The sequence below is a fragment of the Castor canadensis genome, chromosome 4, assembly GCF_047511655.1.
Source record: "Castor canadensis chromosome 4, mCasCan1.hap1v2, whole genome shotgun sequence".
NCBI lineage: Eukaryota > Metazoa > Chordata > Mammalia > Rodentia > Castoridae > Castor > Castor canadensis.
In genome coordinates this window covers 102641033-102713121 of record NC_133389.1, presented here as the reverse complement: position 1 = coordinate 102713121, position 72089 = coordinate 102641033, and positions in this window count along the sequence as shown.

Sequence of the window (72089 nt, the reverse complement as noted above, 5' to 3'; positions counted from 1 at the left end):
TGGATATTGATGTGGGCCTGGAATACACTTGAATTACAGCAGCTCTGCTGTTATTACCACCAAATTATTTTTCCAATGGGCCAGTGCTACAGACTGTCTGGCTTTCTTCTTTCCCTCTATTTTTTATAGAGGGAAATCTAAAATTCACTCACTGCTGGAAAGGTGATAGAGGTGAAATAAATAGGCTGTCATGAGGAATTTTCATAATTTATAAACTGATTGTATTCTTACTTGTGTCAACTTAAGCATGTTACATTTCTTGGTCCTACTATGCCCTTTCTCTTACTTTCCGTTTGCTATTTTGCTTCTCAAAGAGTTGCTGACTTCACCTGTGGCCACTCTACTTTCCTTCATGTAATGAGCTCAGCAAAACTATATTGAAGGCCTCCTCAGTTTCACTAGCCTCACCATGTGTTCCCTTGTGTCCCACAGAGGCTAAGAGATCAGTACCTTAAAACTGTGGTATGGGCATTGTAGTTCAATACATTTTGTTGTTTGTTTTGGTCTTTTAGCTGTAAAGACAGTAGTTTTTTTTTTTTTGGGAAAACAAAGAAATGCTAAGTACCTGGATACTTAGGTTGGTATTGTTTATCTAATTATAAAATTGATATTTCTCCAAAGGCAATGGCCTTCAATCTTCTACTATTCTTTTCTTTGAAGCTTTCAAAGTTTGGACTCTATTACTCTAAAACATTTTCCTTAATCATTTGAGACACTGCTGTTACATTTTCTTAATTTTCTAGTTCTTTTCCTGAGAGTTTTCCCTATAAATGTTTGTGACTGATTTTTTCCTCGAGATTTTTCTTTGGGTTTTGTCTCTTGTGATTTGGTTCTATAAATGTGATTTTACGTTTAAATCATGAGAAATTGGATTCATGAATGCACTACTTTTTGGTCTCTATAACCCAAATGATGTATCTTGCATTTCAATATATGTTTATTACATTTTAGCCAAAGATATGAAATATTTTGTCTATATGACTTGGAATTTCCATTTGTTGGGTGGGAAGTCATCCCATTGTACATACAGTAAGTGCTGTTATCTTTGGTTCCCCTCTGTAGATACATCTTTCCTTCCTTCATCTTTTTCTGCACAGTCCTTGCCCAAGCAGGCTGATCTGAAAAGAGCTTTCTTGTCTATTCGTTTCTACTTGGTTTTGCCTAATAGACAGCCCAAGGAGAATGGAGAGAAGGAGGAATGTGGGGTTGGTGTATTTATTTTCCACTGTCCTTCTTGCCAGGGTGCTAGCTGTTTGTTCATATCCTCCTATTGAAGGCATCAGAAGGCTGATCATACCATGAAATTATCTCTTCAGGTTCTGGTGAGTGATTCTTACCCTTCTGGCAGGCAGAGAAAGAGAGAATCCAATATTGATTTGCCTTTTAATTCTATTCAAGACATTATTGCATTGGATGATACCCCCCTACATTGGAGAGGGCCATCTGTTTTACTATGGCCCAACCAAATTAACCATCATAATATCACTAAAATATCTTCTGGCAAAAGCAACTCAAGATGTAACTGTTTATCCACCTTTCATTCAGGACAGAGCCAGCTAAAATAGCATCTGGATGAGGGAATTCAACTATGGCACTGGATATCTGCTCCCTGTTTACTTACTGTAGGGAAAGCAATTTTTTTCATCACTTCATCCTGTCTCTTCCCATTTAAGAGGAAAAATATGTCACATTTAGATCTGTTAGTTATAACAGCAGGGACAACTTTACACATTAAAGTTTTCTAGCCAAAATGCTTGAATTTGTATATTAAATGCTTTTTCTGACATGCCCCATGATTTTTAAATTCCTTTTAGTGTCTGCATTTTAATAAGATTAGATTGTGAAAATATCAGAATATCTTTCTTTTCCATGAATATTAGAAACTTTTTTAAATTCCCTGTTTGTGGAGAAGTTTGAAATTGATTTTATTTGTGTAGTTATACTGTATGTATTTATTTTATATATTATAGATTTATGTAAAATATATTCTGTGTATTCTCTTTAAGTTTAGTCTTAGTTATTAATCTGAGACTTTTTATAAAGTATATTAATAAAATGATCTATAATTAGAATTCTAGGTGGAGGGTTTATGGAAGGGAACTTCTACATGTTTCTGCATCCCAAAATTGTCTTCATGCATAAATGTGATAACCTTTAGTTGATTAGAATATTTCATTAGTATGAAAGTATCTATCTTTGACCTTGTCAAGTAATTGAGGTCTTAATTTCCTTCCTTAGTTCCTTCAGTTACAGGGAGACAAACAGTGAAGGAAATTTCTATTACTTCCAGGTAAACAAAACAGTGAGTTTTGTTGTAACCGCCATTGCCCGCCTTTTAGCTCCATGAAATTTACCATAGAGCTTTAGATAACCTGGGTACTGATATATACAAACCAGTGTTACACTTCCTTAGATCTGGGATTGGTCAACTATTGTCCATAAGTCAGATACAATCTTTTTTAAATCAAAAGAAAAATTATATTTCATGAAATGCGAAAATGATGTGAAATTAAAATTTTAGTGTCAATTCATAAAACTTTTTTGGAATACAACCATAGTCATACATTGCATGTTAACAGGTACTTTTACAATAGAATGATGAATTAAGTGGTTTTAACAGAGACTGTACAGTGTAAAAATCTCTGGCCCCTACAGATAATCTTTCGATATCTGTTTTAGATAACCAAATGTAGCTTTTCTTTACTTAAGATAATAACCTAATTCAAAAACTTAACTCTTGGTAGCTATTGAATTAATGATCCTTTGTATAGTAACATCCTTAATCCAAAAGTACAAAATCTGAGATGTTTCAAAACCCCAAATTACCCAAAACTTTTTGAGCTGACCTGATGCCACAGTGAAAAATTCCATACCTATGAGGAGTACTTAAGAATATTAAAAATATTATATAAAATTACCTTCAGGGAACATGTATAAGGTATACTTGGAACATAGGTGAGTTTTGTGTTTAGATGTGGGTCCCATCCCCAACAAATCTCATATATGTATATGTAAATATCTCAAAGCTTGAAAAAAAAATCCAAAATCCAAAACACTTTTGGTCCCTAGCACTTCAGGAAGTGATTACTCAACCAATGTTAATTTCATATAAGGACAAAAGGAATGTAAGTATTATTTCCATAGCCAAGGGCACATCTGGAAAGATAATGACATCATACAATATTGTTTAAAGGACATTCTCTTGTTTGGTAATCAAATGTGGCATGTGTACATAACCTTGCATTTGATAGTATACCTGGATATCTTCAAAACTTTATGTACTACCTTTTCCTCATGTCCAAGTAGAGCAATAGCAAGAAAGGAAGCCTAAACACTTTGTTGACTTCAAATTAAACCAGTCTTACCACGTACCTCATAAAGTAATGACTATTATGATATAAATATATTACCACCCAAGCCTACTTTCTGTGGAAGAGAAAGAAATATGGATATACTAGGAAAAAACAGAGAACCCTTTTCTATATCTGCAAAATATCTGGCACCAAATATGTGGAGCTCTCCCCTCCACCACTAATCAATTCTCTAACTCTTTAGACACCATTCTACATTCTTGAGTTCAATTCTGATACTTGTACTTCTGACCAACCGGCTATATATTAGAGCTTCCAATAACCTTCTCTCTGGTTTGATAATTTTCTCTAATGGCTCATAAAAGTCAGGGAAACATTTACTTCCTTCTGTGGTTTATTAAAGAGGATATTGCAAAGGATATAGGTGAATATTCAGATGAGGAGGTACATTGGGTAAGGTCTGGAAGGTTGTAGGCAGCTGTAGAGCTTCTATCTTTATGGAATTAAGGTATGCTACTCTCTTGACAAATGTGTGTTTTCACTGAACTGAAAGGTCACTAATCCCCATTAATTAGAGGTCTCATGGAGGTTTCATGATGCACACATGAATTAATTAAATTATGGGCCATTTGCTTTAGGTCAGTCTCCAGCCCTTCCCTCTTCCTTTCTCAAGGTGAAGTGGAGCTTAAAGTTCCAGCCCTCTATGCCTTGGTCTTTAGGTGACCAGTCATCAGTCATCTCATTAGCATACAAAAAATTAATTCAACACTGCAGAGATTCCAAGGGTCTTAGAAGCTATTGGTCAATAATTTGGGACTGAGATCATATATTATAACAGAAGGCGCTTCCTAAGAGTGGTAACTCTTATCACTCGGGAAATCAGAAGGATTTTAGGAACTCTGTGTCAGAAATGGGGGCAGATAACAATGATATATTTCTTGTTATGTCACATATATAATATGAAAATATTTTCCTCATCTTTATACTCAAAATGGGGCCCAGTAAGTATGAAAACAGGTGTTTCAATTATGGTTGCATCCAGAACTCTTGATTCTTGATGGACAATTGCACATAATATCTGTATTTTTTTTTTTTTTGTCTTTTGCAATCTAGTTCCCAGCAGGAAATTTACTGAGCTGCCAAGTTGTGATCATCTAATTGACTTAGAAAGAATCTGAATAAGTGTCTAAATATCCAATTGAAATCTATTGTGACTCTCTTTATTTTAGGCCCCAGGCAGATTGAAATTGAGACAATAAATGAAAGCACCTCATTCCGAAAGAATGAGAGTTGGCAGTTTTGTAACAAGTATCACATGCACACAATCATGTTACACCCATGCCTCCCCCGCACACCCATACATACCAGAAACACTCACATGCACTTTTGCAAAGTTTTATTCACAATGAATACACGATTCAATATGTGTTTGGCATCTTGAAAACTAAGTTTGACATCTTAAAAGCTCTAGCTTTTCAAGATCAATGATTTCAGCAATCTAGAAGTATTTCATTTAGTAAAAGTAAATATTGAGGACTGTTGGGTGGTAATGAGGAGCTATGACTAATACATAGTTTAATTCTGCAAAGGCTATTGTTTTCTTAATTTCTACCAGAGATCTTTAGTCTCTAATCTTTTTATGTTATTTTCCATTTCAGTCATAGAAAAGTTTTTCCCAAGTTTCATCTACTTGCTCACTTTTATGTTTAAATGCTTTCATTAAATTCCAATTTGTGTGAAATAGAAACAACCAGAATTTCAAACAGCATTGTTATGGGTTTATTATCCCATCTGCTATTTTATTGTATTCTCCTAAATAGTTAGAGAAGGAATGACTTTGACAATAAAGTATTTAACACCACACCTCAATGTTAAAATTCTCAGTAGCTGAACTCTTAAAAAAGGAGGTACTGAATGTTCAGTTTTCCTTGTGGTGTGAAGGGTGCTGTCAGAAACTGGAACTAGAAGCTGACACCAGAGATTTTGTAGCTGTGTGTTATGATACTAAGCTAAATGTATTCAAAATTCAATTCTTTTAGGAATATAGGTAGATTATTAAATAGCAATAATAATAATGAATAATAAATAGCAAGTAGTAAGAACATTCAGTTTCATATGAAGAAACACGAATATTCTTTTCCATTGTTGTTTTTCTTTATTCATTTATTCATATGTGCATACATTGTTTGGGTCATTTCTCCCTCCTGACCCCACCCCCCCAACTCCCCTCACAATACTGTACCAAGGGATCGTGTGCAGTCCAATACCAGGTATAGGTGGTAAACAAACCCAAACCTTAAGATTTTTAGAGGAACTGCTAACCTTACGTAAGCAGCACCCCATGAGAAGGCAAAAGTAGAGGTGGAATGGGGATAGGTGGGAGATAGCTGGGTCTCAGACTCAGGCAGAAGTGGGTTCTGGCCCTTTCATTATTTGTTACTATAAGCAAGGTACCTGGCTTTCCTTATTTGTTAAAGGGGAGGCACTGGTTCCCTAGGGATTCTATAATAAAGTACCATTAACTGGGTGGCTTAAAACAACAGAAATCTGTTGTTTCACAGTTCTGAAGGCTACAAGTCCAAATTCAATGTGTCATCAGGGTTGGTTCCTTCTGAGACTCCAAGAGAGAATCTGTTCCATGCAATTCTCCTAGCTTCTGATGGCAGCTGCCAATCCTTGGCACTCCTTGGCTTGTAGCTGTATCACTCCTATGTCTGTCTCTGTCTTTTTATCACATTATCCCTATGGGGGTCCAAATTCCTGTCTTTTTATGACCACACTAGTCATATTAGATTAATGTCCACCTAAAAACCTCCTCTTAACTTGATATCATTTACAAAGACTGATTTCCAAATAAGGTCACATTCACAGGTAGCAAGGATTAAGACTCCAACAGATACTTTGGGGAACAAAATTCAACTCCATACAAGTGATTAATAATCAAACACCTTCTTTAATCCTGTGTGAGGAACTAAGTAGGTTAATAATGTGAAGACCACTAAGTGGATTTGTGCCATTTTTTGGTCCCTCTAAGATCTAGCATATATGACTTTCTAAAATAATAATCAATCTCCGGGTCCTTCCTTACCATTGACCTCACCACCATCAACTCCATTTGTTACCTTGGCAAATTATTATCACTATCACAAATATTACTATTATGTTACCCTAACACTGCTTCACCCGTGTGTGTGTGTGCTAAACTCTTTGCAAAGCTCAGTGCTATCCATGAACTTTCTCTCTGCTCTTACTGTTCCAAGTTCTGCTTGGAAGAGGCATCGAGCTGGTATGAACTGGAAATCTGAATGACTGTATGAACACAAAGACAGATGGCAGGATCCCCATTGGAATGTGTGGCCAGCACATGGCTGCTATTTGTTTTCACTCTTGAGTAGTCAGCAGACACACTGCGACTGTACTGCAGCTGCGGAGAGAATTTACTTCCAGAACTTTCTGGGACTCAGGGGCAGTGCATGGCATGGGGCACCTGGTCAGGTTAAGTCTTAATAAGGAGACAAAGAATCTGCTCATTTCTTGGGAACAAGATATGGGAGACAATATTGCTACTAAATGAGAAACATACTCTAATTTTCAAGAGCGACTTGGAAGAGAAATTTGTTTGCTTGTATTTCTGACTTGGTTTACTTCTTTCTTTCTTTATGTCATTTTCAGGTTAATAATGTTCAAGTTTCTTTGCAACTCTTGCAATGTAGCTCACAGTTGGACCCCAACACTGTTTCAGATATATCATACTACATCTTATCTCTCACATTCCCAGATTCCTCATTCTGGAGAAATTTGTCTGGAGTGAAATTTCCATTTACTTCACCTGGAGAGGTTCCACTTTCTTAAACCTCAGGTCAACCTCTGTTTTTCCCATGGAGGCTTTTTATATCCTGGCTTTTCTTCTTCCAAGGTCCCTGGACATTTATCATTTACAAGGTTATATTAAACTTTTCCACTTTTAGTCTGTAAAATACTTTTTTCATTTTGAGAATTTAGGGTTCAGGAAGCAAGTAGTGTTAAATAACTGCTAGTTGAATTAAATTTTACTGAATTTCTTAAGAAAGAATTTTTAATACCTATGGCCTCAACTGTGAATGAATTTAGGCAGAAGATGAGAATGAGACTAGAAGTAAGACCAGATTATCTTTCTATTGTTTCATTGCAAAACAAAACTATTACGAGTCCAGCAAGGTATTTCATGCCTGTAATACCAGCACTGGAGGTGGAGGCAGGAGGATTTTGAATTCAAGGCCAGGCTTGGGCTACATCATGAGACCCTGTCTCAAGGATTAAAAGCAAACAAAATGATACCACAAAACCTTTATCATAGAGAAGACAATTTGATTAAGCAGCTAAAAAAATAGGGGAAAAGTATTTAAGAATAGATCATGAATTTAACTCTTCTAAAATTCAGTTTACTTGGATTTGTAATGTAGGGCTTATAATTTTTATATCTGTAATTTATTGTAACTTATTTTTCCTTCTACTGTATCAAATTTTCTATTCATACATTTTTATTATTTTCCTTGGAAGAGGCGCTCTAGTTCACAATTGAGTTGCCCAGATCCAACCCACTCATTCTTACTTTCTTATTGTCCATTTCCCTGGCTTTAAAAGTCATTTGTATGCATAATTGCTGATTGATTTGGATCCAATTTTGATCATACACAGACACCAGAATGTAGAATTTTTTAACTACCTGCTTTATTTCTATTATATATATTTTAAATGAAAATATTTCCATTATTTTCTAAAATACAAATGTGCACAAAATATACTTTTTTTAACCACCCATCAATCTCTTTCCCCAGAGGAAACAGGAAACCAATATTTAAGGTCGCTTAAATATTTACTGACATTTTCCATTCATGTTCAAATGAATGGTGATGTACATACAAACACACACAATGTAGACATAAATACGTGCATGTTATAGTTACATGTATGTATGCATATATAGATGCATAATATTTGTGTATATTAATGCAAATGCTTAATATAAAAACATATAAAACATATATAAGCTGTTTATAGTATTAAAATTCTTTCTTAGAAATAGATGGGGGTGAATATAGTTAAGGTACATTATATGTGTGTATGGAAATATCACAGTGAAACCTATTTGTACAATTAACACATGCTAATAAAAATATATTAAAAAAAGAAAACATAGAGGGACATATATTCACAATATATAATTCTGCCATGGATTTCTTTCCATGTCCAAACATATATGTCTAATTCTTTTTTTTTTTGTAGTAATGTGGTTTGATCTTTGGGCCTTGAAGTTGGTAGGCAGATACTCTACCATTTGAACCATTTGCCAGGGTTGGTTAAGGAACTCCAAGTGTAACTGGAATCACAGGTATGCACCAGCATGCAGGGCTTATTTGTTGAGATGGTGTCTCACTAACCTTTCATCTGGGCTGGCTTGAAACTGTGATCCTCCTGATCTCTGCCTCCCAAGTACCTGGGATTACAGATGTGATCTACCATGCCTGGCTTCTTTCACTCTCTTAAATGACTGCATAATAGTTTCCCCATTTTTTAAATTGTAGCTATGCTTTACATGATCAAAAAGGACAATGGAGCATCTCCATTTCAGAGTTCTAGCAGGGCAGCTGATTACCAGTGGCTTCTTCCATTTGCTAATGCAGGTGGGCATCTTAATGTGTGATTTCGTGTGTAGCAAGGGAGCAAAAGCAGGAATCGGAGGGTTAATCTATTAATTAAATGTTCTTAAAAACATACGAATAATGAAGTTGATAAGTTTTCCTTTCTGATCTCTAATTCATTTATTACTCAGTGTTCATTAAGTACCAACACTGGAGGTAGCCCTCAGGACAATATTTGTCTGTCTTTAAGGCTAAAAGAATAAATAGGCAATGAACTATTTCCAACTCAAAGTATGACCTTTGGAGAATGATCCAACCTCTGACTCCCTCTCATGTCCTCTCCTGAAAAGTTTTAAATTACACAGGCAGTTAGACCCTAAAGAACATAATTAAATACTTTATTTCACAGATTATGATTTCATAAATAAACAGTCCTTTTGTTTTTGTATGTTTAACTAAATTAGATGAGTACAACCTGCCAACCCCTTTAGTATTTGAATTTCAAGATAAGGAAGTGATTCTTGGGGAAAGGAAGTTTTCAGAAGCAGCTATAAGAGAAACAGAAGTGGGCTGGGATTGACTGAATGAAGACAGATTTATTGGCAGGTTTGTGAGAGTCTGGAAACACTTGGAAGAGGATATGATATTCTTGAGATAGAAGAAGCAGTCTAATTAGTAACATGGGCAGACTTTGAATTCATTCCAGTGGGTTGCTGTGCTGATTCTGAATCACAAAGGGCTTCAGTATGCACGCATATATTATTTATTATAGCTAACTATGGCATCAGTCCCTTTAGTTTGGTCCTTGTAAAGAATTCTACCTTTGTAGCATTTTCTTTCTTAACTATTATACCCTAGAGAAGAACAATGAGTTTAGGTCACTGCACAGACTTTCCTGCCCATTCTGTCCAGCATTGAATTGGGACCCCCATAGGTACTGGACTTGCTTGGGCTTGAGGCACACGTGCACATAGATGGGAATGACATAAGAATGGGAGGTTTAGGAGAGGCCATATATTCTACATTGGAATATGATTGGATTCACATGAAGATAAAATTGCCCTAATAAATAAGAAGTAAAAGTGAAAGGAAATCAGAGTATGAGACCAGATGATGACTGATCCTTTGCAGGATAAAAGGAGGGTTGTTGCAGAAGCGTGTGTTATGACATGTCTGTATGCATTCTATGTTCTATGTGCTTGCGTTAGTCTTCCTGACTGTGTTTCATTATGTATCTCTGGCATTTTTACATTATCTATGTGAAGAATGAGGGAGTTGAACCAAGTGAGTTCTGAGGCTTCTTCCGGTTTGGAATTCCACAACTGTTACTCTGGTTTTTTGTTTTTTCATTTTTTTTTTTAGCAGTCTTTGGGTATATATCATATATATGTTGGAATAAATGTGTTTTGGATAATTATTGCTTTGTACATGCACAGTTATACTGACAGTGAGAGAAAGTTTTTCACTTAACCTTACAGTTTAATTAGTTAGATGGGTAAATGGAAAAACTCTTCCTTGCTTTCCTGCTTCATGGCCAGCATCGGAACTGTCAAGAGTGAATCAAAGTTGATGATACTTGTGATGTTTTATTTTATATATCAATTTGACTCAGCTACAAGGTTTTCAGATATTTAGTGAGACATTATTCTGGGTATGTATATCTGAATCAATAGCCTCTGAGTTAAAACAGTATGCCTTTCCCTAATGTAGGTAGGCCTCATCCAATCAGTTGAAACCTGAATAGAACAAAAAACCTGACCTTTGTGAGTGAAAGAGGACTCCTTTAGCTTGACTGCCTTGATCTGGGACATCACATTCAAATTTAAATGATGACTTTCTAAGGTCTCAAGCTTGCCAATGTTCAGACTGGAACTATACCCTTAACTGTCCTTCAAGCTTAATGCTTGAAGATCTTGGGACTTCTTAGCCTTTATAATCCCATGAGCCACTTCCTTATAATAAATCTCTGCATACATAGTTACACATCTTGTTGGCTCTGTTTGTCTGGAGAACACTGGCTAAAACGGTACCTAAGGAATCTGTTAGAATGGATGGGCTGCTGGGGGGTGGGGCTTTCAGGGTGACAATGGGGAAGCCTATACAGAGGAAGGGAGACCCTCAGGTGAATCACAATCCTCTACCACCTAGTATTGCTTCAAGGAAGGCTTGCCTGAAATATGTGCATAAGAACCTGTGTGAGGAGGCTGCCTTGAAACTTCTCACACCCACAAATGGCTCCAAACCCCTAAATTTAACTTCAGGTTTGTCTTCTCCTCTCCCCTCCCCTTCCCCCTCTTCAGATAGATACTATAACATATACTACAAATGCTAATGACATATGTATAAAACTAAGAGCAAAAATTACATACTGTTTTCCTACATCACTTAAATGAATGTGTTATCATGGTGTGATTCCAACAATCCCACTTGTGGCTTGATTTTATGTTATTTTTAAAAATAAGAGAATAGATTATAGTAAAAAAGCCTCTTGATTGGGTTTATGCATTTATTCCTCCTATTTTCTTTCCATATCTTCTAAATCAATACTTTTTCAACTTCCATTCACAAGAATGGAAGTCTGGAAGGCTGATTAAAGCACATTATCTTAGCCCAAACCACAATATTGATTCCTTAAGTCTGGGTGGGGTCTGAGAATTTTCATTTTTAGGAAAATCCCAGGTGACAAGGGTACTGATAGTCTAAAGACGCCACTGTGAAGTCTATCCTAAAGCACTTGGAAAGTTCTTTTCTTACTTCATTCAACTAACACTTACTAAGCACCTATAATTAGCTTGGTTCTGTGCTAGATTCTGGGAATTCAAAGTTGAAAATAACATCTCTATCCCAAAGGAGCACACAGTTTGAGGACTGGGGAGGTTAAAAAAAAGTAAGAAATTTACATTCTAGTGTAAGTATGCTGTGTTAAATATGAGATGAGATTTCAGAACTTTCTAGAAGGGACTCTTTATAAGAGGTAGAAGATGGGGTAGGAAGGGGAGTTGATGCTGTGGTTTTATACCTGAAGAACACCTGATAACGGTGTCCTCTAGGCAGTTGGCTACACACTTGGCTAACATGAGATAACATCAAGAAATGAACATAGTATTGCCTTTAATTGACTTAGTTTGTGTGTGTGTTGTTGGGGTTCAAACCCAATGCTTTGTTTTTGCATGTTAGTCAAGGGCTCTATCACTGACTACATCTCCAGCCCAGAAGCAACACTTTTAAAATTTCTGGATGCTTATCTTTTTACCTGTGAGATAAATGGGCAGGTAACTCCTCTTGTGATAACATTCTACATTGCTGTGATTTCTTTTCTTTTCTTTTTCCACCAACAAACCCCCGCTTCCAGATCTGTAGCCGCCTAGGGGGCATTGCTCCCATGTAGGCAAGGCAAGGCCATTTTGCATCATGTGATGCCTCACCCGGTGCCTAACCAGTTGGCCATTCCCACTGGGGACCAGGTTCTGACCATTGCTTTCTCCCGTGCTTGTCACCTCTCTATATTCCTCCAGCCAGCTCAATGCTCCAGTTGTACTGAAAAATTTAGAGTTCCTAGAATGGTCATATTCTCTATGTAGGATTTGTAAATTTCACTTGTCTTGCCTGGAAGCATCCTATCATCTCCCCTGGCTGACTCCTAACAATCCTTGATGACTCTGGTATTCGCTTATCCTAGGCATATTCCTCTGAGACAATTTCTTCCCATGGGCTAGGAGGAACATCTTCCCAGAGCTCCTACTAGGCTATGCTTACATGACTGTCTCCCACAGAGGCAATAATTACCTTGAACACTGTAGACTAAATTTAAATCATCTTTTTACCTGGATTTGAATAGGTGCTTAATTAATGTACATTCAATGAATGAGGTCCTGAGTCTTCTTAATGCTTGCCTGTTACTCAAAAACTGCATTTTTCCTGTATTTCATTTCTCTAAAGGTCTTGCCCTCCTCTAAAAATTTGCTAACTGATAATTTAGCAAGGTATTAATATCCACCAATACATTGCTTCCTCCAGAAAAGATATATAGATAAGATATATATATAATTTTAGAGTTCTAAGTATCTACATGAGTCACCTCATTTAATCTCACTTAAGAATGAGAAATATAGACCTAGAGAATTATATGATACATCCAATGTCACACAGTTAGTTTGAGACAAAATTAAAATTTGCACTCACCTGTTAAGTTCATGTTACATTTTAAAAATTTTCTTTTGATAGCAGTCTTCATTCCAATTACTTTAACCACTAAGTGTGACTGTATTAATGGCACTTTTTAATCATTACAGTCTTCAGCAAAGTTAATTGGTGTTTTGGAACTTTTCTATGCCTTCCAAAATATTCCATGCAGTTGAATTCTTATTGTAGTTATGTTGGGCTAAGTTACTGGTACATGATTTCCTGTTGAATGAATCCTTTTATAGCATTTCCACACAATTTATTGTTTTCCTTCAATTCTGTCTTATCCTTATTCAAGAACTATCTCTTTGACCTTCCATATCAACATTTGCTTGAGGTAGAAAATTATTTCCTTTGCACATTCTCTTCTCTATTTACCTCTTCATTCACCTTGGAGTATAACTATGTGTTTAAGCCTGTTGAAGCCTTGACATTTCTAAATAATTTAAGTGTAAAATAATTGGAAATGGGAATAATGGTATTTTTAAAAGCTCTTATAGCAGATATTTCCTTGTCAATTTCTAATATACCCTTGACTTGAAAAACATATTCCAATGTAAAGTTTTCAGTCTCATGAAGCAGAGTTGGAAAAAAATGAACTGAAATGTTCCCTTCCTTCTTTCTTTCCTTCCTTCCTTCTTTCCTTCCTTCCTTCCTTCCTCCCTTCCTTCTTTTCTTCTTTTTCTTTCTTTTTTTTTTTGGAGGTACTGGGGCTTAAATCAGGACCTATGCCTTCAGCCACTCTACCAGACCCCCTTTTTTTTGTGATGGGTTTTTTCGAAATAGGGTCTCCTGAACTATTTGCTGGGGCTGTCTTTGAACTGTGATCCTCCTGATCTCTGTTTCCTGAGAAGCTAGGATTACAGAGGCGAGCCATCTGTGTCCGTCTCCACATACTTTCTTGATGTTCCAACTGTACAGAAAAATTTCAGACTAAAAAAGTATGACTCCTTCTTCAAGGAATCTTGATTTCCTTCCAGGACTCAGAGATCCATTTCTAGACTATTCTCTAGGCAGTGATTCTTTGAGATTGTGAAGAAACCACACAGTACATGAAGAAAAGAACCTAGAATCTAATTGGAGAAGGTACTTAAGTTGAATTCAACTCCCAGCTCCTCTAAGCTTGAGGCAGAATTCCCAGGAAGCCCCTGACTACATGACCTTGAGCTAGACCAGCATTGATTATTTCAATGATTTCTCACTTAAAAGTGATCTCTTGCCCTTAAGATGGGAGACAGCATCTTCTAGTCCCCTGAATATTTTATGTTTATATTTGTTGCTTTTAATTTTTTATGTGCTATTTTAAAACAGCAGAGGCAAGTCTTCCTCCTCTTCCAGCCTCTCAGGTCCTTGGAGACCCAGCGCCAATCTTGTAGGCTTCTCCATCTCTGCATTATTCTTTGGACTTCATCCACTAGGTTGTGTCCTTAAAAACTGATAGATCCCTGCATATTACACTGGATGTAATTAGAGCCTGTGAGCTCAAATGCCTAAGGGGACCAGGGAGATAATGTAAATGTATGTGGCAGTTCTGATGGTGACTGAGGTGAACTGTGGAGCACATATTCTCTCAGAAGAGAGCAAGGAAAATTGAAAAGTTGATGTGAAAAGTCCTAATTTAAAGACAGGCTTTCCTAAAATGAAACTTCTTTTAAAGAAAACATGAGCCGAATCTTGTAAATTAGATTTGGCTCATGGTCCTCCAGCACATGACCTATGTTTATGGATTATCATTCTTTTTCACAGTTTTCCTTTTAGAAAATTTACATCTATATAGTGATGACCTGTGATAACAAGCATGCGAAATGTCCCCATGCCTCTCAAAACACCTTTTCCTTGATCACCTTTGCCTCCTTTTCTGCTAGTTCATTTTATTCTTGCTTACTTAAAATAATAACACAAAAGGCCATCTTTAGTTCCAATTATGTAATAGTTCCAATTATAGACATATATATGGTTACATATTATTATATTACATGTCACATGAATATTAAGTACGTACATGTATGTCTAGTCATATATTTGCATATTCATTCATATAAACTATTATGTATAATTGCTAATGATATATTTACTAATGACTTGAAATGCACTGCTGTTTGTACACATATCCTCATCCTTTATTTAGAAATTAGATATTTGGGAGTAAAACACAGTTATGAACTTGAAAATAAGTGTTAAAAAGCTTTCATAATACCCTGCAATTTCTTTTTTACTGATGCATATTAATTATACATTTTAATAAGGTATACTGTGGTATTTCCGTACACACATAGAGCATGCACTGATCAAATCCAACTGCCTGTTTTCAACCTCTGTATTGTCTTTGTGGAGGAACATACATAAGGCCACATACTGGAGGCAGCACAGTGGGAAGGGGTCACAGTGAGAATGACTCCTCAGCAGACTGCACAATGCACATTCCAAAAGGAGGTGGGCTTGCATTCCAGCTGAGGTCTTCAACTGTCAGTTTGCAGGCCCAGTTACAGTGCTGTGAAACAATTTGAATTTAAATGCCTTTCCAGTTTCATCATCCTCTCTGCTCTAATGCCAAGCCTTGCTTTTCTTATTTAAATTACATTCCAGGTCCTTAAAGGCATTTGAATTTGCAACCCTTGTGTTAAAGAGCAATATCGGAGAGAGAACAAAGGTCAGGTACCATCAGAAAAGTGTCATGTCCAAGAAGTACAGATGCTCCTTAACTTCTTATGGAGTTATGTCCCAATAAACCCATAGTAAGTTGAAAATATCCCACGTGGAAAATGCATTTAATGCACTTAATCTGTCATACATCAAAGTTCAGCAGCACATTTTGCTGTATAGTATAGGTTGGCTCCATTTGTGATTGTGTGGAGACTGAGCTGAGGATGGTAGATGCTGACTAGCATCAAGAGAAAGTATTCTACTACTTATCATTAGCCCCAGAAAAGGTCAAAATTCAAAATTTTAAGTATGGTTTCTACTGAATATGTATGTTTTTCACACTTCCATAAAGTCAAAAAATCTAAGTCAAACTATTGTAAGCTGGGGATCATCTGCATTTTACTGAAGAAATATCAACTTGATAGAGATCTTTAGAACCTGTTGTGGACTCACATTTCAGGATTGAACACAATCATATCCCATCATACTTTACTTTATAATTGTTTCTTGAGGTTACTTTCGGTCACTCCAAGCCTAGGTAAGGATCAAAAGTGTTCGAATTGGCTTTGTCTGCCATCCTTCAGTATGCAGACATTCTCATTATAAGGTGTGGAGAGTGTGTGTGCAAATTTTAATCCCTAAGTGAAATCATATAGAGGATAATGACAAACATAGCCAAAACAGAAGTTACAACACTTGAATAAATTAAAATTTTATTTTAATTCTAGCCAAACTTTTTAGAATCCTCTTCCTACACAGTACTGAAAACTTTTAATAATGTTGCTAGAATTTTATTTTAGACATCATTAGTCTGAGTACATAGACATCAGCTCAAAGTAGAATCAGGTTAGAATTGCTGCTAGGCCCAGTGCAATATTCTTTGTCCCTGGTAAAACCTATCTACTAATTGTGCTCCTTGAGCCTTGTCATGGACCCTTCAGGGTTCCTGAAGTGAAGAAATTACTTTTCCATCTGTGTGCTGAAGGCAATCCTGTCTATGCTCCAAGACATTGCATCATCACTTTGTAGACATCTCCTCAAATCTCTGCGAACCCTCACAGTGGGAAAGGCACTCTTTCTGATCTAAAGGTTCCTCTTTTAAGACTTCAACTGTCCTATGGCCACTTTTGTGGAAACTCACAATTCTCCAGTAGCCCCAGTCTTTTTTACCAGCAGTGACTTAACTAATAGGCTTTTGAAGCAGATTTTGTTTATCAGTATTGCTTAGCTTCTTTCACTTATTTAAAATCGATGTCTACTCTCAGTTTCTTTAGAAGTCATGGATTGTTCAGGCCATGGTGTGTCTCACAGTGACTACATCATCTGCATCAGTAACTACTTTTGTAGCCTTGTTCTCTGATTAATCATGTTTGATGCTTTTAGTTCTATTCCCGAGACACAGGAGCCTACATTATCAGGCCATAATGGCAAACAGCTGGGCATTAATGAATGACTTACCCCAGCATTTTCTAAGGCATCTTTTGTAAAACTCTACCAAGGTTCCACAATAATAACTTTAGAAATCATTGCATACGATATCTTTTTTGAGGAAAGTTGCTATTTGCATGACATATTAAAGACTGAGAAGACTTTCAGTAATATATCTGATTAGTTTTTTATGCTAAGTATATCCCAACTTGTTTGAACATTGAATCATTTCCCCCCATGCTCATTGAATTATTTTCTAACATCTTTTAATATCCTGCTGTCCAGTGGCACAGAAACATGAAGTTAATCCTGTCTGGTGTTATTTTGTAATGGTGCTAGTTTTCCCAGTCAAAATTCTCTTCTACTTTTTTTGGGTAATTATTTTACTCCATCATCTGTTTCCTCAAACTTTCAATAGCCCCCTATGTTCCTCATTCTATACAGATGAATTGATTCTTACTTTACTCATTGAGATATTAGAAGCAATCAGCAGAATACCTCTTCATCCTCTCATCACCAAATTTAGTAAGTCATTTTATACCTATGTACTACACACTGCCTTCTTTCCTGTTAACACTGAGCCAATTTTCCACCCTTTGATAAGAGGCCAACACTGCAATGGGTATGGTGCAGCCTATCCCTGGATGGTGACTAACACCTTTCCTTCTGTAAAGATACTATTTCTCTCCTGCTTCATTAATTTTTCACTCTTTACTGGGTTATTTCCCAACCTGAAACATTTTACCATCTCAGATTACAAACAAAACAAAACACAAAAAACAAACAAACAAAAACCTTTCTTGATTCCTGTATTCCCTCTTAGTTAGAACCCATTGTCTCTGCTCTGGCAGAGAAAGAAGGAGTCTAAGTGAAGGAATTTCTATACTCAGTGTCTCTACTTTATCTCTTTCCATTCTCCCTGTAATCTACTCCAATTGGGTTCTGCTTCAGAAACTGATCTTACTTGGCAATATAACCCCCCCCCCCCACATACACATTGATAAATCATATGGTCAATTGATAAATCAAATGGCCAATATTCAGTTTTCATATACTATTGCTTATGACTTATTTAATCATTTCCTACTTTTTTTTTTTTTTTTAAATACTGGAGTTTGAAACCAGGGCCTCATGTTTGCTAGGCAGGCACTCTTACCACTTGAGCCACTCTGCTAGCCCCATTTCCTTTTTCTTAAAATACTTTTACTCCCATGAACACAGTAGATGTTGATGACATATTATTACCAGCATAGCAAGTAGCATGAGCTCAATTGGATTGGTTCCTCTTTCCTATAGGTCCTATGAACTATCGCAAAGGTGGGCCCACAACTCAGGCTTTGAGTTTTGGAGCTTTGAGTTTAGAAAACCACAATCTCTTAAAGTGGATAAGAGCAAACCTGCCCAATCCCTGCCCCTTGGGAAGAGAGGATCATCATCCCGGTCAGGAAATAAATTTGCCCTTTGCCCAAAAACAGATGTTACCTCTAGCTTTTAAGGCTATTTGTTATACAAACATTCTGGCAAAAGTAGATTCAACTTTCTCACACACAGAAATGTCATGGAGAATTGCGTCACAGTCAACATTCCTGACTGGATTTCTCTCCAGATACTTGCTTGGCTTGCTCCCTCATTTCATTTAAATCAAATGTAACCCTTGACTAGAGAGGACATCTTTAACCACCCTCTCTCCCTCCTTCTTTATTTTTCTTTTTACTGCCTAGCACTATTTGACATTATATTCAATAGTGAGTGAATGAATGAATGAATTTAATGTTGTACTGACCCTACAAAAATGCAATCTTCAGGATGTCCAGAACTAATATTGTTCACAGTTGAATCCCTAGCTCTTGGGATAGTTTCTGACATAGATGGCAGCAAAAGAGTTGTTCAGTAAGTGTGTAAATAATGCTGTCCAATGTTCTACCTCCTTAGTTTTTAGAATGAATCCTACCCATACACAAGGAAGTAAGATTTTAAAAAATACATTGAAAAGTAGCTTAACCACATGGGAAACATTAGTACATACAATTTGCCCAAGGGGAAGAAGAGAATAACTTGCTAATCTATCCCTTTGTGAACCTCAGTGTTTTCTGGACCTCGGGTAACAATAAAGAGACTTGTAAAATACATTTTAGAATGTTTTCCAACAGAAGAAGTTAAATGTTTCAGAAAACTTTACATCTTAAGAAAATGTCTTCAGTTACTAGGAAAATTTACTAACAAAAGAAAAATTTCTGTGATTATCTCAGTTAATTAAAGGCTGGGCACTATTGAATTATCTGATTTGGTCATTGACAGAATGTACCAAAAATAAACAGAACACCTTTGCTGCAATCTAGCCTTGCAGTTAGATGGAAAAAAATGATAACATGTACATATGCAATTGATTCAACTAATTTATTCCTAACGTTATCATACATAGCAGCCAGGTATCTTACCCACAGAATCCTTAGCAAGTATCTTTTTTATTTTTAAAGTCTTTGTCCTTTTGCTTGGTTTATCTTAAGATTCAGGCACTAACCCTGTTCAGATGCTTGCCCAGTTGGCGTCTATTGGTTTCTCTGAATTCTTACCTGCCATTCAGTAGTCATTTTAGTACTAAGTACAGACTTAGGAGCCTTGTTTTAGTTCTTATGTCTCTGATGAAATTCTTTTCCATTTTTCCCCAGTGGCATTAACTGGCTATGAAGCTGATGAGCTTCCGCCCACCGTACACTAGTTCCTCATTGGATGAGAAGCTTGGGAGCAGGAGTGAGTCCAGGAAACACAGCATCATGGCCTGAGCCTGAATCACTGATTAAATCATCTTTGTGGGACAGTAGGCAGGTCGATTTCAGGCCACCATATGTGTCTGAGGCCTAGCTGTGTCTTTCTCCTGGACTTTCCTCTGGGTGCTAATTGCTTTAGTGAGAGAAACTGTGCAAAGCAATTAAGTCTTCTCTCCCTTCTCTCACAGTTCTAGCTCTCAGAAGTGAGGGGTTGGGAGAGGGCTCCTGCTTTCCCAGTAGGTTGCAAATTGCTCAGAATGAATAAATACATTTGTTCACTTTTCAAACTGTGACCAGCCACCTGGTTCTCTTGTGTTGCTCTCAGAGCAGAGAAGGCAGATGACGGGCTCCTCGTTGCTGAACTCCAGCCCATAAAAATGCTTCACCGCACTCTGAGCTATTTTTGCAAGGACATCTGTTGCCAAAAAAGAATTTTAATTAAGCAAAAACACATCTCTGTTTTGTCCATGGCAAGGAGGCTTGTGAAAGCTTTCTTGTCTCAAATGCATGCTAAATCTGGAGAAATGGAAGCCTTAAGGTATTTTGTAAGGGACATTTTGCTGCTCAATTTGAGGGACACAACAGATTTTCCCTGGGAAGAAAATTATGGGAAGTGCATGTTTGAGCTTTTCAAAATAAGGCCCAGACTGCATTAATAATTAATTGTATGTAATATAAGCTGACATGTTGCCCCATGGTTTGATAAAGTTGAAAGCTATTTCCACAAGGCAACCTGCCAGTTCTTTTGCTCTCGTCCAATCTTCTTCCCAGGTGATATTCATCATTTTAACATCAAGCTTCCAGAACACCACAGTCACACATAAATTAGAGGACCTGGCATTGTACTGGCTGTTATAGTATAGATAAAATTGTCTAATCAGAAAGAAAAAAAGTAAAGTGATCAACAAAATCAGAAAGCAGTTGTGAACATTATTACTGTATAAGTCGCTGAAGATCGGGTAGGAAAAGGGCCTTTCTCTAGTATTCAAAAATGCAAGTATATTGAGTGCTTTTTCCACTTTTTAAATACTGCCAGACATGGCTTATTCAAATATGAAACTGATTCTGTAACCATATACCTTTCAAGTCCTTAAAGTGCCTTTAGGGGCACCCTGTTTGGCAGCACAAACATATCAGACGAGCTGATTACAAGAGGGCACTTTAAGTAGCAGGCCTCAAGGGGCATGGCTGGCAACTTAGGAGGATGAATTACCTGATAATATTAATATTGTTTCTGGCTGCTTCTGTTATTGGTTGGGGGTCACTCATTTGCCTTCCTGGTTGGTAGACAGAAAAGTTCATCTAGCTTGAGGCAGCAAGGAGTTCATATTTCTACATGACAGGATCTTTGTAGATAGGAATGTAGCCTGAACCATACAGTCTCATATTGTACATCAAAGTTGGAATGTTTCTCTCTACTCCGGAACCTTTCTAACAATTCAGTACTCACTCTTGAGTAAGTATCATGGTGGGAGAACAGTGAGAAGATTTTTTTCCCCTTTTAAGGAATGGTGATGGCCAATCTGTTTATGACTGCAAGGACAACCCAACCCTGCTCCTAACTCTTAACAAGATTAAATTTGTTCTGCCTAATCCACAGTATAAATAAAGCACAGACTCTTTGACCTGATGGTGTTGAGCAGCTTCTGACTCAATTCATATTTTCAGCTCTTCCTTTCCAATGATCATAGCAAAGGTCTAGACTCTCAGTACCATGGTCAGAGCACACGCTAATGTGGACCACCTCTGTTTGTACCCTGACTCTACCACCTAGCTGATCAGTTCTAAGAAACTTATCTCTGGGCCACAATTTCCTCACCTACAAATGAAAGAAAATATTAGCTCCTACTCCACAGACTTGTTGGAAATATTAAATAACTTTATTACATGTGCCTATTACATAATAAGTTTCAGCTGTTATTATTATTGTTGTATGCTATCCGTGGAACTTATTTCTATTGGTGGGAGATAGAATACATTAACTAGATGAGGCTGGGTCATGTGTCTTCTTTGGAAATGGAGATGAGATCTTCTTGTATTTAAACCTCAAAGATAGAGAATGAAAGACAATAATTCCCCAGAGAAATTTGAGGATCTTTTATAAGACAAGGTAATGAATACCAACAACCCTAACAAGTGATTCTACAGTATTGGCATTGCTTAGAGTATAATTCAACAAAACGGTGGAGGTGAAAATGCTTTTGAAATAATACAGTTCAGTAAAATTTCAATGTGATTAGACCAATTGCTCATTCTAGGCGTCTAGGCATGAAATAAAAGCAAGAACAATACTGTCCTGAATCCTAAAAGTGGAAACACAGATTTTCTTGCCTTTTTTCATCATTAACTTCACCATAATATTGAAAACATAGATGTTTGAGGTACAGCAGAGAACTGACATGGATCCATAGGATACCAGACAAAAGAGATTTACATAAATTAACAATTGTGAGGTTAACAATCATGAAATCAGAGTAGTTAGTTGTAGTCATAAAAGATTTATTAAAGAAAATCATTTGCTGATGGAAATTTGAAGCCACAGAATAAAGCAGTATTGAATTATTGAACCCCAAAATAACTTTTCCACATCCCAATAACATTTAACTCAAAAATTTTGTTGCATGGTATTCAAGTTAAAGGAACAATTCAGCCATATCCGCAATCATAAAAGCATTTTTCCTGGCTTAGGAACTGTGGGTACTTTGCTCAGCTCAGTCATGAAACCTAGTCAAATTATTTTTTAGGATTCATCTAGAACCATATTGATTCCTGGCAGAACTTTAGAATCCTTTGGAATGATGGAATGGAGGAGGAGGAAAAACTTCACATTCATCTTCAGCACTAGGTATTACTTTCTCAGCTTGTATAGAGGTGACCTCTTCTTTTGTGATAGTATGGGAAAGGAAAAGTTAACTTTCACAGTAATTGACTGCTTATTCTTTTACTTTTGAAGGCAGATTATTCAGCTAATTTACATAGAAATATCAGTCAAGATTATCTTTAGGAAATCTTGTGCAAGCAACTACCGTCCATTTACTTCTAAAGGTAATTCACTTCACAGAAGTGGGTCCTCAGGGGACTGGTCCATCTCAGAAAAAGCACAACATACTACATAAAGAGCATAGCATCATCTTCAGCTAGCCTCTGCCCTTTGCAAGAGGGCTTATTTAGACTCAGATGCTACGCTTTGTGGGGATCTGCTAAAGCCATTACATAATGACAAAGTCTCCAACTATACTTGTTTTGTGTAATTTTCTCATTGGAATAAAGCATCTGCTCTTCCATTCTTTCTTCTAGTAGTAATGTAAGGTAAATGGAAGCAATCTCTGTGTGAAGGGGTGGTTTGTCATGGAGTAGGAACCGTACTCACACAAAGGCCTTCACAATACTGATAATCTCAATTTTTAAAAAGTCAAGTCCCCCCTCAAATAACCCCAAATAAACATGCAATCTAAATAAATGGCATTGTCCTACATATTTGAGCTTGGTTTCAGAACAAATTCCCTAGTTCTTCAGATCCAACCTGATTGCCCCTCAGCTGCCCCTATAATAGAAACTAGGGAGCTGTTATTGGAAAGAAGCAAATAATATAGTAATCATTTTACCTCTTATCTCAGGCAGATATATATAAATTCAAATAGACCTCTCTGTTCTCTGTTCTGTCTATTTGACTTTGCTAGAAGATGTTAGTGCTAAGGACAGGAAGTTGTAGCTTTGATTTAGAGAATGATAATAGGTATCGAAAACAGGATATGCAAGATGTTATTAGTCATATATAAGATTAAGATGTGGGTGGGGTTTTGAGGCCAATTACTAAAGGCTGTGATTTTATCAAGATTTAAGTGAGAGAGGTCAGACTTCCAGAGTGGTGAGACTCTAAAACTCTACTTCCAATAAAAATAACGAAAACAAGGCAAAATTATCAAAATCAAGTTTTTAAAGCTCTGGAAATTAATCAAAGATGTAAAATAATCTGCAGAATTTACTCAAGAAAACCAGCTAAATATTAACTTTAGAAAAAGGAACTTTTTAGAGATTTATTTATTTATTCATTACATTGTGATGAAAAACCCACCTAAAATAAAATTTCCTATCTTAATCATTTTTAAGTGTACAGTGCAGCACTTTTAACTGTAGTCGTCTTGTTGTGGAACAGATGAAACTTCATTTTGTAAAACTGAAACACTATAGTTGTTGAAAAAAAAAACCTCCCCCTCTCCCTCTCTGCCTCTCTCTTTAACTTCTGTAACTACCATTCTACTTTCAGTCTCTGTGAATCTGAGCACTTTAGACAGCTCATTTAAGTGGAGTCATACAGGTTATTAGTCTGCTTTTAGGTAATAACAAAATACATGAGACTGGGTACTTATAAACAGGTTATTTTGGTTATGGTTCTGGTCCAAAATTGAGGATCCACATCTGGTGATGGTTTTCCCTATGGCTGAATGTCAAGGATGTACAGAGACAGGCAAGAGACATGGCAAGATAGGGTATGTGTGTGTGTGTACACGCATGTGCGCTTTGGTCTCTTTTCTGTCAACCAGTTTTCAGCCATGGGGATTTCACCTGATGATGTTATCTAATCCTCATCACCTCCCAAAGGCTCCAGCTCTAGACACAAAAGTCAGATTAAGCTTTCATCCATTAATACTTCACAATTATTATATGATTATTTTTAATTTTTGAAGAACTGCCATACTGTTTATTCCATAGTGGCTACACAATATTACGTTCTTCTCAAGGATGCACAAAAGTTCTAATTTTTCTGAATCCTTACTAATACTTGTTATTTCCTGATTTGTCTTGTTTGTTGTTTGTTCCTTTTTTTTTTTTTTTACAATGGCCACCATTGTGCATGAGGTAATATCTCATTATAGTTTTTATTTTAATTTCTGTGATAATTAGTCATGTTGAGCCCCTGCATATGCTCATTTAATCTCTGACAAAATGTCAATTCAGGTCCTTTTGCTTATTTTTAAATCAGATTATTTTTGTTGTTGAGATGTAGGAGTATCTTTTTTATTCTAGATATTAATCTCTTATCAAATATAACTTGTAGAACATTTTCTCCTACTCTGTATATTGACTTTTTACTATTGTTGATTGCTTCCTTTCATAAGAAAAATGATCTTTTCTATCAAAGTATTTGTTACCCTCTTAGATTACTTAAAAATTCCTCAGGTCACCATCTTAAGTGACTTGCATGTTTAAAGGCTCCTTGCTTCTTATGGATTCCTGTACAACTCCAGTGCTCACCAAACTGCATGCCCTAAGCTATCCCCCAAGCCTTTTAGCCAATTGGGAAAAAATGTGAACCTTTGATCTGGACAAATTCCAGGTGAGGGGCAGGTACAATTCCATCAGGGATATAAGGAGGAGCCACTGTCAGCCATTTTGTGCTTCCGTGTTGCTTAATGGGAGTGAGCACATGCTTGTACCCTCTTGATCAAGAGAAATTGCCTCATCAGGATTTTCTGTCTCTGTGTGTCTGTTTTTGGTACTGGAGGGCTATCAATTCCAACACTTTGATGCACACGTTTTTGTTAAGTTTAATAAAATCCCATTTTTCTGTCTTTGCTTTAGTTGCCTGTACTTTTGGCATTATATGAAAAAAATCACTGCCAAATCTAGTATAATGAAATTGTTACCATAATTTCACCATCTTTTCTTCTGTGTGGCTTGTGGTTGTAGATCTCATGCATAGGTCTTAATTCATTTTGAGTTAATTCTTATATATACTGGAAGGTAAGGATCCACCCTCATTTGTTTGCATATGGATACCCAGCTTTCCCAACACCACATTTTCAAAGGATTGCCCTTTCCCTATTGTGTGATCATGGCACCCCTATCAAAGATAATTTGACCATGTGCATGAGGGTTTATGTATGAGTTCTCTATCTGTTCCATTGGTCTCTATGTCTGCCTTTATGTCAATACTATTTTGATTACAGAGCTTCATAATTTGTTTTAAGATCAAAGAGTATGAGGTCTATAACTTTATTTTTCAAGATTGTAAATTGTAGGAAGAATATTTTAAATTTTTGTGAAATGCTTTTGGAATTTTGACAGATTACTTTGAATCTGTAATCACTTTAAGTAACACAGACATTTTGACAATATTGTCTTCCATTACATAAGTATAGATGTCTTTCCATTTATTTGTGTCTTCTTTAATTTCTGTGTTAATAGTTTATAGTTTTAGTATAGAAGTTTTTTGACCCTGTGAGTAAGGTTATTTTGAAGTATTTTGTTCTTCTGAATGCTATTTTAATGGGGATTGTTTTCTTAATATCCCTTTCAGACTGTTCGTTGTTAGTATATGAAAAAAGAAACTGATTTTTCTCATATTGGTGTTGTGACCTGTGACTTTTTTTTAGTTTGAATATTAATCCTAACAGTTTTCTTTATAGAATATTCCAGGTTTACCATGTAAAAGGTCCTGTCCTCTGTAAACAGTGATAATTTTATCTCTCCCTTTCCAATTTGGATGTCTTTTACTGTCTAATTACTGTGAGTAGAATTTCTAGTGTTACACTTAGTAGAAATGATGGCAGTGGATATTGCTGCATTGCTCCTAATCTTAGAGGGAAAGCTTTCAGTTTTTCACCACTGAGCTTAATGACAAGCTTTGGGCTATTCACATATGATCTTCATTTTAAAGTGGTTTCCTTCTAGTCCTAGTTTGTGGGTGCTTCATTATGAAAGAATATTTTCTTGATACTTTGTTAAAAACATTTTTCTGTATAAATTGAGATGATAACATGTTTCTTTTTTCTTTCATTCTGTTACTATGGTAATAAATTTGATTTTTATAGGTTGAATCCATCTACCAGGAATAAATCCTACTTGGTCTTGGTGTAATATTTAATTTGTTGCATTAGTATTTTGTTGAGCATTTTTGCATCAATATTCACCAGGAATACTGATCTTATGACATTGTTGTCTACATTTAATATCAGGGTAATGCTGGCCTTATAGAATAAGCATGTATGTGTTCCTCTTTCTGAATTTTTTGGAATAGTCTCATGTTAACTTTTCTTTAAATGTGTGGTAAAATTCCCCAGAAATCATCTGGACTTGGGATTTTCTATTTTGAATGTTTTTTGATGATTGATTCAATCTCTTCACTAGTAATTAGTTGATTTAGAAAGTTTTTATTTCTTCATGACTCAGTCTTGGAAGATTATGCATTTCCTATTTTTTGACATAAAATTATTCATAATAGTCTTATAATCTTTTGCAATTTTAGTTATTTTTATGATTTTTTAAAAGGTGTTTGGGATTGAATTTAGGTCTTCATTCATGCTAAGGAGGTGCTCTACCACTGATCTATATCCCAAGTACCTTATTGGAACTCTCTTTTTTTTACCTTAGCAAATCTATCAAAGGGTCTCTCTTCCATTTCTTTCTTTTTTAAAATTTATTTAAATGACTTTTATTTACATGTGCATACATTGATTGGGCCATTTCTTCCTCCTGCCCCATGCTCCCTCCCTAACCCCCCCACTCCCCTTCACTTTCAGGCAGAACCTGTTCTGTCCTTATCTCTAATTTTGTTGAAGAGAAGACATAAGCAATAATAAGAAAGACAGCATTTTTGCTAGTTGAGATAAGGATAGCTATACAGAAAAATTCCTAGCATTGCTTCTGTATACATTTATTTCTATTCCAATATTTATTATTTATTGCCTTTAGCTTACTTTGGTATTAGATTTTTGTTCATTTGTATTTTTATTTCTTGAGGTATAAAGTTAGGTTGTAGACTTGACCTCTTTCTTTTTTGTTTTAAAATGGGTTTATTGATATAAACTTTCTTATTACTACTGCTTTTGCTGCACTCCAAAGATTTGGTATGTTCTCTTTATTTTCATTTATCACAAGATATTTTCCAATTTCCCCTATGATCTTCTTTGACTCATTGACATAAAGATGTTTAAATGGTTTAAGTGCCACATAGTTTTTATAATTTTCTACTTTTCCAGTTTCATTCCTTTGTGATCAGAAGTAAAACTTGGTATGGTTCCAATCATCTTAAGTTTGTTCCATATACACTTGAGAAGAGTAAGTATTCTGTTGTTGTTGAATAGAATGTTTGGTTTATATCTGTTAGGTCCAATTAGCCTATGGCTGTTCAAGTCCTCTGTGTTCTTACTGACTTTTCTTTGTCCTAGCCACTATTAAGAGTGGATATTTTCAGGTGTTGGTGGTTCAGGCCTGTAATCCTAACTACTTGGAAGACTGAGATCAAGAAGATGGTGAGTCACAGTCAGCCCAGGCAAATAGTTTGCAAGACCTCCTCTCCAAAACAACTAGAGCAAAATGGACTAGAGGTGTGGCTCAAGTGATAGAGCACCTGCTTTGCAAGCTCAAAGTCCTGAGTTCAAATTGGAGGTTTGTATTATTATTATTGTCTTGTTGGTTTTGTTATCTATCATTTCTCTCTTCAATTTGACAATGTTTGCTTTATCTATTTGGGAATTCTGATATTAACATTGTCAATCTTAGGGGAGCTCTCTAAAAATCTGTTGAATTGCTTTTTTTTTTTTTTGGTACTGGGGCTTGAACTCTGGACCTACACCTTGAACCACTCCACCAGCTCTTTTTTGTGATGGGTTTTCTTGAGATAAGGTCTCACAGACTATTTGCCTGGGCTGGCTTAGAACCATGATCTCCTGATCTCTGCCTCCTGAGTAGCTAGGATTACAGGTGTGAGCCACTGGCACCCAATTTGAATTTCTTTTTTATTGTTGCTTTTCTGATTTTTCTCTATGTCTGTGACTTTAGATAGTTTGATTATAATGTGTCTTAGTATAGGCTTCTTTTGGTTTTTCTGGTTAATGTTTATAGAGATTCTTAAATTTGTGTATTTCCTTCCCTAAATTTGGGAGGATTTTGGCCGTTATTTCTTCAGATAGGCTTTTTGTCTCTTTATAACTTGTTTTTCCTTTTGAGATTACCACTACATTAAATATATAATATTTATATATTAATTATAATATTAGTTATCTTATATAATATATATACAGGCCTAATTGATGATAGCTCATAAGTCCCTTGTCTTTCTGATGTTTCTTTACTTTCTCTGCTTCAATTATTTCAAATGACTTGCCTTTGCTCAAGTTTGTTGATCATTTTTTTTCTGCTTGATCAATTCTGCTGTTGTCTCAAGTGAATTTTTCAATGCAGTCATGCTATTCTTCAATTCCAGAATTTATTTAGCTATTTTTTTAATGGTTTCTATCACTTGGTAGATACTAATTTTGTTCATGCATCATTTTTCTGAATGCAGTTAGTTATCTGTTGTCTCTTCTGGCTCATTCAGTGTTTTTATGACCATTATTTAAAATTTTCTGGAGGAACAACTTGTATACATGAATTTATTTAGGATAATTTCTGCAGTTTTATTTTGTTCTATTGATTGGGCCATGTCTTTCTGTTTCTATGTATATCTCATAATCATTTGTAAAAATGTGTGCATCTGGAAAAAACAGCCACATCTCTCAGTCTCTACTGACTATCTTTGTGAAAGGGAAGACCAATCAGTCCAGTTAATTATTCTCTTCTTAAACTCTTTCTCAGGGATCCTCTTCTCTGGGAATGTAATTTCTTAGTTTAAAAGAAAATTGTCCCTGTTTCTCCTCTGTGAGTTTGCAATCTCTTGCTCTCTGTTGTCTTTCTGCAGTAATGCACTCTTTGGGGGTGATGCAAGAAGTTGTTGCATTGGCCTTTGTTTTCAGCAGTCCCCAGGCATCCTATCTATTTTGGTTCTCATCAGTGCTCTGAGTCAGATGAGACAAAAACTGTGTTATTGTTAAGTTGGTGTTTCATCTGTGAAAGAGAGGTTAGGTTGCTTTCTTGTTGATGTCACTGTCTTGAGTTTTGGGAAGTTTTAAACTACACTAGTACACTTTCTTTCTCTCTTCCTTACCAAGGCAGTCTTAAAAACCAAGTCTTCTAATTAGAATAATCATGAAAAGCAGCAACAGAACAGCCACAGGAAAAAGACAAAATGAGTTTGGAGCTCTCAAAGTCCTCATTCCCATAGAATTTTCATTCTTTGGTAAATATGACAGTTCCTTGAAATTCCCACTTGAAGGGATCACATTGATTTCAATTGCTCTAAGCACTATTCCATGAAAACAATCTTTCCTTTACCAAATCTGTAAAAAAAAAAGGAAAAAGAAAAAAACAATCAGTGGAGATTGTTTAACATTTCAGTTGAGGTAGATAAGAGGCTAACCATAAGACCTAAACCCTGGGGAATAAGTTGTCCATTGAACTCTTTGGAAAACTACAACACATTTCTGACAACTTAGAAAGACACATGTATGAAAAGGCCTATGTGCATATGCAGGTAGAATGGAGAAATCCCTATTATCTTATCTCTGGTTGACACAATCTTTGTGCAAGCAGGAAATAAAGCCTAAGACACAGTCATAAACTGCCTGCTGCAATACTGAGAGGATGCCTCACCACACACACAGTGGCCCTCAGCAAAAGTTCAGAGATTCACTAGTTCAAGGTATTTGAGAATACTTCAGTGCAATTATTCACTAAACATCAAACTATCAAAGAGGCTTCTGTGGCCACACATAATAAAGATTATAGACTTAAAAAAATTAGTTGAGCAATATCATTTAGCTTACAAACCATTAGCAATCACAACAGTAACAGCAACAACAAACAAAATCAACAAAAAACCCTGAGGAAATTTGTCTTATTTCTAGAGTTGCCACATTGATATTATTGTTTACAATGCCCAGTTTCCCACAAAACAACTGATACATCCAAAGAAATATGAACATATGCTCCACAAATAGGAAAAAAAAGATAGTCTGTAAAAAATGTTTCTGAGGAAGCCTAGGCAGTGGGCTTACTAGAAAAATTATTTAAATTAGCTATTATACATATGTTTCAAAGAACTAAAGGAAACCACAACTGAAAATCTAAATGAAATATGAAAATAGAATTTTATGAATGGAGAATACTGATAAAGACAGAAAAAATTTTAGGGGGTTAGTGGAGTGGCTCCAGTGCCTGAGTTCAAACCCCAGTACCACCAAAAACAACTACAAAAAATATTTTTTAAAAAACTAATGGAATTGTTTTACAGTTAGAAAGTAGTACAATAATTGAAAGAATAAAATTATTAGAGGGGCTTGACAGTGACTTGAACTGGAAAACTTATGAAATTTCATGAAAAACTTCCAATTTCATTAACTACGTATCTATGAAGCCCATAAAACTCTGATTAGGATAAACTCAATGGTCTACACTGGCACACATTATAATGAGCCTATCAAAAGACAAAGAAAGCAGAGAGAGAAGCAGCTTATCAATAAGGTGGTAGCCTCAGGAGACACTATGAAGGCCAGAAGACTTTGAGATGACACATTTAAGATGCTAAAAGAAAATGACTAGCAACCAAGAATTTTATAGCCAGCAAAAATGTCTTTCAAATACTAGAGAGAAATTAAGACACTATCAGATAGACAAAAAAGGAGAGAATGTCTCTGAACTATGAGATACTAACAGGAGTCTCTTGGACTGAAGTGAAAAAAAAATTAGGCAGATGGTGAAATCCACATGATGAAATAAAGAGTCTGGTAAGGGTAACTGTACTACATATAAAAGTCAGTATAAATGTATTTTTTGTTTATAATATTTATCTTCTCCAATCTAATTAAAAACAATCACATAAAGCAATAATTATAAAGTTCTATTGATAGGCTTATATTTTCTGATAATAATAGCTCAAAGAAAGGGGAAGGAAATGGAACTATATTATAGCAAAAATTTAATATATTATTAAAATTAGGGCTGAAGGCATGGCTCAAGTGGTAGAGCACTTGCTTAGCAAGCATGAGGCCCTGAGTTCAAACTCCCATGCACCAAAAAATTTCTTGTATTAAAATCAAGTTCTTATTAATCTGAGCTGAAAATGAACTAAAAAAATGAAATGAAAATTAAAATGGCACACTTACCATGTAATGTACCTACTTACATGAAAGAAGGCAATAATGGATAAGAAAAAGGGTAAAAAAGACACAAAACCCAATAGAGAAAAAAATATGTACAAATTCTTATCAGTAATTATTTTAAATGAAAAAAATTAAATATTATTTGCCAAAAGTCAAAGATTGCCATAATGATAAAATATGTTATCTAGCTATATGCTATCTATAAGAAATACACTTTAGATTCAAAGATACAATAGGTTGAAAGTAAAAGGATAGAAAAAATATGCCACACAGAGCTGGAGTTACTATGCTAACATCAAACAAAAAATAATTTATGATAAAATGTTGTGGAGACCAGGAAGGACATTCTGTAACAATGAATTCACTCAGAAAGCTATCAACATATATAGCATTTATGAACCTAACAACAGAGTCCTAAAAATATGTAAAGGAAAAACTGTGAGAGAATTGAAGGAAGAAATAGATCAATCCACAATAATTCCTGAAGATTTTAATATCTTACTTTCAGTAATGGAAAGAACAACTAGATAGGACATCAGATGAAGTGTTTCTCAATATTATTACTCATCAGACAAACTTACAGCAAAATCACATTTGAGGTAGCACTTTGTACCTACTATGTTGGCTACAATAAAAAGACAGACAATAACAGGTATTGGTGAGGATGTGGGTAGATTGTACATTGTTGGGAGGATTATGAAATTATGCAGCTACAATGGAAAAAAAACAAGCACTTTCTCAATAATTAAATGTAGAATTGCTATATGATTCATAAATTTCACTCCTCATTTTATAAACTGGAAAACTGAAAATATATGTCCATATACAATCCTATACATAAATGTTTATAGCAGCATTATTTATCCTAGTAAAGAATGGAAGCAACCCAAATGTCCATCAACTGATGAAAAGATAAACAAGATTGAGTAGATCTCCATAATGGAATAATACCCAGCCATAAAATAATTAAAATATGGATATATGACACAGTAAAGATAAACCTTGAAAGAATTAGGCTAACTGTAATGAGCCAGCTGCAAAAATCTGTATATTCTGTGATTTCATTTATATGAAATGTCCAGAATAACGAATTATGAAGATAGATTAGTGGTTTGAATAGTGTTTGTGGGTGGGAGTAGGGAGTGAGGCTAATTCACAACTCTTCGAGTTGTGAAATGTTCTAAATTTAGTGGTGACTGTCGTACTACTACGCATACACTAAAAATGCTTATTTTTATACTCTAATGGTGTGAATTTTATGGTATCTGAGTTATATCTCAGTTAAAAAATGTTTAAAAATGTTTTACATAAGAGTGAGCGTTTCACTATTAGCTACTGTATGAGGAAATCTCAGGTGAGAAGCAAATGATTCTAGTAACTCAATAAACAGTGGTATTTGTTTTCTATGAGAAATCATTACAGTGATTATAAATTCAATAGAGTACTTATATAAGTGATTAAAATCATTTTCTTTTTTGCCCCCAGATGTATTTTGTGAATAGATCTTATTGCATAAGCAAGCAGAATTGCACAAATTACATAATGTAAACCCTTTCAACCACATTTGGAACAAAGCTTGTCAAGGGCACAAATCAAAGCACTGGCTTATCTTGGTGGATCATAGAACTGAGCTAGTTACACCTCATATTTGGTATCTATTTCTCACACACCCATTACTCAATGATCATTCTCTAAGAAGAGCTGAGAGATCTAATTCTGTGAGTCAGACCAGTAAGGAAAACTAGGCCAAATTCAAGCTGCCCAGGGAAAGTATCTTAAATCCTCTTTCTTTTTTTTTGGCATCTTTGTATGATTACTATCTTGGGAGTATAAAACTATATATGACAGCTTCTAACAACTTTTGCAGGATTGAGGACAAAAAGGTCTTGTCAATAAAATCTGTGAGTAGGTGAGGGACCTAGATGGAAACTGAGGTGGGGCTGGTGAATGGACAAGAAGTCAAGAGCTAAATGGAAGTGGCTTTGTCACAGACCCAGAAGTGGATCACACACTTCTCTGGCTTTTTGCCTTGATAATACTCTGTTTCCCAAGAAGAGTCAGCATGTACTTCAGTAGCATGAAAATACAAGTTTCTTTGAAAGTCATTTTGGACCCTAGTTTGATGTTGTGTGGTTTTGTTGCAAATGTATATTTGTTTTCTAAGTGTGTAAAATTTTTCTTAAATATTTCTGAGTCTAGTGGTCAGTTAAAAAGAGAAATTCACCATGCAACTTTTTTAGATTTCTATTATTGATTCATTTGTTTTAAGATGCTGCTATTGATGTCATTTTATGTAGTTTCATATAGACAATATATGGATAACATAATATTAACATATAAATATTATATAAAATGTGTTAAATATAATAATTAAACAATACAACATAACTATGCAAATTACATGTATACATATATATTTATGTATATGTATATATTTATTCAGAAGATGACTATCAATGTGAACACTATTATTGTGCCCTATAGGATAATAGGATAGTGTTTTTGATATGTCAGTGAGCTAAAGACATAGTAAAGTGTACTCTGAAATACAAAATTGTTATTCAAGTTCAGAAGCCTGAGGAGAGTTCAACCGCTACCCAGGATGCAGGTACTCACCACTGTGATCAAATGTCTGACCAAATGTCTGCCTTCCCATGCTTTTTCCATGAGATTTTCAGCAGCTCCTTCAGTGCAAGATACTACAACCTAGGGGAATAATTATAGAAGAATTGCAAGTGGTTAAGTCCTAGACTTGTACTTCTAGAGTTACTACTATTGGTGACACTGAAGGCCTTAAAGGCTGAAATCAGCAGACCAATAACAGCAGGTAAGCAGCCAGGAGAAGCATAGATGAGTGAGTGTTGTTTAGAAAAGTGTTTGAGAGAAAGGACTGAAATTAGGTAAAATCAGGGAACCATGAGAAGAGAGGGCTCAGGATAGAGGCCCAAATCCACCAAAAGAAGTGCAGATGAGCCTCATGCAATGCTGGTGAAGAATAGGATGAGGACTAAGAAATCAAAGTGAAGAAGCAAAGTATAAACAGGTGTTAACTTTGGTGAAGCCCAGGTAAGAATCTAGGAGTAGATGCTATGGGCCAAAAAAACTAGGAATCAGATGTTGGGAAGGCCCATAGAACAGAATGTGGAGGATCCATTGTTATACACACTGAGAGTTAGACCTGTTTGTCTGGGGACCTTGGAAAATTACAAGAATTGAGGCTGTCGTGATAACCACCATCATTAACATTATCATGACCTCCACTATTTATTGGTATCTTACTTATGATATAGAAGCTAAGAACTTACATACCTTGATTAAATTAACCCTTTCAATAACATTCTAAACTTTATTATCTCAACCACGGACAGAAGTTAGATCACTTGCTCAGCCATGTAGGTAGTAAAAAACAAACACAACATTCAAGTCTGACTCTACAGTTTGTGTTCTTAATAATAGACACTTTGCCCCGGTAGAAGCTCTTCCTCATTAGTATCCAAAAGGATAAAATGCAGTGGGAGCTACATGTGACCTGAGAGCAGTTTTACCTTACCTGTTACCTCGGGTAGTCATGGATTGTGGTTTATAGACAAATGGACAGGAGTATGTGGGGAAAAGATTTGACCATCTCTAGAGAAAGCAGAAGCAGAAAATGTCATACTTATTGAAATATATTCAATCTAAGGCACTGCCTGCTCACCTGTATCCTGATTCTGTATATGTTGGAAGGGGGAAGCATAACCTATGTCAGTCAGGGCTCGAAGGGTTCCCACAGGTTTCCTTGCCCAACTCTTTTAGTCTATTGGGTGACCTCTAAACTCTAGCCCTTGTTGAACAGAAACCATGGTTCCTACTGAGCTTTTCCAACTCCCAAGCCCTCAGGCAGAGGGAGTTTCTCATTCTTTGGTGCTCACAACGTTTCTCCCAAAGGCTGTGACGGTACTGGTTACATTTTATTAAACTTTATTCTTCACAATGCTATCTCCTTCCCCATCATTATTGGGATTGCAAACTATTTAAGGGTGGAAATTCTGCCCTAATTTTTTTCTCAATACCTATTACCTAACACAAAGGGACATGTAGTTACCAAAATTTATTGAATTGAATTTTTATATGAGTAATCTAAATACCAAGAAATTAAGCAATTTGCTCAAGTCACAAGTAGATTCATAGTAAAGACCAGGAAAAGATTTCTCTACCTTCTAATTTATAATACAGTACTACAGCCTTCATTTTGAGCAGTCATTTGTCTCTTTTTCTTTCTATCAAGTGAAGGTGGGATGAAGTTGTGGGTGTTACTTTTTTACCACGATCTTCTGAACACAAATATTACCAATGTCAGGGTATTGATCTGTATTTTTTCCTTTGGTGTTTATACCTACAAGACTAGGATGGAATTTAAAAATCATACTTAGCACAACATCAAACACAGGGCTACTTTGATGAAGAGATGAAAAGTCTTAATTCAGGAGGAACAAATTGATCTCTATACACTCATATGGTAAGCCAGTGACAAACATTATAATTAGAATCCAGGATTTTGAGCTCTAATAACATTGAACCATCCCCTGAATAGTCTCAGAAAGGACTTAGAACAAATATAAGTGCTTTAAAAAATACTATCCACAAATAAGCCCTGAAGATTTTATGTTTGTGTGTGTGTGTGTGTGTGTGTGTGTGTGTGTGTATAATTGTGACTATGTATTTTTTGAGACAGGGTCTTACTATGCAGCTTAAGCTGTCCTTGAATTAGCTCTCCTCCTGCCTCAGTTTCCTGAGTTATGGTATTGTAAGTTATGCCTAGAATGTGAATATATTTTTGTGAGATGGGAGAAAGATGTAGAGATCATTTGATAACTCCTAGGAGAGTGAAGGGGTTGGAGAAAATTTTAGTCAAAGATTATTAACTTTTTCATTCATATTTGTATTGTTTTAGACAAAAATTAATTTTATTTTTTTAAAAACTTTTGACTGATTTTAACATTTGAACATGTGTTTTTACTCAGACTCATCTATTCAGCTCCTTCACTATGAGGAAAAGAGATTACTCAAGGGAGTACAAGTAAAGGAGGTTTGTTGAGAGTATTGGTAAGGGACCCAAGGATGGAAGCAGAAATGCACCCTGGCTTCACAGGAACTTATGCATGAGAGTGAGACTTTGAGTTCAGGGTCTTTCAAATGTTAGTCAAACCATGTGAGAGCCACACGGCTACACTCTCTGTGGTTCCTTTCATGCATGACCTGCTACCAAATGACAATTGTTGCTCAGTTTTCTTACACAAATGTCCTGAGAGAGAGAATTGGATTTGCCCATGTAATATCTTGTGATGGGGTGTCACTCCTTATATAACATTCATTTCTTTTCTAACCTAGTATTGGCTGTAAAATTGCCTTTCTATCAGATGTCCAACCTCTGGTACAACCTGATGTTTGGGAGGTGAACTTGTGTCGTAAGTCATGTGTATGTGAGAAGAAAGAGGAAGGCTGACTAGCTCTTGCTTTTGGTAAACCCATTCAGTGCTTATTTCTCTTGTCTGTTTGACTCCTTGAAGAAAAGAATAAATATTATTTCCCAGCTGTAGTTCTTTTTGCTTAATTCTTATTTCTATGTAAGTTTATTACCATCACTAGAACACAAACTCTGTAAGAACAGAATTGCAAATACTTAATGTAGTACTCTGACATCTAGTATTAGGTCTAACTCATAGAAGCCTGCCCACCCCCACCAAATATATGTTGAAAAAATGGTTGGCCTATAGCAGATAGGCATTCTCCGGTTTTGTTAAAAAATAGTGTTATTTGGATTTCTAGGAGAATTTCCTTCTCTGTTGATTTGTATCCTGAATCTTTTGCTTTATTAGTGACTCTGCAAAGCAATCTAGGGCCTATCAGGTGTTCAGGGTGTTGACATAATTCTGAGCAACTTGGAAAATAGTTATGAAAATGTGACAGTGGCTATCAAGGTGGGGCTGGGCTAGCCTGAGTGAGGTGAGAGGCTGGGTAACTGGTTGGGGTTGGTTGTGTAATACAAAAGGCAACTTACTCATTTGAAAATGTACTGCGAAAAGGAGGGTATGCAGATCATATCTATTTCTATCTCTGATCTAGAAAGCTCAGAAACAGCTGTCAAACCTTGGTTGGGACACATTCATATCCTGCCTGTGATATGGATCTTCCGGGGGTGATACCCACATAATCATGGCATTGTTCCAAGCTGCACAATAAGCTTGCCATAGCCTTGGGCTCTCACACTTGTTCTGACAGCTATGTAGAAAAACTGGAGCTATATCTAAGAGGACATTTTTTCTCTACATAGTTTTCCGGACACTTCTCAATGCCACCTATCATAGTTTATTTTTTCCCACGGCACCTAGCCTGGGAAAGTGTTATTCAGGGTGCATTGGGTGGGAGGCCTGACGTCAATGTAAAGACACAAACTGCCTAAAGGTCAAAGATTCTCCTTTCCCCAAGCCCTGTTTGTGCTAGACCAGTCATTCTGCCTGTTCTCTAGCCTGTTAGGAAGCATGTCTGTGGCATGAAAAGACACAGAGCCTACATCTGTTTTAGCTGGGGTCATAGAAAGGCAGCTCACAGTAGTTTAAGACAATGACATTTGAGGAAATATTTAAATTCTACATACTGTTCTCAGAGTATTTCTAGTCCACATGGCTCATATTACAGATGGATAAGAAAAGTGAATGGGGTACAGGTAAAAAGAGGTAATTATCTTTAAAGATTGCACACAATTACTGCCAAGTCATTGTGAATGGAGACATTGATATGGATATTTTGAAAGAAAAATTCCTTACCCCCCTGTCTCAGCATTCTAGAAAACTAAGGCAAAAGAATTACACTTGATATCAACTGTTATTTATTTCTCAATAGCTTTGTGGTTAAGAGAATAAGCTTCAGTGTTATAAAAAACAGGATTTGCATCTGAACTTTAATACTTACTAACTGTGGGGTCTTGGCTGAGTTAGTCCCATAAGAGATTGACTTTCCTCACATGTCAGAGGAATGGTCAAATCTCCCTTGTATGTTTCCTGTAAGGATTAAAATAAGGCACTGAGGATCACACAGTATGGTGATTGCTCAATAAATAGTTTGTGATATAATTCTATTTGAAGAGTATTGGCTTATTTTGGGCTTGCCTACCTTCTTGCTTAGTATTTCCCAAGTTTTTATAGTGCTTTTGATATATGGGAACCTTCAGAGAAACATTGAGCCAGGGCTTGCTCCTTAGAAAATACTAGACACCAGCATTGGCAAATGATCTAGGGAAACAGTCACGCCCACTGATGCATTGCTTTTGAACCCTTTCATGGCTGGTGCCAGTCTTCATTGTAAATTGTCAATTTAACCACTCTCTCTGCCTCAGTTTTGTTTGGATTATTTAACAGCTACACCCACAGATGTCTGTCAAGCTTGGAATTACATGCTACCACATGCCCTGTATACCACTATAAAGAACTTTCTTGCCACTCGAATTTGTCTTAAAGTGTTTACTGACATTGGTGCTATGACTTTACCCATCAGCTTCAGGCCTAGCTATTGTGTTTTAGTTTCTCAACTGTGAGTTGTAATTGCTCAGTTTTAAGCACCAATTCCAGTCATTTCTAATCCTAAATTAATCAGTTGGCTTCCAGTCTCTAAATCTCCAAGTATTTAAAAGGATTTTAGTTGTGAAGTAATGTATTTTTCTAACAACTAACTTTCTGTTATGAGGGTTAATATGGCACAGTCCAATGATTAAGAGCACAAATGCTAGAGCAGACTCTTCAAGTTCTAATCCCAGAACCATCACCCACTGTGTGCATGTGACCTCAAACAAATCACTTAACTCTTTTGTCCCTGTTTCCTCATCTTTATAGAGCCCTTGTATGGATTAAATGAGTTCATATATAGAAATCACTAAGAGCATTTTCTGAAATAGAGTAAATGCTAAGAAAGTGTTAGCTGTTATTATTTTTATATATCTTATAGGAACTAGTCACTGCTCTTCCGGGAGAGTGTCCTAGTCAAACTGTAATCACTCTGTTGATACTATTAGTTCTAGAATCTCAAATTGTATAGTCTGATGGATCCTCTTGTTAGCAAGTAGAACTGGAGGTTAGACTAGCATCTGCAGAGCTGAGGACAGGGGAAGAGTTTTCTCATAAACTGGGCTGTGGATTTGCTGGATACAAGGCAATACACTGTGCTAAAAGTCACTGAAGTGTTGGAAAATAGGAATCCCTCAAGTCATAAAGACAAATTGCAGCATGATACACAAAACTGGCATTGGGAATGTGATGAGAGTAAGGAAAAAGTAAAGGCCATTGCAGTGGAAAATCAGAGTATGACTTTTGGAGCTAGTCCCAGGAGAATTCCTAGTGTGGCATGGGCAGGTGAAGGGTGCAGATGCAAGGGCAGAGAGGCCATGACGATCAAACAGTTCTTTTCCCCATTAATTTAGTTCACTTTCCATCAGTTCGCTCGGTGGAAAGCCAAGACATATTCTAATGTATTCCTGAGACAGAAAACAGTTTCCCTTTACAGTTCCTATGGCCCAGTATATCAGGTCCCAAGTTGGTCATAGTATCCAGGGGGTCCAGAATTTCTTGAAACGGAAGCTTAGTGGTCATAAATACAAGAGAACGTTAAATCATATTATCTTTCTCATTTCACTTGGGGTGCTTTAACAAAATGCCTTAAACTGCATAGCATATAAACAGCAGAAATTTATTTCTGACAGTTTTGGGGACTGGGAAGTCCGAGATCAAAGTGACTGCAGAGTCACTGTTTGGTGAGAGTCCATTTTCTGGTTCATAAGAGGCATCTGGTTGTGTCTTCACATGGTGGAAAGATGCACTCATTCTATGACATCTCTTTATAAGGGCACTAAGCTCAATCATGAGGATCCATTTTCTAGTACTGTCACTCGAAGGTTAAGGTTTCAGTATATGATTTTTTTTTCTTTTAGTGGTACTGGGGTTTGAACTCAGGGCCATGTATTTGCTAGGAAGCTGCTCTATGACTTGAACCACTCCACTAGCCCTTTTTTGCTTTATTTGTCTTGTTAGGATCTCATGTTTTTACCTGGGTGAGCCTGGACTACAGTTTTCCTATCTATGCTTTCCATATAGCTGGGATCAAAGGTGAACCACCATGCCCAGTTTCTTGGTTGAGATGGGGTCTTGCTACATTTTTGCTTTGGTTGGCCTCAAACCATGATTCTCCCTATCTCTGTCTCCTGAGTGGCTGAAATTACATGCATGAGCCTCAGTATATGAATTTTGAGGAGACAAAAAAAAAACAGGCCACAAAACTCTCCAGTACTTGGAAAACAATAACTAGCTAATAATTCATAAGCACAACAGACTTCAGACATGACATGAAAATTAATCTGTGCTGTTACTATAATTAAGTGCATACTGTATGTTCTTTGTATCTACCATCTCATTGATCCCTAGATCAACCGAGTAAAAGATAAATGTTATTAGATTAGTTTTTTTATACCATTGATATACTGCTGAGAGAGATTGTATCGTTTGCCTCAAGATATCATAAAGTAACTTAGTTTAGAGCAGATCACTTCAGAGGAGGTGGAAGGCAAGAATGAAATCAACAAGACTAATTGGAAATCTCCAGCAGCTGTTGGATGAGAGTTGGTCAGGTTGAGACCAAGGTGGAAATGGTGGAGATGATGAGAAATTGTCACACACAAGGCACATTTTGAAGAGCACTAGTAGGAATTCCTAGCAGAATGGATGAGGCTGAGGGGAGAATATGAGGAATCAAGAGTGACTGATCTGTTGGCCTGAATAAAAAGAAGGATGAAATTGTCACAACTGGGATGACTAAGGCAGTAGGTGAAACAGGCTTAGAGACAAACAAGAGATAGCCAATTTGGGGCCAAAATTTGAGATGTATATTAAATGTTTAAGTTGGGTATGATGACTCAGGTCTCTAATCCCAGAAAATCCACAGGCAGAGATGGGGAGGATTTTGTTTCAAGACCAACCTGTTCAAAAGTTTAGTGAGAACACATCTCAACAAACAAGCTGGGTGTGGTAGAGCATGTCTGTAAACTCAGCTTTGTGGTAGGCCTAGGAAGGAGAGTCACAGGCCCCATGCAAAAATGTGGATCCTTATCTGAAAAAAAAAAAAAACATAAGCAAAAAGACTTGAGGTTTGGTTCGAGTGGTTGAGTGATGGCCTAGCAAGGACATGGCCCTGAGTTCGAACCCCAGTACGAGCAAAAGAAAAAAAATTTTCAAGTAGACAGCCTAAAATTCAGGACAGAAACTTTGAATAAATATTTTAAAAGTCAGGACTGTCTGTTTTATATATATTTTCCTTACAAGACTGTAAGGAATCACCCCAGGAATGATATATAAAGAATAGAGGAAAGAAACAAAGGTAGAGTCTTGGGCCACATCTCTTAGAAATTGGGGAGAGGGAAACTGCAAAAGAGGATGAAATAGAATTAGGATGGAAAAGAAGAGATGGTGGGGTTGTGGAAGACAAGTGCAAAACTGCATTAAAGAGAACTCAGAGATTAACTGTATCCAATGCTGCAGTGGAGAAGGATAAGACTGAGAGTGGATCAGAGGTCATTGGTGATCTTGAAAGGAAATGTTTGATGAAGTGTGTGCACATGTGTTCATGTGTTTACATGCGTGTGTGTGTGTGTGGTGTGACTCTTTAGGGGAATAATAGCCTGTATGGAGAACAGTTAGGAGTAGGCACTATCTAGGATGGCACTTGCTATGGTATTTGAGGACAGGACTGTATCTTCTTCCATATGGTAAGTGATTTTCAGAGACCATTTGCTCCTTTCAGGATTAAAGCTGATTTTTGCTTGCTAAACTGACTTAAATTTAGGGGAGTGTTTTTTGCATGTTTATGGGGTCTCCACTAGATTGTAAACCCTTTAAGACTAAGACCAAGTTTTTTCCTTTGTCACTTCCCAGTTCACTCATTCAGGGGTTGTGAATTTAGTGTGCTTTCAGTCAACGTTTCTGATAAGCCTTCTTGATATGTGAGGAACAGAAGGAGGTAGGGCAGGTGTATGACAACCTACGGCACCTGGGCTGATAATCGGATAACAGGGAGTGGCTGGGCAGAAGTCCTCACTTGACTCTTGTCTTAATAGTGATCAGGGCATGCCACAGGTGATTCTTAAGATTTTATTTCATTTCTTAAAAGTTTCCGCTTAGAGATTAATCATTGTCAAGTCTCTACCTGAGGAAACTTCTGACTGAGACTGAAAGAAAACTCCTATATCATATGCATCTCACTTTACTCACTTTATAGTCAAGGTCTTATTCTTAGGACCCTTGTTGCTTCATTATCATGCTAAATTACCTTTTATGAGCCAACTTAAGTTCATAGTACTCATTCATTTTAAAAACTGACAGTTAAACATAGTAAAAATGGCTATACTCCCAAAAGCAATCTATATGTTTAATGCAATTCCCATCAAAATCCCAATGACATTCATCAAAAAGATTGAAAAATCTACCGTTAAATTTATATGGAAACACAAGAGACCACGAATAACCAAGGCAATACTCAGTAAAAAGAACAATGCTGGAGGTATCACAATACCCAACTTCCAACTATATTACAAAGCAATAGCAATAAAGACAGCATGGTACTGGCACAAAAATAGACATGAAGACCAGTGGAACAGAATAGAGGACCTGGATATGAAGCCACACAACTATAACCAACTTATCTTTGACAAAGGCATTAAAAATATACCATGGAGAAAAGACAGCTTCTTCAACAAAAACTGCTGGTTAGCAGTCTGCAAAAAACTTAAACTAGATCCATGTTTATCACCCTATACCAATATTAACTCAAAATGGATCAAGGATCTTAATATCAGACCCCAAACTCTAAAGTTGGTACAGGAAAAAGTAGGAAATACTTTGGAACTAATAGGTATAGGCAAGAACTTTCTCAATGGAACCCCAGCAGCACAGCAACTAAGAGATAGCATAGACAAATAAGACTTCATAAAACTAAAAAGCTTCTGCTCAACAAAAGAAATAGTCTCCAAACTGAAAAGACCACCCATAGAGTGGGAGAAAATATTTGCCAGCTACACGTCAGACAAAAGACTGATAACCAGAATACATAGGGAACTCAAAAAACTAAACTCTCCCAAAATTAATGAACCAATAAAGAAATGGGCATGTGAACTAAACAGAACTTTCTCAAAAGAAGAAATTCAAATGGCCAAAAAACACATGAAAAAATGCTCACCATCTCTAGCCATTAAGGAAATGCAAATTAAAACCACACTAAGGTCACTCCTGTTAGAATAGCCATCATCAAAAACAACACCAACAATAGGTGTTGGCAAGGATGTGGGGAAAAAGGAACCCTCTTACACTGCTGGTGGGAATGCAATCTAGTACAACCACTCTGGAAAAAAATTTGGAGGCTACTTAAAAATCTAAACATAGCTCTACCATATGATCCAGCAATACCACTCTTGGGGATATACCCTAAAGACTGTGACACAGGTTACTCCAGAGGCACTTGCACATCTATGTTTATTTCAGCACTATTCACAATAGCCAAGTTATGGAAACAGCCAAGATGCCCCACCTCTGATGAATGGATTAAGAAAATGTGGTATTTATACAGGATGGAATTTTACTCAGCCATGGAGAAGAATGAAATCTTATCATTTGTAAGTAAATGGATGGAATTGGAGAACATCATCCTGAGCCAGGTTAGCCAGGCCCAGAAGACCAAAAATCACATGATCTCCCTCATATGCAGACATTAGATCAAAGGCAAACACAACAATGGGATTGGACTTTGATCATGTGATGAGCAAGAGCACACAAGGGAGGTATGAGGATGGGCAAGAAACCCTCCCTCCCCCCAAAAAAAACAAGATAACATTTGATGACCTCAATGCAAAGGAACTAATGCAGAAACTTTAAAACGACAGAGGCCAATAGGAGAAGGGGGCCAGGAACTAGAGAAAAGGTTAGTTCGAGAAGAATTAATTTAGAATGTAACACATATGTACAGGAAAGCAGTGTGAGTCAACTCCCTGTATAGCTATCCTTATCTCAACTAGCAAAAACACTTGGTCCTTCCTATTATTGCTTATACTCTCTCTTCAACAAAATTAGAGATAAGGGCAAAATAGATTCTGCCTGGTAGTGAGGGGGTAAAGGGGGAGAGGGAGGGGGCAGGGGAAAGGGAGGAGGCGGGAGGAAGGGAGGAGAAAAACCCAAACATTGTATGCACATATGAATAAATGAAAAGAAAAAACTGACAGTTAACTGTTATATATAAGTAATAAACTAATGAACTTCTAATTTTGTTTAAAAGCTGGGTTTTCTACTTCTATTTCTAGGGTTTTACTGATTTAATCAACAACTGTTACAATATTTAAGGATTATAAGAAATCCCTAAATCCATAATGGTTGCTTACATTTCCATAGTATGAATGTGTCATTATTTATGTGTTTAAAACCTATTTTCTATTGTTAAATATTCGTATTTTCTGAATTGTACTACCACAAACACTGCTTAATGAATAACATTTTAAGCTTACCTTTTTATTTATAGATATATCAAAGGAGCTAAAAATATACGATGGAGAAATAGCAGCCTCTTCAACAAAAACTGCTGGGAAAACTGGTTAGCAGGCTGCAAAAAACTGAAACTAGATCCATGTATATCACCCTATACCAATATTAACTCAAAATGGATCAAGGATCTTAATATCAGACCACAAACTCTAAAGTTGATACAGGAAAGAGTAGGAAATACTCTGGAGTTAGTAGGTATAGGTAAGAAATTTCTCAACGAAACCCCAGCAGCACAGCAACTAAGAGATAGCATAGATAAATGGGACCTCATAAAACTAAAAAGCTACTGCTCATCAAAAGAAATGGTCTCTAAACTGAAGAGAACACCCACAGAGTGGGAGAAAATATTTGCCAGCTACACATCAGACAAAGGACTGATAACCAGAATATATAGGGAACTTAAAAAACTAAATTCTCCCAAAACTAATGAACCAATAAAGAAATGGGCAAGTGAACTAAACAGAACTTTCTCAAAAGAAGAAATTCAAATGGCCAAAAAACACATGAAAAAATGCTCACCATCTCTAGCAATAAAGGAAATGCAAATTACAACCACACTAAGATTCCACCTCACCCCTGTTAGAATAGCCATCATTAGCAACACCACTAACAACAGGTGTTGGCAAGGATGTGGGGAAAAAGGAACCCTCTTACACTGTTGGTTGGAATGTAAACTGGTACAACCACTCTGGAAAAAAATTTGGAGGCTACTTAAAAAGCTAAACATTGATCTGCGATTTGATCCAGCAATACCAATCTTGGGGATATACCCAAAAGACCTTAACACAGGTTACTCCAGAGGCACCTGCTCACCCATGTTTATTGTGGCACTATTCACAATAGTCAAGTTATGGAAACAGCCAAGATGCCCCAGCACTGACGAATGGATTAAGAAAATGTGGTATCTATACACAATGGAATTTTATGCAGCCATGAAGAAGAACGAAATGTTATCATTCGCTGGTAAATGGATGGAATTGGAGAACATCATTCTGAGTGAGGTTAGCCTGGCCCAAAAGACCAAAAATCGTATGTTCTCCCTCATATGTGGACATTAGATCAAGGACAAACACAACAAGGGGATTGGACTATGAGCACATGATAAAAGCGAGAGCACACAAGGGAGGGGTGAGGATAGGTAAGACACCTAAAAAACTAGCTAGCATTTGTTGCCCTCAACACAGAGAAACTAAAGCAGATACCTTAAAAGCAACTGAGGCCAATAAGAAAAGGGGACCAGGAACTAGAGAAAAGGTGAGATAAAAAAGAATTAACTTAGAAGGTAACACACATGCACAGGAAATTAATGTGAGTCAACTCCCTGTATAGCTATCCTTATCTCAACCATCAAAAACCCTTGTTCCTTCCTATTATTGCTTATACTCTCTCTACAACAAAATTAGAAATAAGGGCAAAATAGTTTCTGCTGGGTATTGAGGGGGTGGGGGGAGAGGGAGGGGGTGGAGTGGGTGGTAAGGGAGGGGGTGGGGGGCAGGGGGGAGAAATGACCCAAGCCTTGTATGCACATATGAATAATAAAATTAAAAAAAGATATTCTTTAAATTTTGTAGCTATTAATCCTTTGCTACATGTCTTACAAATATTTTCTTTCAGGCTTTCCCCCCTCTTGCCTTTGCTTATCTTTTCAAGTCTTGTTAATAGCATAGACTGATACTTGATGCTAACAGTGCCATATCTATGTAGGTAGGAACTACCTGCTTGAATAACAGCTAGTTAAATAATACACATTCAGAACAAGTATCAGTTGATGTACAGCTCTCTGTCTTTAAATACTATATTGTTTATTGTCAAACATTGTTTGTTGTATTACTAGCCTAACTTGGGGGAGGGGAGAGGGTCTTCTCTCATTTGTCTGAAACAGCGTTAATAAAGTCAGAGTAAGTTAATCCTGAGAAAGCATGTCTATCTCTGACAAATGATGTGTAAATGGTTCATAACAAATGAAAACTTAAAGCTCTTAGAAAAGAATGTTTTTATATAAAAAAACTGGTGTCATTGATCTATGATTATTTTAATATGCTGATGTTTTTAATGTTTAATTCACAGTGCCTCATGTCATTGTTCTAGCTTATGAAATCCTTTCATTTCTATTTTGCATTTCAGGAGGCTGAAGGCAGCAGGAAAACCTGACAGAGATGGTTACTTCTAAGTTATACTCTGTCATTATAGAATGGCTTCAATTCTCATGAAGAAATATATGAATTCTGACAGGATCAAATACTCGTCCAATTCATTGAGAAGCCAATAAGTGTGTCAGTAATTTGGTCTCTGCTGTTCATGCAGAGATTCCTGGGGTTACCTAAGTGGTGAGTTAATAAGAGCAGAATCTTTGTAGGATAATACCAAGCATTCTATCTTCCCTTTTTACTGGGAAGGATTAAACCTGGGAACAGCATTTTGGCCATTTGTCACAGGAAACATGCTTTCCAGACTGAAGGTTAACTGGAGGTTGAGAAAGGGATCAGGACCAACTGGGTGATGACTTTCTCTCCTTCACCTCATAAGGGTGTGACCCCAAGAGAGCTTCTAGTCTGTAAAGCTTCTCTTAACTGGAAGTACCAAGGGCATAGATCATGTCAGTTCTTTCTCAATAGTCACACAAAACCCAACTATTAAAGACTTTGGCAAAGAAAGAAATGAAGACTTACCACATGCTGAACAGTCTGTCTTGCTGCCACGTTGTCTTCTGATAGACCCTGTGGGGTTTGGCCTCTTTGCTTGCTTTAGATTTCTAAGCCTGTGCTGAATAAACCAAGGGTATGCATGGTTTATTTATTTTTTTGAAGCAGAAACTCACCTGGAATGAAGAGTTGATGTTGAAAGAAGTTGCCTTGCTCCATAAGAAAAATTTTGAATTGGATTTTATTAATCCTATGGATGAGTTACTGTGGCAGTGATTTTAACCCTTAGTAAGAAAACCCTAATATAACTTGGTGTACCAGTGAAGTCTTTTAGACATTCCCAGCCCATTTGCTGGAAGTGGTAGCCATATATCTGGGTCTGACCATTGGAGATGAAAATAAATGGGTGAGACTTTCAGGAAGTTCACTAAAAAGGGCAAATATTTGCACACATACCTTGTGTAACTCATTCCAGTGACCTGGTATGTGTGTAGGATAAAGAGAACTCTGAGAGTTTTTCTAGACTGTCAATGAGACTGAAAGTCACTCATAGAGGAAGGTTGAACAGAATGATAGGCAGGTCTGTGTCTCTGAGAAACATAGAACTATTACTTGACTTTGAACTATCTAGCTCCAGAAGTCTTTCATGTGAGGGAGAAACAAACTGATAAATTGTATATGCCAGTTTTAGACACAACTTCCTTGTTTTTTTGAATTGTAAAATAAAAACACAATAGCCAAAGGATGGAAATATATTTATTTAGCCCAGGAGATTCTGTAGTTTTTCCCTTTATTTGTAAAGGCATATTCTCTATTGAATATATTTGCTGTTGCCTGTTCACCAAATATGGAAGAAGGAAGCTTTTGTAATTGAGGCTTTAACTTGCGATGATACTTTTGGAGGCCTGAGCATGTTAATTTTATTGTGATTACCTTAGGAATATGTAGGACAACCAAGGACAACAGCTACTTTCTACATTACTCTTCTCTCATTTCTCTTATCTAATTCCCCATGTACATTGCTGTCCAAGAATATATCCACAGCCAATAATTGATTTGTTATTCACTTTTGACACTGGCCAGGTCATCAGTCATTAACGAATTGAATCTTCCCTGCCTCCTAGCAATTATAAAAATGAAGCCACATAAAACATTGGGGTTCTACAGTTGTATTGATGGAGACATAGCCACCCAGACATTGGAGGCTCATCTTCTTGCTGTTTTGCAGATGGAAGGATACCAGCCCTGAGAAGACTACCCAGCAACAGTGGATAGCACACAGGGGACTAGATGGATCACTGCTGGATGCACAATGAACACCTGGAAGTACCACAGGGCAAATGTCTCAGCAATTTCTTATCTCTAATAGTGTGTTGTTTTCATTAATTTTAACAAATTTTGCTTCCTTTTGCATTTTCTTTCACATTGCCAACATGAAGTTGAAAAAAAACTGTTCCATGGAGTTTAGCATGGAGAATACAAGCAAAACAAAAGCTAGTATTGAACTTTCTAGTATCCCTGAACTAGGGGAGGAATGAAATGACCTTCTTATCTTGGAAATGACTGACAGTCTTTTATTCTGTGTAGATAACATGTTCACACACTCGCGCACATGTGTGTGTGAGTGGATTTTATCTTTTTGTATCTGAAGGAGTCAGATATGTGTATGCCTTGTTTTTATTCTAGATTTTTTTCTCTAGCTAGCTCTGTGAATTTTAGAGTACATTTATATATATCCATTATTATTTCTAAGTCCTTTCCTGTAAATTCTCTTTTCTCAATCCTAACCTTCTGGAAAACAAAATTATGGTTCACCATGATGCCTCATTCAGGCATCAGACTTCTCATCTGTAGCAAAGATGTTAGGTAAAGAAAGAATTTCCTTCAAAATGCTGAGGAAACCTAATTTAGAACACGAATTTCTTTTTTATTATATTAAAAAGAGAAGCCAATGAAAACATGCTTTGTCACAAGAACATTCAGGATTTATCACCAACAAAACAGTTTTAAATGAATTGCTGAGGAGATATTTTAGCAAAATTTGAATCTCAAAGTCCAAATTATTTTCTAAAAAATATGGTGGCTTTTTTTGAAAACAAGAAATTAAAACTTGTTGAAAGTTTTATTTTGTTTGTGATAAAGATTAAATATTGAATTATTTTTAATAGTAATGGAAAGTATATGAAATGCTTTTTTAAAATGTGAAAATACTATTATACTTAAAAAAAGAAATGAGTTCTATAATTCACAGATATGAAAGAGAAAAAAGAACAATGAAAACCACCGAATAATATAGGAGGTACTTCACATTAAAGTCAGCATACGACAATAATGCCTACCACTGTTATTGTTCTAGTTTATTATGTCAGACTTAATCAGTAAAATAAGCATATAGACCATAAACATTAGGAAGGGGAAATCCTCCAAAACTATCAATATTTGCAAATTTTATGATCATTGACTGAGAAAATCTTGGCAAAAGAATTGAAAACATTAAAACTGTAATAAAGGAGTTCAGCAAATTTCCAAAATATGAGATTCACTTACCAAAAAAAATCACTAGCTTGACTATAAATGAGAAATTACCAGTAAGAAATTCACAGAAACCCAATTTAGTAATAGTAATAAAACTGAAAAAAAATTAAAGGAACTTGAAACAATAAAAGTTATTTATTGAAGTCATAGATAAACCTTGATAAAAAGGCAAAACAACAGAAAGCTATGAGTAAATGGAAAGAAACATATCTGGATATGAGATTGAGTGTCACAAAATATCAATTTTCAAATTAATTTATAATTTCAATTTTGCTTCAATCAATATCCTTCTGGCAGTGTTTTTTTCTTTTTGTTAACTTTTGTTTGCATTGAGATCATTTTAAACTTACAGAGGAATTTACAAAAATAGTATAGAATTCCCATCTATCTTTCACTCAGCTTTCCCTTGTTAACATCTTATGTAACCTTAGAACATTATCAAAACTAAGAAATTGAACTGGAGGAGGTACATGATGTTAATTTGTATTAATGGTGTTGTTAAACTCAATCACTTGATTCAAGTGGTATATGCCCAGATTCTGCACTTTAAGAAAACTATTTATCCCTTTCTAATTACAAAGTTACCAAACGGAAACCAAGCATGAGTAGTTTTTCTAAAGCTTTACACCATCCTTTAAAAACACTATTTAAGAAAAATCACCTAATGAACCCCTTAAAGTTACTCAATTATGATTATGTGGTTCATTTGTTTCACCCTCAGAACATTTAGTTTCGTTTTCTTCTGTTTAAGCGTTTATTCACTAATTTTAGTTTCCATGGTGAATCTTGCCTACAGCAGTGATTACCATGATGTTCTCACCTCTCCCTCTGTCCTACAGTGATTTCCACTTGTGATCCTAGATTGTGTTATGAACTGAATTGTGTGCCCCATCCCCCGTTTATAGTTTGAAATCCTAACACCCAGAGTCTCAGAATATAACCATATTTGGATATAAGCTCTTCTAAGAAATACTTAAGTTTAAATGACATTTTTAGGGTTGGATCCAGTCCAATATGACCAATGTCCTTGTGTGTTATTAATAAAAGAAACCTGAACAGATGAATACATATAGGGAAGACAATGTGAAAATATAGAGAAGACAGCCATCTACTAGGAGGAACTAACCACACCAACACCTTGGTTTCTACCACCCAGCACTGTGAGAAGAAAAGTGATACTAGTCTGTAGTACTTTGTATGGCAGCAACAAAGTACTATAGTACTAGTAGCTCATGCACATGGTGTCTGACACCTCCCAGACTACGTTGTTTCTCTGTATGTGCAAGATAGAATGAATATCTCAGAATTCCCCTCAGAACTCCTGCGTTTCATTTTGACTGGATAAGTTTCTATATACACATCATCGAAATCATTGTCACCAGAGGCATTAAATGGGCTCATTGCCTTAACCTAGGTTACAAACTCTACTTCTCTCACAGCTTGATCCCAGACCCAAAGAGGTTGAGTGGAATTTGAGGGCTCCTGCTAATGGGGCAGCAAGGACATGGTGCCTGATAACTGTCTTCTCTGTCCTTTGACCTGTGATTACGCCTCTCAACAACTGAAGGAGATATCAACACAAGTGTAAAAGGGGTCCATTTGAGCTTTTTGTTATGCCATTCTTTGTTGCAGTTAAAATTGGAATTCCACCAGTAAAATAATGAGTGACTAATCTGTGATAAAACCACAGAATGGATTAACATGCCTTCTATGCAAATGTAAAAAGGAATGAATTAGATTTACATGGTTGGAAATGGAAAGGTCTGCTTGACTACAATGGAAAATATGAGTTTTCCACAACATATTCAGTATAATAAATGTTTAAAAAGCAAACATATTATGTTTCTGCATGAACATAGAAGTAGATTTAAATCATGTTTCAAGGACATCTACCTAACTGATAACAATGGTCATATCAGTGGAGTGTTTGAGGATTAGGAGGATTAATTATGGGGACTTTTGCTTTATTTACAGTTTTTGTCTAAAACAATGATAAAGTGCTTAGTATCTACACAGAATGCATTAGCTATTCTTATTATTATTATCATTTTTATTAAGGACATGAGGAATTTTCCCACATCAGTTTCCTGCCCATGTGTAGATATTTGATTAGGAAAAAGCGTAGCAACTAAATTACATATATGTGTTATGTTTACTTGTGTGCGTATAAATGCACAGAGCGAATATAGAAAGTTCCTTACTGCAGTGGTAATAGTTAGTACTGTTATATATGTGGAGTTACATAGATGAGGGATAAAGATGGCCTCCTCTTTTATTCCACCACATTTCACAAATCGGCATTAGTTTGGTACTATTTGAAATAATGGAACTTATACTTATGTAACTCCTGCTTAGTTCTATAATGTACATCCTCATTTACTTGAAAAGTGAGCTCAGCAAAGAAGAATACTGTGCAAAGCACTCACTGGAGGCCTGTGTGTTCCTCTATTCCAGGCGATTGAAGGAGAATGAGGATTGTTTGTCAAAGCAGGACCAGCTGGGATTCTTTGGCTGACTCCCAGACGCAACTGTGAAGCAGCGGATATTGGGTGCTCTCCCACCTCGTCAGGAGCAGCGTTCTCCTGTCTGCTCTTGGCATCCTGTAGCATCCTGTGCCCTGCTAAGGTGTTAACTGACAACTGACAGATTTTACTAAAAGCCTACTCTCCCCAGTAGTATTTTCATTTTAAAAGTTGAATTAAAAACTTTAAAAAGAAATCCTCTGAGAGTCAAGGCAGAAAATTTCTTCACCGCAGCCCATAAATATGATGACAACTTTCTCATCTTTAAGGCAAAGAAACAAATGCTCCCTTGACACCTGACATCACATTAGCTGCCATACAGTGTTTACCAATTTTCAAGCAAAATGTTCACTAGAGCAGTTTATTGTCTCTTCTAATAACCTCCCAATTATTACAACTGTAATGTAATCTGGCTTTCATCTTCTCAAATTGCTCTCTTTAAGGTCACCATCATTAAGATCTAATTGCTAATTTGAGGGACTTTTCTTCAATTTAATCTAGTACTCTCTGGGAGAATTGTGTTCGGTCCTTATCATAGTTTTTAATTTGTCTGTCTGCCCATCTTGATGGCAAGTGTCTTTATGCCTGTACCTCTGCCTCATTCATGTTCAAATCAATGTTGTCTTGCATGGTACTTATACTATGATATTACTTACAATGTACTTGCTACTTGATATCTGTTGAAAATTGGATGGTTTGGGAGGCTCAGTCTTGGTTACATAGTTAATCCTACTATGCAAATAAAACATGTTCAAAGTCTTAACAGGCAGTGTTAGCCTAGGGGAGGTATTTTGAGCAAGTTAATTCATCTAGCAGCTCTTAAATAATGCTACATCTTCACTGTTAAGATTGGCTCTGATTACCAGAATTAGGAAGATGCAAAGGGACACCTTGGCTGACACAAGAGCCTGAACTCATTGAGGGTTGATTGAAAGAAAACAGTACCATATCCATCATGGAATAGGGTAAAGTAGTGAGGTGAGAGAGGAGAGAATCATTCTAACATCACAGTAAGAAAGTGACTCTAGTGCCCAAGTTTTTATCAGGTATCTTTTTCCATGCACCCAATGACATAGGCTGGGACCATTCAGTAAATAAGCACACTTAAATATCTAAGGCAATGGAAGTGAAGATGGCCTCTCGTTCTTTTTAATGCCATCATAAGCACATCCTGAGTTCTGCTGAAAATCTTGGTATATCTTGGCTTTGAATATGAGTTTTCAAAGTACTGTATTGAGAAATATATTGATTCTCCCACAACTCAAAAATCAACTCCACTTATTGACCCAGAATCCTTTTGGTTTCAACTTAATATAGTGCTGATACTGTTTTAAGGGGTACTGAGAAGGGATGGTGAAAGAGGAAGAAGGATGACTTGAGCAGGTTTGTAGACAGGTGACAAAAATCCTAAGCTGCACTCCGAGTAAGTTTCCTTCTGCTGAATACTCCTGAAATTAGATAGCACAATTTTAAATAGGCCCTGCTCTGACTGTAACAGAACCAATAATAGAAATGTGTCACAAGATCAATGTCTTCTACTTCTAAAGCAAACATCTTGGCTGTGCCTCTTGTTTGTTTTGGTGTTAGAAGCTGAGTCCTTTATCAAACAGTAGGAGACTATTATCTGTTGATAATGTATTTTGAATCTATTGTTGTTATCTTAAAACTGGTTTCTTCTGGGCTCATCCTTCTGGTATGTTTGTTTAATGACATGCTTAGAAATCTTTGTAAGAGCTTCATTAAAATGACAGATATTTTATATTGCCAACATAAACCACAATCTCCAAGGCTGATGATAAACTCCAGTTTTGGTCTCGGCTACTGTATGCTCTAAAACTCTTAGCTGCTTTTCAAATGTTGGCATAGTTGTCAATCATTCTGTATCATACTTACAGTTTGGGTGAGGAAGCCATTTGTTAAATTGCAGCCTTCTAGACTCAAAGAACATTTACCAAATGCTTTCAGATAAAATGCCATCTTATTCTGTAAAATAGTGAGAAGCTTGCAAGAGGAAGAAATACCTGAGGGAAACAGCAAATTGCAGAACTGAAAAGTGACATAACACATTTCTCTATTGAACTTTTGATAAGAACAGAGACTGGCATTTAATTCCTTTCTCTTTTGTAAGTGTTTGTGCTATTCATTTGTCTACATAAAGGTCTTTGGGGGCAGGGAACCGATGCTGCCCTGGTGGCCTCAAGATTATAGAAGAGTACTCACCCTATGATAGTGACACACTGCAGTGACCCCTTAGAGCTAAAGGAGCATCTCTGGACTGTCTTCACATTCTACCAACCTTCTCCCTGATTTTGACAGACCCCACTCTTTTCTAAAACTAGAAGGGCTTCCAAGTTATAGGAAAATGACTGGCAGAGATGATGGAAAGGCAGTGAGTATTTCTTTTTCCCTTAACATGTCTCCCTGATCCCTGCTCCAACATTGCCCAGTAGCTGGACCTATCCATCCCATAATATTTTCTTTTTTTATTTATTGTTGTGATGGGTGGGGGAACATCATGACATTTGCACAACTTCTTACAATATGTCAAATATATCATACTTGAATTTACCTCCTTCACAATTCCATAATATTTTCATAAACATTCTTTGCACTTACCCTTCTGATCCTCTTATTTTAGTCAAATATGCAGAAAACACAGACTGAGGTTCCCCGTGATGTGACAATTCAAGTGTCTATCATTGTCACCTGTCTTTTAACCTAAATAACCAAATTAGTACTTTTCATGTGCATTAAATCTTGTGTGAAAACTGAATACCTAATACCTTTAGAAATACAGAATATATTATGAATATTTACACATAATATAACATAAAATTGTTCATATACAGTTTTCAAATGTATCTTTAGAGCAGGTAAAATAATGCATTATGAGTTAATTTTATGTGCAGAAGTGGGAATTGCAAATTATCTTGGAGTATAGTTCTCTCTATGGGAAAATTTACTTTTTTTGAGTGATTCTTCTTGGTTAAGGAGTTTTTAGGCAAAAAAATTCCATTGTTCTGGCAGTCTTTTATACTAGAAACCTTTTTGGTCCTTGATTTCTTAGTTTTCAGTGTTAGTTTTAGGGAACAGGATAAGCAGAAGCCCAGATATTAACTGAGAAGGTAGGTGTGAGGTCTCAATCTCTTACCTATGAAGTTGGAAGTTAGTGATGGCTGTCTGGGAGGGCACCGGTGACCCAGTTCAAAGCCAGTTGGTGAGAAAGGATTCCAAAAGATCTACAAAGTACTTCACTGTGAAAGAAATCAATGATGATCTGGTCTCAATATGGATTCAAGTGTTTTTATGTAGTACATGGTAAGTCTGAGCTAGTATGTACCTGCAGGGCTCACTATGCTTTGGTAAGAATAACTGAACATATCACAAGTCTTGTTTGAGGAACTGCAGAGGTGCTGGCAAGAAGCAGAGCACCAAGGGCATTTGTGCATACTGCACATTGTTTATAGTTTTGTTGTTCTATAGCAACCATTCAAAAGCAATATGGCAGTGGTTTTCCAGTTTTCTTTCTACCCAGTCTTTATAAGAAAAGACTTGGTATCTTTTTCACATATAAGTCCAAACATTACTTAATAATGTTAGGGGGAGTTTTGTAATATGCTAGCTCCTCCTTTTCTACAGGGGATATGTACTAAGATGTTCCATAGATGCCTGAAACTTATAGACAGTACTGACCCCAATATATACTGTTTTTTCCTACACATACATAAATATGGTTAAAATTTAATTTGTAAGTTAAGCATGGTAGCTAATAATAACATAGAAACAAGCACAACAATATACTCTAATAAAAATATTTACATCACATTGCATATTTCTGGAAATTTCCATCTAATTTGTCAGACTGTGGTTGACTGTTAGAAACTGGAACAATAATAAGTGAAACCACAGGTAAAGAAGAACTACTATAGAAGCCTGTAGAAATTTGATGGTTAATTGAAAAACAAAACAAATGAGTTATATTTGTATCCTAAGCTTATAAAATGTGTCAAACTAATTGAATTAGATAATACTGTGTTTCCAATATTCAATATTATTTAAGAACATTACTGAATATGTGGTAGTCTTGGTATTTTATTAATTGACAGATATCATGTTAAAGTTTGGAACTTGTTCAGTATCAAAAAGGAATTCCCATTCCCACAAGAATTTACTCAATTAGAAGGAAAACCAAACAGTCTTGAACTTCATAAAAATTTTCTTTTTTTATTTTTCATTTATTCACATGTGCGTACATTGTTTGGGTCATTTCTGCTCCTTGCTCCACCCTCCTGCCTCCAGTCCCCCCTTGCTTCCAGGCAGAACCTGTTATGCCCTTATCTCTAATTTTGTTGAAGAGAAGACATAAGCATAATAAGGAAGACAAAGCATTTTTACTAATTGAGGTGAGGATAGCTATACAGAGAGATTCCTAGCATTGTTTTCATGTATAAATGTGTTACAACCCAAGTTGATTCCTCTCTAACTGATCTTTACACTAGTTCCTGATCCCCTTCTCATGTTGACCTCTGTTGCTTTAAGGTTTCTGTATTAGTTCCTTTGGAGTGGGGACATCAAATGCTTTGGATTTCCTATATATGCCTATATCTCGCGCATGTGCTCTCCCCTTGTCATGTAATCCAAGCCCAACCACATTGCTGTATTTGCCCTAGATCTAAAGTCCGCATATGAGGGAGAACATATGATTTTTGGTCTTCTGACCCTGGCTAACCTAGCTCAGAATGATGTTCTCTAGTTCCCATCCATTTACTAATGAATGATAAGATTTCATTTTTCTTCATGGTCGAGTAAAATTCCATTGTGTATAAATACCACATTTTCTTGATCCATTCATTAGTAGTGGGGCATCTTGGCTGTTTCCACAACTTGGCTATTGTGAATAGTGCTGCAATAAACATGGGTGTGCAGGTGCCTTTGGAGTAACCTGTGTCGCATGCCTTTGGGTATATCTCCAGAAGTGAGATTACTGGATCATACGGCAGATCTATGTTTAGATTTTTAAGAAGCCTCCAAATTTTTTTCCAGAGTGGTTGCACTTACTTGCATTCCCACCAGCAGTGTCTGAGGGTTCCTTTCTCTCCACATCCTTACCAACACCTGTTGTTGGTGGTGATTTTGATGATGGCTGTTCTAACAGGGGTGAGGTGGAATCTTAGTGTGGTTTTGATTTGCATTTCCTTTGTGGCTAGAGATGGTGAGCATTTTTTCTTGTGTTTTTTGGCCATTTGAATTTCTTCTTTCAAGAAAGTTCTGTTTAGTTCAGTTGCTCATTTCTTAATTGGTTCATTGATTTTAGGAGAGTTTAGTTTCTTAAGATCCCTGTATATTCTGGTTATCAGTCTTTTTCTGATGTATAGCTGGCAAATGTTTCCTCCCACTCTGTGAGTGGTCTTCTCGGTTTAGAGACCATTTCTTTTGTTGTGCAGAAGCTTTTTAATTTTATGAAGTCCTATTTGTCCATCCTTTCTCTAAGTTGCTGGGCTGCTGGGGTTCAATTGAGGAAGTCCTTGCCTAAACCTATTAGTTCCAGAGTGTTTCCTGCTCCTTTCTGTACTAACTTCAGAGTTCTGGGTGTGATATTAAGGTCCTTGATCCATTTTGAGTTGATACTAGTACAGGGTGATAGACATGGATCTAGTTGCAGTTTCTTGCAGATCGATAACCACTTTTCCCCGCAACATTTGTTGAAGAGGCTGTCTTTTCTCCATCGTATGTTTTTGGCCCCTTTGTCAAAAATAAGGTGGGTATAGTTGTGTGGCTTCATATCCGGGTCCTCTATTCTGTTCCACTGGTCTTCATGTCTGTTTTTGTGCCAGTACCATGCTGTTTTTATTGCTGTTGCTTTGTAATATAGTTTGAAGTCAGGTATCGTGATACCTCCAGCTTTGCTCTTTTAGCTGAGTATTGCCTTGGCTATTCGTGGTCTCTTGTGTTTCCAAGTGAACTTTAGGGTAGATTTTTCAATCTCTGTGATGAAAGTCATTGGGATATTGATGGGAATTGCATTAAACATGTAGATTACTTTTGGCAGTATAGCCAAAAAATTTTCTTCATTGTTCCTACTGATTAAAACTTTTTACAAATCCATTGAAAAAAGTCTGCACTTGACCCAGCTGCAGTCATTAAGGAAAGGAGTGGACTACATTTTGTTTCTGGGAGGACAAAAATTCTATTTGACGTAATTAGTGGGAACTTGCTAGTCTTTAGAACTTCTGGAAGACTCTTATCTCCAAATACTGTTACATTTGGAGGCACTGAGGTTATCAGCTAGGACTTTGACATATGGTGGGGAGGGAGGGATACTAACTACAGAGTGAGACAGCAGTGAGATGTGTTAGGGCCCCCAGTTTTTCTTCTGCTTGGGAATTGGTGTTATGCTTTGAACTCCTAATAACCTTCAAGGCTCTGGGATTCTAGCTCTGCTGCTTTCAGATTGGTTGTCCAGCTCCTATATAAGAAAGTAAAGAAAGAAGGGGATGACATAAGAGAAATTCTGATTCAGTCATATTAAGTTGGAACTGGATACCAATTTTAACCTAAAAACATTTTTCTATGTCATGTTCAGTTTCTTTTAGATTATGGCTATTCTATTTCAGATATATAATTGATTAAAATGTCTTTCTTGGGGCAGCTGAATGTTAGTCACAATAACATTGTGTATTTGCTTTTGCTTGGTAATTCAAAAGTGATACATAAATGTTAACGATAACCTAATCTCACATGGAGTTTGCCTGTATACCCTTATTTTCTCTCAGGACCTATCATAGTGTTTCTTAAATATGTTTTGATTAATAACTTTTAAGTTCACAGAGTCTTTATAAAATACCTTCAGGCTTTCTCAGACTGTGTGTAAAATGTTTGTTGAGAATGGTCACATTATCCAGAAAGTAGAACTGACTCTATATTTTAAAAAATTATGACATTCGTGCTCATGGTCAACTAGATTAAGTAGGTACATAATTGACACATCAGATTCATGAATTCCTGAAAAGTACTTACAGGAAGATGATTATACTTTCCCCCTTAACAGAAACAGCTGGTGTCAATGAGGTGGCTGGCTGAAGTTTTATTTGGATAAGAGTGGTTGGTATAACAACTCTTCTGCTGCTTACATTTAAAATACCCCATACAGACAAACACAGGCCACTAAGGGAAAAGGTGGCAAAGTTGCAATCTCCAGGGTGGGGCTTAAACATCCCAAGAGTTAGGAACACTGTGAAAGCCACTCTTCTTGAATGGAACAGAATAGGTCTGGGTTTTTTTTTTTTTTTAATCAACTAAATCGTCTCATGACGGTATCCATTTCTAAGTGGACCTTTAACATTTTAATGAATATCATGGTTTCTAATTTTTACTGAAAGAAGAGTATGAGTAAAGGGGCAAAAAAATCCAAAATGAAGTTTCAGTATTCTTAATGAATATTGTTTTTAAGAAATTTAATGCTTTAGACTTAGTTGTAGCTAAAAAAGACTTTTCTTATTTTAGGTTTCCTGGGAATTTTACTTTTAGAGGAAATTAAGTCATATCCTGATTGGAATAAGGTATGAAAAAGTATGGCACTTTGCCTTCTGGATCCTTTATGACCCTCTCCAAGGAGCAGAACTAACATAACACAATTATTGGCTACTGAGAATCTGTTAGATACTTTGCATACATTATTTAACCTATCTCCTGCATTTCTCTACAAGGCCTATCCTTAGCTCCATTTTCATGTTAAGAAAACTGAGGATCAGAGAGTTTCAATAATTTTACAATGGTCACAAAGCTAATGTAGTAAAGCAAGAATTTAAACCCAGTATGTCTGGATCCAAAGCTGATGTTTTTAATAATGTCCTTAAATATTATAGTATAATGTCACAGCTTGTCTCCAAAATGCCTTTTTTTCATTGTGACTCTTCCCATCCTTGACTAGTTAAGAAACAGAATATGAAGTGCCTTTGCTTACTTTTCCCATGTTCTTTGAGTTCATCTTCTATTTAGTCACAAGTTCTTGCTTTGTATCTTGCTATTTTGAAAAAGAGGGAAAGGGTAGTAAAAAATAAGTCATAGAATACTTGTCAAACACACTGAGAGGGAGATAGAAAGAGAGAGAGAGAAGGAGAGAGAGGGAGAGAGAGAAAAAAGAGAAAGAAGAAGAGGGAGAGGAAAAAAGAGAGGAAGAGGAAGAGGGAGAGGGAGAAAAAAATATCTGTTAAAGGCAAACAAAGTAATCAGGCAAGTAATCTCATTCATAATAGCTTCAAAAATGATGTAGGAATAAACTTAACTAAGGTAGTGAAATACCTCTACAATGAAAACTATAAAACATTGAAAAAAAGAAATTGAAGAAGATACTAGAAGATGGAAAGATCTCCCATGTTCATGGATCAGCAGAATTAATATAGCGAAAACAGCTATATTGCCAGAAGTGACCTATAGATTCAATACAATTCCCATCAAAATTCCAATGTCATTCTTTAGAGAAATAGGGAAAAATACAAAAATGCATATGGAAGTACAAAAGACCTTGAATAGCCCAAACAATCCTGAGCAAAAGGAGCAAATGCAGAGATATCACAATGCCTGACTACAAATTACACTACAGAGCCATAGTAACAAAAACAACATAGTAATGGCACAAAAACAGACATGTAGACTAGTGGAATAGAAATGAAGACCCAGAAATAAGCTCACATAGCTACAGTCATCTGATTTTTGACATATGTTGGAGAAAAGACAATCTCTTCAGCAAATGGTATTGGGGAAAACTAGACATTCACATGTAGAAGAGTGAAACTAGATTCTTATCTCTCTCACCTTGTGTAAAAATTAATTCACAATGAGCCAAAGACCTTAATGTAAGGCCTGAATATTTGAAACTACTAAAGGAAAGCTACTATAGGAAAACATATTATAGGAAGATGTAGGCACTGGCAATGACTTTCTGAATAGGACTCCAATTGCTCAGGAAATAAGAGCAAGAATTGACAAAGGGGACTTTCTTCTGATCAAAGAAAACAATTATCAGAATGAACAGACAGCAGACACAATGGGAGAAGATTTTTGTCAGACAAGGGATTAATATCCAGAACATATAGAGAGCCCTAAAAATTAAATACCAAAAGAGAGCACATACTCTAATTAATAAATGGGCAAATGAATTGAACAGTTCTCAAAAGAAGTTCAATAAATACACAAAGAAATGTTCAACATACTTAACTATAAAGGAAATGAAAATCAAAACAATATAGAGATTCCATGTCAACTTAGTCAGAATGGCTATCACCAAGGAGCAAACAATAAATGCTGGTGAGGCTGTGGTGGGGGTTGGTGGGAAAGGAAACACTATACACTGTTGGTGGGAATGTAAATTAGCTCATTCACTGTGGAAATCAGTATGGAGGGTCCTCAGAAAACTAAAAATAGTGATCCTGCTGTACCACTCTTGGACAAATACCTGAAGGAATGCAAGTAAGCTTACAATAGAGAGACCCATGTACCCATGTTTACTGTAACACTATTCATAATTACCAAATGATGGACTAGCCTAGATTTCCATTAACTGATGAATAGATAAAGAAACTATGGAGTATTATCCAGCCATAAAGAAGAGTAAAATTGTGTCATTTCTAGGAAAATGTATGGAACTGGAGGTATTTCTGAAATAAGCAAGATTCAAAAAGAAAATTCTGTATGTTTTCTCTCATATGTGGAAATTAGTTCCAAAGGAAGAAATGAAGGTGAACATAAATGGGGGTCCACCTGGGTGTAAAAAGTGGGAGGTGAGAATGGGAAAAAGGGAATGAGTGGTTGAGAATAGATCAAAGTACGAAGTATGAAAATGTCAAAATTAAACCCATTTAAAAGATAAAAGGGGAAAAAAGAAATATCTGGTGTGTTTTATTGAACTTCATTAATTGGTACCTTCATTTGATATACATAACCTTTCATAAGTTGCATTTAGAGCAGCTAATTTGGGTATTTCTTAAATTCAAGTAACAATTTCCTTAAGCAGTTGTTCCCTGTTTGTTTCTTTAAAAGTATAACATTACCATTCAAGTAGTTATTTCATGGAAGGAAAAGTGAATAGGTCCGCATCACACTAAAATGTGAGAAACAGCTATATCCTATCAGGTATATCCTTCATATTCTCAGTTTTCATGATGGCATGACTAAAAGTAGCACCAGATTATAAATTGGGTTATAAAGGAGTAACATTGGAATTCAACAGCGGCATGTAAATCCATTTGATAATACAGATGTGTATCAGAAAAGGGAGAAGGTCACGAAACCTTCTAACCCAAACATAGAGGCTGTCTATTTAATGATTTACTTACAAATGACAGCATTTCAATTAACTAGAAGGCCTGAAGGATGGAGGAATTCTTGTTGATGAAATCTGGCTAGGTAAAGATTATCTCTTATGCTCTTCACTTCTATCTGATGACCATGCCATGGAACTTTTTCGACTCTTCTTTGTTATGATTGATGTTTTGAAGTAAACTGGGCTCATTCCATGAAAGGACAAAAGGGTAGTATTTTAAAATGTGAGCAATATTAGTCCCCAAAAAGATAATATAAATGCAACTTACATACTACATCTGCTTTTTAAGTTCATTCCTTTCTTGGAAACAACTATTCCATTCAGCTGAAAGTAAGCAGCCATTTGCACAAGAACTAAGATGGTTGTAGTGTTACAAATTTTGAGAAAGGTATTATTAGTACTCATATTAACTTTGAGTAACAACAACTTATGGAGTGATCCTTTTTAGTACATTTATTCTTTAATAGAAAATCAGCCCAAGAAGTATAAGAAGTACCTAGAACCTTTAAAAATATAACTATTAAATTATAGTAACCACATAATATACTCTTCATCATTGGTTTCTAATATTATATGTGAAGTATTTTATTTGATGAGGAATTTGGAGAAGGAAGTAATTCTCTGTATTAATGAGTCTTAAGATGAATTATGAATTGTTAATAATGTACATTTTCCTAGCAAATTTAAATCTTTTCTCAAAGCATTTGTGAGGCACCTTACCTTATTGGAAGAAGTCCTGGATTGTTATTGAAGAAATTACTCTGAAAAAAGGCGAAAGATTTATACGATCTGAAGAGAAACCAGAGTATAAGAAATTACTCTGAGATCTGCTAAGAAACTATGTGTAGTTCAAAGGAAATTTAAACTCTCCAAACCTCCCTTCCTTGTTTGTAAAATAAGAGTAATGATGACTTCATCACTAAAGTGTGACATAAAACAATGCACACGTGTAGCTGAGTACTTTCACAATAAGATGTCACATTTTATGCTCGTGCAGGGGTCATGCCAGTAAATGCACTGCAGTCTAGGGGTTGGTATGTGAAGCTAAGAGGTCTGAGTCCATCTCTCAGGAAAGTACTTGCATTAACTGAAACCCATGTATTTTGTGACTAGGGGATGATGATAATTATAATGAGAAAAACTGTGACCAGAGCAGAATTACTGGTAGTCCATTTTCTCCTTGAAGTTCAAGCCTTATAAGGAATTAAAACTTAATGAGAAAATTGCTTAAGGAGCTTGATATGGATAAGAGAGGAATTGGATTATGTGAAAATGCAATGGCATAAACTCACGCACTCGTTTCAAAATAGTGATGTTCTTATCATTGGGACAGGAATGTGTGCAGGTATAGTGTCACAATCCTTTGTGCTGATCTCTGTATGGAAAATAACTTTGTTAGTAGGACTGTGCAGTGACGAAAGTTTTTGGTTATCCTTCTTAAGAAAGGTGCTTCAGTGAAGTATGCTAAAATACTATGAGACTCTTCAATTTCCACATTCAGTGGTTGCTCATCCTCTTTGCAGTTGACGCTTCATTGTTTATTTAGCTTTGATAAACCAATTATTCAAGTTGTTGTATTTCCAAATCCAGGAATATTTTTCTTCTGTTCTTACATGACTTTGCCTATTTTTACTCTTAAGTTAATTTCAAACTTTAGTCTTCAGAAGTTATTTGACTCAACCCATAATTCTTGATTCTATTTATGATACCTACCTTACACTGTTATTATGAAAGGTAATTTATATAATGCAACTGAAAGTATATAGCGTAGCTTCTAGCACCTTCCAGACATTCAATAATGTTTGTGCCTTGAATATAAATACCTTTTGGAAATACTTTTTATTGTATACTTTTATTGGTTGTAGAAATAATAGCATACTAGATTTTATGGATTATTTCATCCCAATTTCAAGCAATTATTCTCATTTTCAAATACTCATTCCTATTTTCCCCTAAACCAACAGAGTATCCTAAAATTTCCATTTTTCAGCATCTAAACTACATCTTCCCAATGTTCTTACACCTCTGACACAAGCACATTTTTCATAACTGTGGTACCTGATTTCAGTTACAAAAAATATCCATTAGGATTTAAAGTATGTACAAAATAGCATTTTATTATAAAATTGAAAATGGTATTTGTCATAATGTCATTTTACTGCTTGTATTATAGTAAAATACCACTTAAATATGCCAGGTGGTGTTTACTACTTTTCTGCTTTGTATTATATAGTTTGTTGTTAATATAGATATTTTATTTTTTATATTAGCCTTTAGGTTCTCTAAGGAAAGGAACAATGTCTTATTCATCTTTCTATTCCATAGATATTTGATAAAATGTATTGGAAAATGAGAAAGTATTCAAAGAAATAGCCAGAGTCTAACATTAAGGAAGATGAACTTGATTTCAGAATGCTTTCTTTTTTATCATAGTTTTTAAAAGTCACATCAATCAATTGTATTAGGATCAAAAATATACTACTATTCCAGAATGTATTCAGTAGAAGCGTCCTTCTCCAGGCTAGTTCTTGGCCACATTCCTGATAGAGATATATGTTAGTGGATTGATAAAGCAAGTTAACTAAAATCACTGCACCACCTGTCATAATTGAGAGGTAAATTCTGGTAGTTTCTGTGACATTGGATAAAAATGCTTCAGGATGGACAGTACGATTTTCCAGGCCCTTTTGAATCCAAGTGAGACATATTTTGAAGACAGCCTAGAATAGGTGACAGGCTTTTTTATCATAGACATTTATAAGTTCTTAACTTTTTTCATCCTTCTATAACCATATTATCATCAAACCTGAGTTGTGAATGATGTTTCTCTAATGAATGAATCCCTTTATATTCTATATGAACACCTTTAATGATGGAGAACCGGACAAACAAAAAACAGCTTTATGGAGTTCAAATTTGTCTCTTTACAATCTCTATTCTTGGTTTCTTCTCTGAAGTCAGACAAGTATAGCACATATTTTCTCTACTTCCTTTTTAAGGTGTCTAAAAATATTATGTGACATGCTTAAAGATGGCAGTGAAACAAGTGATAACCCTTTTCCTGGTCTCTGCAATTTCATAAAATATCGTCACCTTGTTTGGATCTTTTTCATATGCAGTGATATGAAATGATATTTTCTTATGTTTTCACAGTTTTAGGTCAGTGACATTCCATTTCTTAATTAGTGTTCTGTTGCAGTTGTATGAATATAGATATGCTCCTTGGTATTTTATTAATGCTTAACTTAGCAGACCCTCCTAAGATTTTAAAGACATTCTAGTTTTATTCTTTGTTTCCTTGTTTTTCAATCTTATAAAACATTACTGAAAGTATGATACATCCATGCAGTTATTAGTAAGAAGAGAACTGTGGAGATTTTTCAACATGTCTGAAAATTCTATGACCACACACCCATGAAAGGAGGACTCTAATTCCTTTACCTCTGAATAGAGATAGAATACAATGAGTACCTTTCACTTGTTGCAAAAATCAACTCAAAAGGGATCCCAAACAATGAAACTACTAGAGAAAAAAACAGGAAAACACCTCAGAGCATCGAAACGAGCAAAGAATTTTTCTACAAGACCTCAAAAGCTTAGAAAATAAAAACAAACATAGAAAAATGAGATTACATCAAACTAGAAAGTTTCTTAAGGCTGGTAGAGTGGCTCAAGTGGGAGAGTGGCTGCTTAGCAAGCATGAGGCCCTGAGTTCAAGCCCCAGTACTGAAAAACAAAAAACAAAACAAAACAAAAACCCCTAAAGTTTCTGCACAGCAAAAGAAACAGGAAATAATCAATAGAAGATAGCCTAAATTGCTGATCACCATGGCTAGATATTCCAATGGAATGTTTTAGGATCCTGCAGTTTAGTTGATAAGTTTGCAAGAGTATTCCACATGTCAAAAGGAATTTCTTTCTTTTAGGAAATTAATTCAGGATATTATACATAGATACATGGAAATGTCATAATGAAACTCCCTGTATAGATATCTTAAACAAATAAAAATGCCTTTTTTTCCCCAAAACAGAGGACAGAAAAGTAAAACAGTTCCTATCTGTGTGTCAGTGCCAGTGGAGGACATAAGGAAAGGGCAAATGAGGACAAATATGATGGAAATATTATGTATTCATGTGTGAAAATAGAAAAACGAGACTGTTGAAATTATTCCAAGAATGGGGGGAGGGAGGATAAAGGAGAATGATGGAAGGGGTGAATTTGACTAGGATATATTGTAAGCACTTTTGTAAATGTCACAATGTACCCCCCAGTACAGCAATAATATAATAAAATTTTAAAAAATAGAAAAAAGAAGACAGTCTACAGAGGGAAATATTTGCAAAATACAAATCTGACATGATACATAAGGAACTAAAACCACTCAATAACAAAATTCCAAATAACTCAATTAAAATTGGCAAGTGGCCTAAAATAGACATTTCTCAAAAGATGACATAGAAATGGCAAACAGAGATGGAGGCATTACTCAAACAGTAGAGTAACTGCTTATCAAGCACAAAGTTCTGTGTTCAAATCTCAGTACCAGCCAGGTGCCAATGGCTTATGCTTCTAAACCTAGCTTCTTAGGAGTCTAAGATCAGGAGAATCATGGTTTGAGGCCAGCCCAGGCAAATAGTTTGCAAGAGACCATCTCCAAAAATAACTACAGCAAAAATGGACTAAAGGTGTGGCTTAAGCAATAGAGTGCCTGCTTTGTAAGCACAAAGCTTGGGGTTCAAACCCCACTCTATCTAAAACAAAACAAAGCAAAACAACAACAACAACAAAAAAGTACCCTCCTAACAAATGGTGAACAGGTATATGACAAAAAGGCCCAATGTCACTAATCATCCAAGAAATGCAAATCAAAACCACAATGGAATATTACCTCATTCTTGTAAGAAATGCTATTAACAAAAAGACAATCTCTAAATTGTCTTTGGAATGCGGAGAAAAGAGAATGCTTGCATGCTGTTGATGGGAATGTAAATTATTACAGCCATTATGGAAAACAGTATGCAGTGCTCACAAAGACAATAGAGCTACCATATGATCTAACAGTTCCACTCATGGATCTATATCCAAAGGAAATGAAGCTAGTAAATCAAAGAGTCATTTGCACTCCACCTTATTGTAGTATTATTCACAATGGCTAAGAAATACAATCTAAGTGTCTATTAACTGATGAATAGATAAAGGAAATGTGGTATGTTTCACAATGAAATACTATTAAGTCATAAAAAGGAATAAAATACTGTCATTTGCAATAACATAGATGAAACTGGAGATCAATATGCTAAGTGAAATAAGCCAGACACAGCAAGACAGGTACTGCATGATCTTACTCATATGTGGAATGTAAAATAGTTGATTTCATAGAAGTTGAGAGTAGAGTAGTGGTTACCAGAAAATGGGGAGAAGTCAGGGGAAGACAGATGAAGAAAGGTTGATCAATAGGTACTAAGTTACAGCTAGACAAGTGTAAGAAGCTCTGGTGTGACTATGGACAATAGTAACATACCATAAATTTCCAAAAACTATAAGGAAAGATTTTGAATGTTTTTACTATAAAGAAGTTGTAATCTTTGAGGAGATAGGTATAGTTAACCTATACCACCTATCTATCTATCTATCATCTATTTGTCTAAACATCATATGGTACCCCAAAATATATATGTTTTTTGTGTTTTTATGTATTAGTTAAAAATAAATTTTCAAAAGTTTCCCAGTGAGAAATGACTAGTTCAGGCTACAGAACACTTAAAACCCTGACAGATAATACCAATTGATGATTTTTGTGCTCATTTGATATTAAGTTTGAGTGGATTGGTAATGTACTATAAAGAAACAAAATATTTTTGAGCCAGATAGGAGAAGGCCAAAACTAAACCTAGGTCATGGACATTGACCTTGGGACTGAGACAGGAGCAATAGGTAGAAGAGGTTAAAGTTTGTTAACAAAATTTAAAGGGATCGAAGAGTTCATCACAAAGAACTTAAATAAAGGAAAGAGAGCAAACTGTTATTAGAAGTTGGAGGACAGTTGAATTCCTTTCCCTTTGAATCGTGGAAGTGATGCTACATGAATTTGAAGACAAGTGCCAAACAGGTATTTTGACTTCATTCTGGCTCTCTCTTAAGATATTTGAATCCTTGTTGCAACAGGAACAGGGGAGAAGAGTCTTGTTTTATAGTGGAGAGAAGTTCGGTAACAACATCACCCATTGTAATGTGGAAAATTAATATAACCAATGAGCTGGAAAACCTAGCTGGGGAGATGGCTAAGTGTAGTGTGGAAGAGCCTACCTATATCCTCTAGCTGCCCCTAATTGAATGAGAGAAGAACTAAAGAAATAAAGGTTTAAAATAAATGGTTAAGTATAAAGCAAGGACTTGGGATCAGAAATAAGTTTTTCATTCCCAACCTCTCCAGATAGTGAACTATTTTCAAATTAGGAAATAATTTTCAGACAAAGATCGAATACAAGGCACTGTCGGGAAAACATGATCCAAAATATCTTTAAAACACTTCCTAAGACTGCAGAAAGATTTCAGGTGGTACCTAATCAAACATATAAAACCTTTTCAAACATATAAAAATCCATCTAAGGCTCTTCAGAATATGGGTAACAACTTATCTTCTTTAAAAATTAGGGATTCTGATAATTTTTAGTGCATTGTCCCAGAAAAACTTTATTGGGAGCTCAGGGTAGAGAAAAATTATCTCAAAATTATTTGTGTAAATGGATTTTGTTTAATGGAGTGAACAGTAAAAAAGATGCATAGAAAATCCATAAAAATTTTAAGATAATGGTAAGAACAGAAACACTGCCAGTTTTGACTAAAAGAGAAATCGAAGGATATGAGATGAAAAGGAGCCTTGACACACCCAAACTTCTATGGGAAGGAATCAGACAGAGTATTCAGGTGCAATCATGGGTTACATTTTGGTTGAAAGAAAGACAATTCAGAGGATGTAACCAAGAGCCATGAAGAACCATTACAGAGCAGTAGGACTAAGCTTCAATCAAGGAACTAGCAATATATGCTTGGCTGTATTTTAAAATGGACCACGACTGTTGTTTATCTCCCATTTTTCTTTCCTTTTCTTTTTTGTTTTTTCTCTACACAGGTGTATGTATCTTATATTCCTCCCACCTCTATAACATGGCTACATTCATCACTCATTTGTGACAAATAGAATGTGATAAGGATGAGCTGCCTGGTTTCCAAGGCCAGGCTACTTCTTTGTTGGAAGTCTCTCTTGAGACACATGCTTTTGGAAACAAGCTGCCAAACTGAGGAAACTCAGAGTTTTTAGTCGGTTGTGGCAGTTTCAGCTGACCACTCCAGCTTATCTCAACTAATAGTTTATATATCTAGTAGCAGAGTTTAAAAATATATGATGAAAATTTGGTAGAACTGCATAGAGAAATAAAATAAATCTCTCATTATAATTGGAGAATTTAAAGCCACCAACTGTGTGAGTGAGGAAATGTTGAGCAGCACTCCAACCGTAGCTAACATCTGAAAGGAACATGAGGATTCCTATGAAGTAACTATGTAGCTGAGCCCTGACAATCTCCAGAGCTGTAATAAAATAATAAATGATGTTTTATACTATTAAGTTGGGAATAACTTTTTGTAACCATAGGTAGCTGAACATGTATGATATATATTAACTGACTTAAGCAGTGTCCAACATATAATATTAAAAAAAAATAAAGCACAGAATGCAATGTATACCAAGCAACTATCCTTTCATTGTGTTTTTAAAGCTGCATTGCTGGAGACCTTTTATTTTGCCTCAAAACTGATGACTAGGATAAAAAGTGGAGAAAAAAGGGCTTTGTTCCTCATTCAGAATATAGTTGAAAACATTTGGGATCATAGCCTCTTCAGGGTTTAGTGAAAGAAGAATGGTTCTCTCTACTAACCAACTCCCCCTTGTAGGTTCACAGGCGGGAAAGCTTCGATAGGCACCCCCAAACTCATCTTAATTCTATATAATAGTTAAGAATGGAATATTAGACCTTTGCATTCCTTTTCATCGAAGAAAGAATAGGGTCTTTCCTCAATCACTTTTTCATTTCCAATGAGGAGAACTCAAAGGAATTATTTGTAAACTTTGAGTGACCATAAGAAAGAATGATTGGCATGTTTTCCAAATTGGCACTGTCTTATGTAATGGAGTTTCTGACCTGCCCTCTGAGTATACTTGGACAAGAGAGATGACTTTTAGAAAGAGGCAGAGAATTAGGAAGAAGAATTGGCAGTAAATTCGTCAATTCTAAAATTTATTCTGGCAAGGATGTATGAATACCCCAAGGAAATATGGATACATGGAACATGAGCCATCTTGCTGATACTGCATCACTGAAGGAAGGAACTCTAGTAGTAAGAAAATATAATTTATACTGTAGGATAGTTTGTAAAGGAGATTTGGAAGAATTCAGGTTTCACACTGTGAAAGTAGAGATGAAATGTTGCTACCCCTCCTGCATAATCTGTAAGTATCCCCCCTCACATG